The sequence below is a fragment of the Erinaceus europaeus genome, chromosome 1 (assembly GCF_950295315.1).
Source record: "Erinaceus europaeus chromosome 1, mEriEur2.1, whole genome shotgun sequence".
Classification (NCBI taxonomy): Eukaryota; Metazoa; Chordata; class Mammalia; order Eulipotyphla; family Erinaceidae; genus Erinaceus; species Erinaceus europaeus.
Genome location: NC_080162.1, coordinates 72,571,801 through 72,642,544, shown reverse-complemented (window position 1 = coordinate 72,642,544; position 70,744 = coordinate 72,571,801). Strand labels below are relative to the sequence as shown.

At 50.1% G+C, this 70,744-nt stretch overlaps 1 protein-coding gene across 8 annotated transcripts; it reads left to right on the top strand.

Annotated features, from left to right (window-relative positions):
* The first annotated feature begins 17,832 nt into the window (after positions 1–17,832).
* On the top strand, positions 17,833–67,181 carry LOC103113476 (tyrosine-protein phosphatase non-receptor type substrate 1). Of its 8 annotated transcripts, none has more exons than XR_009548969.1 (10): positions 17,833–17,851; positions 24,716–24,803; positions 45,227–45,577; positions 49,105–49,425; positions 49,992–50,321; positions 52,361–52,471; positions 55,129–55,153; positions 62,279–62,318; positions 63,170–63,300; positions 64,630–64,766. XR_009548969.1 is itself a non-coding variant. In XM_007523025.3 (9 exons), exons 1-9 carry the CDS (start codon positions 17,849–17,851, stop codon positions 64,894–64,896), a joined length of 1,530 nt encoding a protein of 509 aa, XP_007523087.2. In that variant the 5' UTR covers positions 17,833–17,848; the 3' UTR covers positions 64,897–67,181. The 8 variants fall into 8 exon arrangements, 6 of the variants coding, with proteins under 6 accessions (XP_007523087.2, XP_016043614.2, XP_007523086.2 ...); XR_009548968.1 differs by having other exon boundaries at positions 62,279–62,330; XM_007523025.3 differs by lacking the exon at positions 63,170–63,300 and having other exon boundaries at positions 64,636–67,181.
* The last annotated feature ends 3,563 nt before the right edge of the window (positions 67,182–70,744 follow it).

The window sequence follows — 70,744 nt, the reverse complement described above, 5'->3', positions numbered from 1 at the left end:
TTGAGCTATGGATGATACATGGATGTGTGAGTTTTGCAGTGTGCTGATCTTGGCACCTGGGCCTGCTGCTAATAGTCCTCTTCCCCAGGACACACAAAGAGCCAGCTTCTGGGAAGAAGCTGAGAGAAGAGATGACTTCGCCGGGTCCCTCTACACATATGCTGTCATTCTTGAATGTGTCTTTCCTGACCAAAACCAACAAATTCCTTCCCTCCACTCTTTTTCTTTTTTGAGTTCAAGCTGGGCTTTTGTCCATTGCAACACATACTGAACAGCATACTAAAGTGAACATTGACGGCTTAGTTTGTGATCCCTTAGCCCAAGCTCCCTTTCTAAATACCCTCATCATTTAGGAGATTGGTCTATCACTCAAGAGAAACATCTGGAGGAACTTCTGGCTGCTGATACCACATCCTCCTTCACACCTTGGTTTCCACCTGGACCCCCAGACAGAGCAGGTGAGTTGATCCTGAGCTCCTTCCAACCCCACCAGAGAGCCTCCTGCATGGTCTATTCTTACTGTCCTTCCCAAGAGGATACAGAAACCACTGAAAAGAATCGAGCATCTCAAAGGATGTCCAAGGCAGTGGATGCCTGAGACTGGGTCTCTGAATGCCTGTGACTGTAGTGAGAAATACACATTGTTGTGTTGAGCCATTGAGGTTCAGGGGTTGTTTGTCACAGTGATTATCCTGCCCTGATTAATACAATAGGGTGGCACCTTGGAGAGCTACCAAAGATCTATGACTGCACAGGAGCCTCAGAGCTTCTTATTCAAACATGGGTTTTTACTGAGCTCTGATTCTGTGTCTGCAAAATAACCCTACCCTTCTCTTTATCCTCTTCTGCCCAGGAACACCTTTCTCCTCAGCCTGATGTCTTGTCCACCTGGACCAGAAGCTCCCAGGAGCCAAGTCCTTAACTGCCTTCTTCCTCCATGCCTGGTTCCTGCTGTCTAGTTTAGTGCCAGGCACATAGTAAGCACTCAATATATTGATTGATGATGAGCTCTGCAGAATGGCCAGATGCACAAAATTGCTGTGAGGCTTAAGTGAGGCCCTGATTGTGATGTTACACAGCAGCATACACAATAGGTTCTCGGCAAATAACCACAGAGTGGCTAGGGAGATAGCATAATGGTTTTGCAAAAATATTTTCACGCCTGAGGCTCTGAGGTTCCAGGTTCAATCCCCGATACCACTGTAAGGCAGAACTGAGCAGTTAAAAATAAATAAAGTTATAGCAAATGCCCACAGCACACAAAAAGCTAAATAAAGCTAAATATGGGCAAGGGAAGGCTTTCAGAGGGAGGGCACTTTGAGCTTACCCCAAACCCTGCAGGGCCAAGTTCTCTCTGCTCTCAAGTTGGGTCAAGGTGGCAGGAGGGAGCCGGCCAGGGGAAGGGGTTGTCAGGGACCCTTGCCCTGAAGTGTTTGGGCCGTGGCAGGGGTGAAGTGACACTTCAGGAAATCACTTTGCCAAGGCTTTTGCTGTGCAGGCAGACTCTTCACCCTGGCGTAGTGTGGAGGTGGGTGTGGGCTGCTGCTACACTTCTGGGGGACAAATCTTCCCTTCAATGTGTGAAATCTCACCAAGGAAGGTTAACTCCTTGCACACTATCCTGCTTGCTGGAGACCTGTTCCAGAGATCTAGCCTGAGGCTCCAGGGGTAGTGAGTGCCCAATCTTCACAGCTGGGCCAGGTCTGGAACTGGGGAGGAGAGAGGGATATAGACAGGGTAGGGCCAGTGTCCAGGAAATAGGACACACTAGGTAACCCCTTGAGCTCTAGAGCTATAATGCCCAGGTTCAGATGCTGTGCTGGCCTGTGTTGCCTCCGCGTCCAGCACGGAGTAATAATGTTCAGTGATAATCCTGAGAGAAGGGATGAGAGATGGGTGGGGTAGGGAGGTCTTGTGCCAGAGACACAAGCAAGTTTATTTCTGAGCTTCTGATATTTATACTAAAAGCAGGCAGTTACAGAGTCTTGCACATCAGCATTATTCATACAGAGAAAGGTCATACAGTGATTGTGGATAGTTACAGAAACAATAATACAGGGAAGAGGTTACAGACTTTATTTTGTCTTACTGGACTTGCCTAAGGTCACTATTCTCTGCTAAACTCAGCAGAGCCTAAACAAGAAAGTGGCTACCCACCATCAAGCACACATCAAACAGCCAAGCATAATCTCTATCAGGGGAGTGGCAGAGTGCAGCCAAGGGTCATGGTGTTCCCATGTGAGTCCCCTTGGCTATCCCCCTTCTCGGGGGCCTGAGGGGTTTACCCTGAACGCTGCTCCCAACAGGCCTGAGCTATTAAGCTTTTTCAAGCCTCAGTTTTCCCCTCTATAAAATGGAATAGTCATGGTGGTAGCCCATTGGAGTGTTGCTGGGAAGGTCAAATGGGTTCATGCAATGGGTACATGGCACACTGCTGCCCACCTTTGCTGGAGGTGGGTCAGTGTCACAGCTTCCTGCTGTGGCCATGCAGCCCAGCTCAAAGCTCTTACTCTCAAACTTCTGTGGAGCACCTGTCAGGTGCTTTTAAGTGGACTGTCATCCTCCTTCTGTCTTAGAGATAACAAGCACGGAGCTACAGGCGTTCTGAGTGGAAGTATTTGAAGCGGCTACTTGTGTGCTGAGGCCTGTGCCCTGAGCCTACTTCTTGGTTCTCTGGGAAGAGAAGGGTGAGGGCAGACTGGGTGGTCTGGATGGACTTCCCTGAGTTGGTGAAATGGAGACTAGACTGAAAGACAAGCAGAGGTGAAGAACAAAACTGGTGAGAGGACAAGAGACTCCAGGTCTGGGGCTGCAGAGTGCCAGAGCCTTCCTAGCTCTCTTGTCCTCCTGCAGCAGGGAGCTGACTGCTGTCCCCATCTTGTCATTGGGGCATTCTGCTCTGTTACTGAAATAAACGTGAGGTCACGCCCTCCCCCACTCAGCCCACTCAGGTGGCTCCCCACTGCGTGCACAGGAAAGCCAAGGTCCTCACCATGACCTGTGAGGCCCTGGCCTGCTAACCCCTGCTGCCTCCCTGACCAGCCTCCCCTCACCTGCTTGGTTCTAGCCACACAGTCATAGAACATGCTATGCATGCACAGGACCCTTCTGCCCACAAAGCACTTCTCTGCATGGAAGAAGATAGTCCTTCATGTCATCAAGAGCTCTTTTAGGGAAAACTTCTCCAGTCATCCTACTTAACATTGCAAACCCCCCCCCCCCCGCCACCTCACTCCCTAGCCTCCTTTCTTGGCTTAATTATTACCCCTTCACAATCCTCACCACCATCTGATATGCTGTGTATATTACTTGCTATTTGTTTAGGGTCAGGCAGCCCCTGCAATAATGTCAATTCTACCAAGACTATGAGCATGTCTGTTTTGTTCACTCTTAGATCCCAAGAGCCTAGAACAAGGCCTGGCATATGGTAGACACTCAGTAAAAGTAATTGTTGGGTGAATACAAATAGGGACAATGATCTTGTTTCATCCTTGTCATTATTACCGTCTCTTCACAAGCTATGTTTTCTACTTTGCTAATATGGAAATGAAATCTCAGAGAAGGCAAGGGGCTTTCTCAAGGCCACAAAGCAAGTAAGGGGCTGTGGTGGAGGGCCCAGTTCCTCACTTAGTGCCCAGCTGCTGAGATGGAATAAGTGGAGCCTCACAGATCTAATCAGGGACTCGCTGCTCCACTTCATCCTGAAGACAGCCCCAAAGAACCCAGCATCCCTGGAGCTCCGGAGTTTCTAGGTGCTTCCCGACAACCAGCTGTCACTAAGCACTTAATAGAGCTAGGTACAACTCTGCACACTTCTCATGTGCCATCTCTGCTCGGGCCTTTCAATAACCCCTGGAGATAGGCCTCATTAGTGTCTCCAGTTGCAGCCAGGGAAAGTGAAGCAAAGAAAGGCTAAGTAGCTTGCCCAGGCTCACATATGCACTAAGTACTGAAGCCAAGATCTGAGTACAGGTCTGAGTCCCTGCTCTGTCTGCCTGGTTGGGGGAAGAGAAGAAGGGCAAGAGGAGGGGGGCAAAAGCAAAAAGGCCTGTGGTTCTCAGCTGGCCCAGACTTCAGCCTGGAGCTGCCAGGTTCTCTTCTGGTGGTAGTGTGGTAGGGTGGAGGGTGGTGTCCCCCAGAGCTGTACCTGACTCTCAGGCTGGTTTTTCCTGTATTCTTAGAAGTTTCAGGCTTAGAAACAGTCCTGCCTGGTTTAGAAGAGACCATGATATCTTCTAAAGCTAGGACCATTCAAACCATGCTCCTGTTCCCTCTGTTTTCCAAGCTTTGGTTTCCTCATTCAGAAAATGAGAGAGTTAGGCCCTAGTCATAGACAGGACTTTCAAGAAGGCTTAGCTAAAGACTGCATTTGGAGGGACAGTGCCCAGGATGTGCAGCTCTCTCCAGGCTCCTTCTCTTAGTTCTGTGGATTTCTCCTCCAAGTGCCTTTCTGCCTCATTTCTCTCTTCTAGTCTTGCTTTGAAAAGCTGCTCTTTGTCACTTTCCTCTTTCTCCCTCCCTTCAGGGTCCTAGGCCCTGGCTTTGATTTTCATGCTGCATGAAGTCTGTGCAGAGCAATCATCTTGGTCAAGGATGCTCTCAGGCTTCACTCTCTAGGACATTCTCCTGAGGAATTCATTCAATGCAGATTTCTGGCCCCTTGCTGATTGGATAGGTTCAGGGTAGGGTCAGGGAATGTGTTTATGAACCAGAACCCTGCCCACTCCACCACCCAGGTGAGACAGGCTGGCTCTGGGAATATAGGGTGAGGAGAAATGTACCTGTCCTCAGTTTCCTCATCTATGAAATGGGAGTAAGTAGAGTCCAGAGCTGTAGAGGTGAAATGGAAGGACATGTCTGGGAAATGAGCACATGCTTCCTCATTGCTTCATTTTATCTTGGCTTTTGTATCATCTCTTTTGTTTTTGTTCCATCCTCTCTTTCTGATTATTTCTCTTTTGTCCCCACCCTCCACTAGAATGAGTCAAAATCCAGAGCTGCAGTGGAAGAATGAAAAGAAAGTGACCCTTCTCTGATGTCAGGAGACCCCAAGACCCTCCAGAGGGCCAAGCCAGCTTCCTCCTGCCTTGCACCCCAGCTGTCCCCCACAGGAGCACGACAGAAGTGGGTCCCTCCCCTGCAGTCTCCACTGCAGCAGAGCCCAGGGAAGCTGGGGGATCCATTGTGCAGGAATGGCCCTGCTGCTATGGAAACCAGAGCTCAGCACAGGCAACACTCAGAGATGATCCATTCCGGGGAGCAGCTTGACCTTGGGGGAGGGGGAGAGGCCAAACTCTGAGCCTTGGACTTTGCCCTCCTATTACTGGCCCTTGTGATGCTGGGCAAGTCACTTAACCTCTCTGAGCTCTCTCTCCCTCCCGACCTAGACCAGCAGCCCCCATTAGCAGTGGGTAATGATGGCCACAACTGACTGCTGTGGCTTTCAAGCCTGAAGACACGTCAAATTGCCGCTTGCTTTCATTACTGTGAGCTGGAAATATTCTAGTGCCAGCTTGCTGCATGACCCTGTGCCACCCAAGGGCCAGCAAATGATTTGCAGGACAGAATTCCCTCTGGAAGAGGTGTGCGTCCATTCTGAGTCAACACACATACGGTTAGTAACCCGAGTCAACACACACACACACCCCCACACCCCCACACACACTCAGTAACCCAAGTTAATACACAAACACACACACACACATACACACACACTGTCAGTAACCCGAGTCAACACACACACACACACACACACACACACACACACAATCAGTAAGCCAAGCTGCCCAAACCCAAACCCACCTCAACCCAACTACAATGAAAGAAGGAAGAAGCAACCTGGGTGATTATTCCAACCCCACTGCCTGGCTGTGGTGACTGGGACAGACACTGAGGAGGCACTTCCCCAATCCTGTGCCTGCCCTGGCTTCTTCTGCCTCCAGCCTCGAGTCTGGACACACCAGTCAAACTTCTTCCAAGCTTCTCAGCAGTGGCCAGAAATATTCCCTAAGGATACCTGCTCTGTTCCCCTGCTCCAACTATTACCCCTCTTTCCCATCTGGTCTGCACTGGGGCTGAGAGCTGCCATCCACCCATCACCTAAAGGGCCCCAGCTTCCTCACTGTGACACACACCACATCCACACCCTGGTGAACAGGGCACATCCAGCCACATGCTTTCACAACCCCTGGTCTTTGCTGGCACAGGTCTCTCTTTCTAGAACCTATCCTGTGTGTTCTTCCAGAACTCCCAGGGAACCTCTATGTCCTGTCCCCCTCACCCATCAGTCTAATTTTCCAGAGGGTGCTGTGGAGCACCAGAGAAGCCAGATCATACAAGTAGTGTGAAACTGCAGAGCCTGTGTTAGAACTCGGGCCTCAGGGGGGACACGGTGTCCAGCTGCTCCAAAGAGCATCCGTGCATTCATTCAGCCAGCCGGGCGTCTGTTTGTTTGTTTTCCAAACAAACATTTATTACACCCCAGGCAGACTGTGCAGTGCTGGGGACCCAGCCATGACCAAGGCCAGCCGAGAATGAGAAAGCGTGCAGCCCAGAGAGGCAGACAGATGCTAAACAAGTAATTACAAACCTGATGGATGCCACAAAGGAAAAGCAGAGAGCGCCCTGGGAGGGGACAGGAGGGAGCCGCTGGTCTCTTCCATTTGTACAAGATTTTTCAGCAGCCTTGCCCCTGAGGTGGTCCTCACTCTCCTACACCGGAGGCCCCTGTGAGGACTGTTTAAGCTCCTTGGGGCTGACCCAGCACCCCAGGGGAAGATGCTCCACAGCTTCAGAGTCTGGAAGAAGTTGGGGTAAATGTTTTCTAAGTACCCATCTTGTCCTGAACTTGCTTTTTCCTGCCAGGCATGGGGCATAGGGGAAATCGCCCCAGTTCACAGATAAGCTAGTCACAGCCCTGAAAAGCTCAGTAATAATTAAGGGTGACACAGATAGAATAGCCAGGCTGGGCAGACTCCAGACCTCCAGGAAGCTCCTTAGAGCTGGCCCAGCTCTAGGGGAGTGGAGGGGAAAAGGCAGCATACACTCCCACTGGATTTGGAAGGGAAACCAAATCATCAGCACCACTGACCCAGGGCTACTGAGGACAAGGCACACCTGTCCTTCAAGATAGTGTCTTGGGGCCCGGTAGTGGTGCACCTGGTTGAGCATATACGCTATCAAGCACAAAGACTCAGGTTTGAGCCCCTAGTTCCCATTTGTACAGGGGAAGAGGCTTCAAGAGCGGTGAAGCAGTGCTGCAGGTGTCTCTCTTTCTCTGTCCCTCTCTACCTCCCTCTCTGTTCTCAATTTCTCTCTGTCAAAAAAAAAAAGCATCTTAGTGATACAGTGATGAGTGGGGTAAGAAAGCATTCACTGACTTCCTGCCAGCTGCCTCTGTTTACCAACTGTGTGGCTTCAGGCAAATTGTCTAACTTCTTTGGGCTCAGTAAAATGGGGTGAGGATAGTCTACTCCCCACCCCCCTCAGGTGGTTGTGAAGAGTTTCACCCCTCTGGCTCCCTCACCTGCCCTCTCTTCCATTTCTCTGCTCCAGCCCCTCACTTTCCCCTCACTTCCAGACTCTGCTCTGACATGCCAGCTCCTCTTTCTGTGCTCAAATTCGCATGTGCTGCCCCCCTCTGCTCGAACATTTCTTCTACACTCCACTCTGACTACTGCCTCTTTGCTCTCTTTTCCCCACAAAAGCCCCTGTCCCTGTATCATAACTGTGCATCCTCTTGGATTGCCTCATTTCCCTCCCTTGTGTAGCTTTGACTTCCAGTCCCTTCCCCCTGCAGGAGAACCTAGATTGCATGGGAACAGACTGAGTTTTCCTTACTGGTATTTCCCTAGTCAAGTACCTCAAGTTAACTAGCACCCAGGCCTTCTGTGTCTTCCCCCCACCCCTACCCCCACCCCCCAGACAGTGAAGACCCCTGGAAGGGTAGCAGAAGTAGCTGTGCATTTGTGCTTTGTGTGTGTGTGTGTGTGTGTGTGTGTGTGTGTGTGTCTTGGGGAAGTGTAGTTGTGCTAAGCATCCTGCCCCCAGCCTAGCAGACAGTAAGGCAGATGCAGAATCTCCTTGAACCTGCTCAGACCTCCTCCTTGACCACACTGGATACAGAGACAAGCAATGAAGGCCTCTGGTCTCCTCCTCTGGGGCCCTGGAACTGGCAGGGGATGGGAAAGCAGGCTTGGCAGGGGCTGGAAAGGGGCTCAGTGCCGAGGGGCAAGGCCCTGCCAACCTCTTTCCCCCAAACAGCGACCAATTGTCCCAGCAGCTCCCAAGTTCCTTGAAGACCTCCCAGTGGCTCCTCTAACAGGGATACCCACTCTCAAAGGGGCAGGCAGTTTGGCTGCTTCCGGCCACAACAGGGCATGGTGGCCCCAGCCTTACAAGAAGCCTTCAGACTCACAGCCTGGTGCTTAGCGGAAAGCAGACGAGGACAACTCCCGCGGGCTGCCTGTCCACTTGGCATTTGTATGCAGCTGCAGGCCCTGATCATGAGCTAGAATCCATCACCAGAAAATAAAACACTCAGGGAGAGCAGCCTCCGAAGACAAATGGCCGAGGGTGGAGGTAATGGCCATCCTTGCTTGCTAAGCGTTCACCAGGTCTTTCTCTTGAGGCTCTTAGGATGAGGGTTTATCCAACCTTCCTAACAAGAGTGAGGTACAGAGAGGAGAAGGTACTTTTCCAGAAAACAAAAGCCAAGCGGTAGGACCTGGCCCTCTCCCTATCCCATGGGATGCACTGGGGAGGGACCGGCCCCTGGGAGGCATGCTCCTCTGGCAAAGTCCTCCATCATCACTTAGAGCAGTGGGTGATGAAGCCTGGGCTCAGATCACCTGAATCAGAATGAGATGCAGGGAGCTTTCTAGAATGCTCATTCTCAGGTCCACCCCTATCAGCTGGGGCTTGCTAATCTGCCTTTCTACCGTGGTCCTATCTGACACCTGCCCTAGTCTGAGAGGCACTGCTTTAGAGATAATCCTGACCTAGACAGAACGAAAATTATGCTAATGGATCTTCAAAAGGGTCACCTGTGTGGAATCTAGAGGTAAGCATAAAAACTACTGTTTATTACACACTTAAGATGTGCTAGGTTCTCTTCTAAGTACTATTTGCTCATTTCGACCCCCAAATTTAACCCTGTAGAGGAGGGAGTGTGATTCTTTCCCCCATTTTCCAGATGAGAAGACCAAGATACAGAGAGTTTAAATTCCTTTGTTCAGGTTGTACAGCTAGAAAATGGCAAGAGAGAATTTGAACATAGGCTTACTTCAGGGGCTCTGGGTGGGGTTATGAGAGTCTACATCTGCTCTCATATTGCTAAGGACAGGGCCTCATCTCAAACTGCCCACCTACCCACCCGTGTCCATCCTGGAGTCCACAACATGTGGAGAAACGAAGACAAGAGCACAGGCCACTGGAACCATGGGACATTCACAAAGGGGTGTGCATGGGCTGGGAAAGCACAAGAAAGGGGCCTCAAACCCAGAAGAGGGAGATTATTGGAAAAGTCTACTCAGAGGAGACCTTTGAGAGTTGGGCTTTGACAGGTGAGCAGGAGTTTGCTGAACAGATGCAATGAGAATGGTTCCTTTTTACAAATACCTGAGCAATTCAGAGAAATGTCAAGTGACAACTAACTGGGGTTTAGAAGCATTTGGTGGCTTAGTGAAGTACAGCCCAGGTTCAACACCATGTGGGAAGTGCTACAATGACGGAAGTTCTGATGTTGTGGTATCTGTCCCTCTCACTTTCTTTCTGAATGAAAAAGCCACCCAGAGCAGTGAAATCGTGCATGCATGAGGTTTGGACTCAGAAAAAATAGATATAGGGAAGGATAAAGGGAGAGAGACTGCAGGCAGGAAGACCCAGTGCTTGGAGGCAGGTGGGGCTGAACTGGGGCAGTAATAGTGATGAGACTGGTAGGTGAAATGCCAGCACATGCCTGGGCTTGGTGGCCATGGAAATGTGAGCAAGTTGCCACTCTCTTCAGTCACCCTCCCTCTGAGGAGATCACACTGATGAAACCCCAGGGAGTGGCCAGGGGGCAGGGCTGAACTCTGGAGTGCATGTGGACACCCCAACTGCAGCCCATTTTGAAGGAGACTCAGACTTTGGCCTCCAGCTCTGCAATCTCAAGTGATCATTGGACAATGAAATCTGCCAACGGATGGGGCACGGTGGGCCTCCTCCCTCTGCGTGAGGAGGGTAGAACTGGGATTCTCACCTGAACTTTCCGGGGACTGGTGGGGTTGCATCCCTACCTGGCATTGCCTAGAGCATTGGAGTGGGGGGAGGCCCATGGGCTAGGTCGCAGGAAGATCAGAGCTGGGAAGCTGAAGAGCTGGAGAGCTGGTGCTGGCAACAAAAGGTACTTTGCATCAGATAATGGGCAAAGTATCTTGCTATTCTATTAACTGGTGACTGCAGTGAAGAGAAGCGGGTGCTGGAAACTCAGAGAGGGGTAGGCACGAGCTGTGATCACTGACCAGCAACCAGACCAGGGGCTTCTAGGGGGCTTCACAGTCTGAAAAGCATGGGAGGAGGGGGCACTTGGTAGAGAGGAGTGAGTGATCTGGATAGGAAGTGGGCTTCATCCTACATCCTCAGCCTCAAGGCAGAAGACCCAGCTGGGAGGAAAAAATCAAGAAGCACCCCCCACACACACACCCTACCAGTGCCAGCAGCCAGGGGCAGGTCTCTGGAAGGGGGCAGAAGTGACTTGCTCAGTCAAGGACAGGAAGGAGGACAGTGTGGCTAGCACAGAGGGGGCAGTGAAGATGGTAAAACTTTAGGACGGAGGGGACAGAGGGATGGTTGTTGACAACACTGTCAGCTACAGGGCCTGGCTCTGAGTGGAATTGCAAGCCTAGACGGTCAAGAGCAGGAGAGGGACACTGTGGTTTAGACTGCTCTGAGATCTCCATTGTTCCTGCCCCGATGAGCCCCGTGACCTTGGACAGGTCCCTACCTGGTGCTCATGTTGTCACATGGACAGTTGTGGACAGCACCCTGCTGGAGTGCAGGGACCTGGGTGGGGGCAGGAGCACTGAGAAGGGCAGGTCCAGCCACCCAGGCCACAGCAAATAGTCCCTGAGACTACTAACACCAGTGGGAAGAGAAAAATGGACCAGACTGGGCTCTGGAGGTGCTGCCTACAGGACCTGAGAATGGAGAAGGGAGGGGGGGGGGTACAGAGAGGGCACAGGGGTGGTTAAATGAGTCTTTGTATGCGGGGAAAGGGCTTATTTAGCAAAGCACCTTGCACACAGTAAGCACAATGTAAAAACTGCTCATTTCATAAGAGCAGTATGTGCTGTGGTTGGGGCAGGAGGCCCAGGACACACTGGAAGATCCTAAAGGTGATATTCTGGTCTCAGCTTCCTGGGTTGGGTCAGACGACATCTGACAAAAGAATGGAGGACTTCCCACACTGGGAAGAGCTCTGATGGGGGCAGACCCAGCCATCCAAGAAGAGCAGATGGTCCACAAGGGGAGCAATGGTGGAGAGAGACAAGCAGACTGGAACGGGGGCTCTAAAGGTGCTGTCAGCCGGACGCTGTCCACAACTGTCCATGTGACAGCATGAGCACCAGGTAGGGACCTGTCCAAGGTCACGGGGCTCATCGGGGCAGACCGTATTAGCAAAACCAAGTCTCCAAGCCCTATAAAATCCCTCTGGGACCTGAAGTCAAGTCTGCAATTGCCAGGCAATGATTCCAATAATGATTTCCTCTACCATCCACTGAGAGAACTGGCTTTAAAGCCTGTTTCATGTTTCTTCTCTGGCCTTCAAACTTTTGACCAACAGATAGTTGCATCTCAGAACCTTTGTAGGTGCTGTTCCCTCTTCCTGAAGCTTCAAGTGCCACAGGTCACTTGGTGGCCCCTCTCCCCCACACTCCCACCCCTATCTCTCCTGCAGGGGTCTGCCAGCACAGCTGAGGATTTCCTAGCACTAGACAGCGGCTTCAGCAGCTCCAGGGGGCAGGCTGTTACCATGACCTCATCTCAGCCCTAAGCATGGCTTCCAGTACCCACCCATGGCGCCATAGGCCCCTGAGTGGACTGGCCTGGGCTCTTAGGGGCCAAGCTACACAGGATAGACCCACCTTTTCCTGCTGGGATGTGGCTCAGGCGGAATCCCCCTTTATTCCTCCTCTCCCAGCTCGCATGTGAGTCAGGAGTTAGGGAAGGTTCTATTGACATTTCCCTTTCCTCCCTCCCTGGCAGCCATGAGGGCACGAGTAGGCAGAGCCCTTCAGGGAGCAGGAGAGGTGGAGCCTGCTGGAGCCTGCCCTGCCCAGGCAGCCTCACTGGGTAAGGTCATCCAGGATCCTCAGACCAGTAGACTCTCCCGTCTTCTGTCCCTGAGGCTGTAATCTGTGCTGGCCCCAGACTCAGGATTGGGGATTTCTACTTGACCTTAGTACAGTCTCTGCCTCACTCAGGGCCAAGTTCAGACAAGAGGCAATCAGGGGCTTAAGTGACTGCCAGAGAAGGCCAGCCGCCTGGTTATTAAATATTAAATGGCAAGAACCTGGGAATGTATAATTGCAAATGAGACTTTGAAGCAGATGTTGCCAACAGCTTGGACCAGTGCTGGCAGTTGGGACCAATGAGGGATTTCAAGTCACCAAACTGGGATGTTGACAAGTGCCCCACACTTACAGGGCACCTGCTGGGTGCTAGGCTCTGACCTCGGTGTTCAGGTAGAAAGACTGGCTAGATACAATCCCAGCTTCAAGGGGCACCCCTTCTGGTAAAGAAGATGAAGTAGCAAAGACTTGCAGCCTGTGGTAAGTTCAAGGTCAGAGGCGGGAGGGGATGGTCTGAGCCCCAGGGAAACTGATGTAAGGAGGTGGGAAACGGAGACTTCAGAGGGAAAATGAATAGAATTTGAAGAATACATTCAGTCAGTCATTCAACTATCATTTATTGAATATCAACAGAATCTCGATGGTGTTTCATCGTCTACTCTGCATGACAAAGCATTGACTCAAACTCTCCTTATGATTGAGTGGGATCTTGCATTCTATGGATGAATAAGAGTTTTCACCATGAAGAAATAGGCAGAGAAGAAAGAGTCCATGTAAAGATCTGGAAGCATGAAGCAATGAAACAGATTCAGGTGAGTAGAGACTTCAGTTTGACTGGATATGAGTGGGAAGAAAGCTATAGCTAGTAGCTGGGCCCTGAAAATTAGGCACACTGAAGAGTTTGGGTGAGACCTGGAGGACCTCTAAGTAGAATAGCCTCCCTCTTAGGTAGTCCATGGATACCAGGCCCCCAGGATAAAACAGAGACTGGCCTTGAAAGCTGCCATCCTGAAAGCAATGTCCACCCAAGTGGACAGCTGCTTGGTGAACTACCTCCCCACCACCCCAGGTTTGGTTGCTGAGCCTCCACCACAACTTTCATGGGGAGCCTTGCCCTCTCCAAGGTTTTTTACACCTGCAGCAGCAGCTAAGCTAGTTCCTGAATAAGCCCTGAAAACCTACCATGGGAACACAGGCACCTTTGTCTGAGTGGAAATGCAGCCCCTGCGGAGGGTGGGGCGTAACAGGAGCACACAGGCCATGCAAGAGTCAAGTGTGGTCAAAGGAAGAGTCCAGTTCAACTCTCTCTTCTCTGCCCTGTGAGTCAGAGGGTGGACCAGATGGGCTTTCAAAGTCATTTCCTTATCCTGATCCCCCACAAAGAAGAGTACAAAGGGGTGGGGGGAGTAGGATAGGCAAAATAGCTCGCTTGGATGGTGTGCTGTTTTGCATTTGTTCAAGACCCAAGTTCAAGTCTGACCCCACCACACAATGAAATAAACTTCACCACTGTTCTCTCTCTCTCTCTCCCTCTCTCTTTCTCTTTCTCTCTCCCTCTCTCATTCTCTCTTTCTCTCTCTCTCTTTCTGCCTCTGTCTCTAACCAACAATCAAACAAAGATTATAGGAGGATTAATCTTCAAATATGATTCTTAGAATCTGTACACAGTTGGATGAGGCTGAGATTCTAGAATTCTGTAGATCTAAAATTTAAGATTCTAAAATCCTGTCATTGAAAGACTAGCTTGATGGGGGGTGGAATCCTAGCCATCACATCCTCTTAATAAAATCATGCCTCTGGGGAGAAGCCCACACCCCAACTCCAAAGCCAGGCAGGCTTGTTTTCCATTCCTGCCTGTGGATTGTCTGCTTGCTCCTCTCCTCGGTGTCTGCTCATCTGCACACCCCCTCTGCAGTCCCTCCTCCGAGCCTGGCAGCCACACATTTGCCATCTGCATATAACCCAGTGATTAGCACAGTCGAGAAGGAGAGGAGGGTGTGGAACCCTTGCTGCTGCCACTCAGGCGGCCTGCAGTTGACTCGGCTGCAAGGAGTCACCCCAGGCTCCCAGGGCTGAGCAGGGGAGGGGAAACACACACACACACAAACACACACACACACACACACAGAGAGAGAGAGAGAGAGAGAGAAACATCCCAAGCACATAGACACACAAAGATAGACATGCACACCACACATGGATATCTGCAGACAGTACACACTCACAAGCCAAACAGACAGACACAAACCCTCACAGTGACATACTCTGGAAGACACAGATATGCAAACAGACATGTTTAGCACACATGGGTGTTTGCAGTGCAACACACATAGAGACATGGCCACACGCAGCATAAAAACATAATGGTGTGCTAGAGAAATAGCTCATCGCGTAGAGTGCCTGCATTGTCATGGTATTGAACCCGATGTGATTCCTGGCACCGCATGAGAGAGGCTATGGCAATAAAGGAAGCTTCAGTACTACTGCAAATACAAGTGCAAGCACTAGTGAACAGTCCTGCATAAGCAGATACATATCACATAGGCCCAAATACACCCAGAGGATATAGCACAGAGTGGCTAGTACACCCTTTAAATGAGAATTGATGGGAAGGTCACCCTTCCACCCCCAGCTCTCACCACTCCCCACCTCTGCACATGCTTGGAACATTACTGAAGGCTTAAAATGTACTCTGTCCTTGAGAATGCCCAGAACTGGGACATAGTGGATTGGGAGGGGGCAGTCCAGGTAGGCTGTGGGGACTCAGAAGCTTCTGGAACACGTGTTGGCACCGATTTCAAGGAACTTTTGAGGCCTGTACAAAGTAAGTTGCTCAGAAGGGTAGTGAGCTCCCCAATGCTAGAGGCAATCTAGGGCAACAGAAAGGTTTGTTCATTGGATTCTAGCAATGCTGAAGGTGATGAAAACCCTTCCCAAAAAAAGAAAAGAAAAGGAAAAAAAGAAAAGAAAAAAGAAAACCCTTTCCAACTCTAACCTTATTTCTATCAGTTCCACTGGATTACAAAACAGTGATCTTGAAGCAATTTTTTTTAGATTTTATTTATTTATTAATGAGAAAGATAGGAGGAGAGATAAAAAGAAACAAACGTCACTCTGGTACATGTGCTGCAGGGGATTGAACTCAAGACCTCATGCCTGACAGTCTGGTGCTTTATCCACTGCGCTACATCCCGGACCATAATCTTGAAGCATTTAATCAAATCCCCTAAAAAACATTTTTAACATGCACCCCCACTGTGATTATTTATAAGTAAATTACATACTTGAGGATGAAGACATTGCATACATCATAGAACAGATACAAAGGTAGGGAAAACAGAAACAAGATGACAAAGGTCTTAGGGAACAGGCAGGAGTGGACAGTGAGGGTGGCATTTATTGGGTGCCTCATGTATGCCAGGCTTTTGATTTGTGTTGCTTCTCTAAATCTTCCAAATAGCCCTCAAAAGAAGCTGTCATGTAATTTCCTTTTTTTACAGACTAGAAGTGTGAAAAACAGAGTGGCAAAGTTGTTTACTCAAAGCCACACAACCTGGACCTGGCAGAATTGGAATCTGGACCCTGGGTCACAGGGCTTCCCTGAGGCCCCATGCCCCCGCCCTGGTAAGACTTGTAGGGGTGGGGCAAAGACTCATTTGTTTCCTAGTTAGCTCCTGGAAGGCTGGGGTCCTTGGCTGAGTAGGAGGGTCTATAAAATTTGTCAAGAGCCTCCAGTGACATCCTGGAGGATCTAGGCTTGAAACTTGTCAGGCCAAAGGAATTTAGTATCAGATTATCTGGGCTTATCCCTTGCTGGCCATGGATGCAGCCATGTCTCTCAAGTGATCCTGTATTTGCTCATTTGTGCAAGTAGGTAGAAGGGGTAGAAGGTCAGGGCCCTTCCAACCCCAATCCCACAGTCCTCCCTGCAATGCTCCCAGAGGGCAAAAGGGCAAAACACACTGGAAATGCACTGGGGGGGCTCCTGCCCCAGTGGCAGCAACAATGGGAGGCAGATGTGGTCACCTGCTGCCCCGAGGCCACCATGCTGGCTCCTCAGTAACTAGGAGCAGAGAAAGTGGCTGGTGTGACTTTGAACTGCCCAGTTCCTGCCCAGGGACAGAAACTTCCTGTGAGGAATAGGACCAAGACCAGCTGGAGTCCCAGCTTCCCAGCCCAGGAAGGCAAGTCATGTGCAGTGAGAACATCTGTTTCTTGAAGAAAGTGTAGCCATACCAAGCCATGGGGCCAGGAACCCTGTAGTCTGCTCACCCCCTGTGGCCTGCGGACAGTGTTGATTCTCTGTCAGCAGCCCTTCACCAAGCCCGGCCAGATGTAGAAGAACAAATGCAGATATGGAGCTTGGATTTGAGCTGGGGAAAGCCATGGTTAGCAGGAGGACTATAATATTCCCTTGCTGTTGAGAACAATAACGTAAGGAGGGGGAGCACAACCTAACAAGAGACTGCTACACAAAATGATTGGGACAGTCATCTCTGAGGAGAGGAGTGTGAGTAGAGTCCCAAAGGAAGAGAGTGGAGCGAGCTAAGCTGTTAGCTGGGAAGAGAGGGCACAAGGCACAGGGAGCAGCAAGTGCAAAGGTCCTGAGGCAGGTTTCTGCTGGGCCTGTTCAAGGGATACAGCAAGGATGAGTATGGCTGCAGTGGACAGAGAGCAGGGTCTAGGTGAAATCAGAGAGCGGGCAGGCTCCTGGGGGCCTTGTGGTTCCCAAGGGGAATTTAGGGCTCCAGTCCAAGAAATGAAAGGGTGGGTTCCCAGAAGGTTGTGAGTGAGTGGTGGGGGTGGGGAGGTTTGAGAAGCTGAGAACCAGTGAGGAGGAGGTGACAATGGGTGGGACTGAGGGTGGCTCTGGTGGCAAAAAGTGGTCAGATTCTGTGTTTACTTAGAGGGGCCAAGAGGCTTTGCAAGTGGCACTGTGAGTAGGGAGAGAGAGAGAGAAAGGAAGAGGAGGTATTTTGCTTGATGGGCTTCACCAATGGAGCTGAGACTGAGAAGACAGGACAGAGGCAGGAGTTAAGAGTGACTGTCAGATGCTGCTTACTGAGTATATATCACCCTGTCCTCCCCTATTTTTTATATTTAATTTATTTTTTGGATAGAGAGAGAGAAATCAAGAGGGAAGGGTGAGATGGAGAGAAAAAGAGGAAGAGAAGAACCTGCAATACTGCTTCACCCTTTGTGAAGCTTTCCCTCTACAGGTGGGGGCCAAGGACTTAAACCTGGTTCCTTGTACATTGCAACATGTTCTTCTATGAGTGTGCCACCACCTGGGCCCCACTGCCTTCTGATTTACCCATCAATTTGGCTGTTTTCAGATGAAGAGGCTGAGAAGTACTGGCATTGAAAGCATGCCTCCCAGCCACCAAACTATAGTGTTCTGTCATGACTGGGAAGAGATCCACCTGTCTGCGTATCAACAAACACATGTGCCTACAGAGTCAAAGGCTTGGCATGGGCACCCCAGAGGGGCCTTGGAGTAATCCTGTCAGCCCCTCATGGTAAGGCTCACAACACAGCAGAAGTCAGAAGTATAGAGGTGGGAGCAGGGCTTCGAGTGAGAAGTGCCAGACTAGAACCCAGCCCTGTAGTTCACAGGCTCCACGCTCCTGCATCAACCCCATCCTCTCCCTCATCTGGGTTTTCTTCCTTGTGGAACAGGAGAAGAATCACCTCTGAGTAAGAGAGGCAAAGCAAGGTGTGTGGAAATCTTTCAGGCCTAGGGGCTTAGTAAGCACTCCTACACTGCAGCTGTGATTAGAATTATCATCAGGCAGAGTCAGCACTTGAACTCAGGTCTCCCAGTGAATGCTGAGGCCACCGGCTCTGTCGTGACACCAGCTCTCAAGACAGCAGCCTGCAAGGACCCCCACTCTGAGTTCTACACAGCTGGGTTGAGCTCAAGCAGAGTCAGATCCCCTGAGCCTGAGAACAGTGTTTAGGGTCTGACAATGCAGTCCCACCCCTGACGAGCTCAGCAAGCTGCCTGCCTGCCTGCTTGCCTGCAGAGTCACTTAGTCACTGACTTCCCCAGGAAAGCACTAATTACAACATGGCTCCCCCAGGCCCTGACTCTGGGATCTGTCACAGTCCCTCAGCTTGGGATACAGGCTGCAGTCTCTGAGCCCCCTGCCTTTGCCTGGGGGTGGGGGGAGAGAACAGAAAACAAACCAACCAACAGGAACACTGAGGCCAGACTCACTGACCATTTCTACCAGTCTGCTTCTCACATAGTGACTCCTGAATCGGCAGTGGCAGCATTACCTGGAGCTCTGTCAGAGACACAGATTCTGGGTGATGCTAATCTTGCTCCATTGGAGACCATAGCTCGGGTTCCCTGTAGCTGTAGTGTGTGTGTGTGGGGGGGGGGGGGCGGGGGTGGACTGTGGCAAGACGACTATTAAGTGGGTGCACTAAAGTATGGATTCAGAGAGAGCTGCCTTTCAATGCAGGCTCTGCAGGTTTCTTACTATATGATCCAGGGGCAGGTTACCTTTTTTTCTTTTAAACTTTCATACATATTTATTGGCAGTGTGCTCTTTACTGTTGAAAGCGTTAGGGCTGCTGTGCTGGGAGAGCAGTGACAACAGCCAGCATCGCTTCTCATTTGAACCCTTTAATCCTTGTACAATAACTCTGAGGTAGAGTCCTCTCTCCCTGAACCTGGGCAGTGAGGCACAGGGTGGAGAAGTAACCCACCCCAAATTCAAGGCAGTTTTATAGTGTGAGCTATAGGGGGTTTGCTTCCAGAGCCAGGAGCTGCACCACCAGATTAGGTGGTCCCTCCCTGGCTGGCTAGTTCAGGAGAGAGACAGAATGCAGCAAAGATGCATGGCGCATGCTATGAAGATGAAATAAAGTGAGGGGAGAGATGGTGGTAGAGTGCCCTGGAGCCGGGGAGGTGTCCATTTTAATAGGGTGGTGGGGTCAGGCCTCTCTGAGGAGCTGGCTAGAGAGTAGATACTCCACTAAGACGCCTCTTCCTGTAACATGTAGGGATTACAAAGCCCCCACCCCAGGTAGGCTGTGACTATGCCACAAGCACAGGGCTCTGAAGCACAGCAGATGTTGAAGCAATGGGAACTATGGTTATTCTTGAGGGCCTGGAGTTTAAATCCTAGCTGGTTTGGCCACTCTCTCGCTGTATGTCCTGGGCAGGTGACCCCATCTCTCTGGACATTCACTGTAATACGGCTACATTGGGCCTTGGAGACAAGATGCTGAGCACAGAGTAAGGGTGCAGCATGGTGTGAACCTCCCAGCTCCCGACCCCAGCCCCCCAACTCCTCCAACACCCCCAACCCACAGCAACTCCTCCCCAGGTCCAGGCTGACCGGGAGTCCTTGCTGTTTTCATTTTTGTTGTTCTAATTCCACAGCTGAGGCCTCTAACTCCAAAAGACTCCTCTTGCCCAGAAAAAATAGGTCGTTGGCAACTCCAGCCTCCTGACAGGCCCCACACAAAGGCAGCCTGGCTGGCCTGCCTGCCGCCGCCAGCCCCCAGGCGACAAGGAGAGTGGAGCCCAGTCAGGACTGATGCCAGTGGAGCCTAGGCCTGTAGCTCCCAGCCTGGCCAGCAGAGTGGCTCTGGCACAGTCCCCTTCTGCCTCTGGGTGTGTCCCCTCACCTTTGGGAGGCCTCAGAGAGATGACGCTGCAGATCTAGGGCCTGGCCCATGTCACCCCATCTGCAGAGAACTCCCAGCTACGTGCCCACCAGGCTTGCTGTCACCACTGAGCCGCAGTCTCAGGGAGACCTCGCTGTTCCTGTTTTACAGAGGAAGACTGAAGCTCATAAAACAAGCTGCAGATGACAAATGAGCAGAGGCTTGACTTTGAGGCCACTGACCCCTCCCCAGGCCCCCAAACCCTGTACAGTAAGGGTGAAACCAGTTCTGCCTTCTATAAAAGGGTCTTTCTGGTGCCAAGTGAACAATGATGGGGGGTACCGGGGACCACATGGAGAGAGGATACCCAGGTGGAGATGGTAAAGACTCAAGTACAAAGGAGTGGCTTGTTAGGGTGTGAGGGGAATATGGAGGTAGCAGGTTTTCTGACTGTAGAAAAGGCGGCCCAGGGGCAGTATCTCGGGGATGAGGTGGGGTTGGGGGCAAGGATCCTATGCTCTCCCACCTCCCAGATTTGCTCTGCAGCTGGATCCCCATCTGACAGGCTGGAGGCCTGCACTGACCAGAAGTCTGCTCCTTGAGGGCAGGGGCTTTGTGCTTTCCCACCTGCTGCATCCCCAGTGCCTGGCATACAGCAGCTGCCTCATAAACACTGTAGCATGCATGACTGCATATGGCATATGCATGGAAGCAACCTGATTAATCCAGGGCAGCCCAAGATGCTGCCTATGAAGGTGGCTAATTCACCTCAATTATCTGCTATAATCTGCTGGTGTGACCTCAGGCAATTGCCTCAGTACACTCAGCTGCCCATTGCTCTCAGAAGCTCTCAGCCCCAATGGCCAGTCGACTGTGGTTTCTGTGTGAGCACCGGCTCCGAAGAAGGAGGCCCTGGCTCTCCTCATAAGGTAGAGGTGAAAATGAAATGGTCCCCTCTATTGGAGGCTCAGCTGGGTGTCTTTGCCAAAGGTGCTATATATAAATAGCAGGTGGTTCAATTATGAGTCTGTCCTAATCCGCAGCTTCCTAATCCGAGGCAGGTTGTGTGTGTGTCCCGGGGAACGGTGAGTAGCAAAGCCTTCTAGTAGCATAGAGACTGCCTGTCTCTGACCTTCAGCAGCAGCTTCAGTCCCCACTCCCACGCCAGAGACATCTGGGTGGTGAGTTTCCCAAGAGTCCAGCTGTTACTCTTCATGGTCTTAATGAGATGTAACCTGAAGAACTGGAGGCTCCCTACCCCTACCACACAAACTAGGAAGAACCTTGAACACTTCTCATTGGGATACTGGTCCCAAGTGACCAGAGAGGCCTTTTTAACACAGAAAGTCGACCCTGGGACCAGTCAGTGGTGCACCCAGTAGAGGGCACACATCACCATGTACAAGGACTTTGGTTCAATCCCCAGGTCCCCACCTGCAGGGGAGAGTTTAAAAATCGGTGGAGCAGTGCTATGAATGTCTACCATTCTCTTCCCCTTTCCTCTGTCTATAGCTCACCCTCTATGTAAAGGAAAAATAGATGCCATCAGGATAGGTGGAGTTACCGTGTAGGCAAAAGCCACAGTGATAATACTGATTGAAGGGGAAAAAATAGTCAAACTCTGGTGTTGCCTCCCCTCCCTCCCTTTAAATTTTTATTATGTATCTATTAATTTTAATGAGACACAGAGAGAAACAAGAGGGGGGACAGCACTGTTCAGCTCTGGTTTATGGTGATGCTAGGATTGAACCTGGGACCTCAGAGCCCAGTGAAAGGATTTTGCATAATCATTATGCTGTCTCCCCAGCCCTTCCCTCCACACTTTAAACCTTCTAATGGTTCCCATCTGTAGAACTTTTGCCAAGGTCATCCAGCTGGACCCAGTCCTACATTCATTCCCCTCCAGCAAGCAGGCCCCAGGGCCTTTACATATGCTGCTCCCCCTCCTGTCCTGCACACCCTCACTTGCTACCCCAACTTTGATTCAGCACCTACTTTATTCCTGGCAGACCTTACCCTTATCTAAATGAGCTCTCACTTCTCTAAACTGTCTCCTGATATGCATTCATTATTTCTCCTTGTCTACTAATCTGTCTCCCCACTGGAATATAAATTCCTTCATGAACAGGGACCTTGTGTGGGTCACTGTGGTGTCTCTCATGCCCAGTGAGGTAGAAATCCCTTTCCCAGGACTGCTCTCAAATGCCTGCATAGCATTTGCTGCATACATGCTAGGCAGCTTTCAACGCATGGTCCACGCAATAACTCCTCTAATCATTACACCAGCCTTCCTTCCTCCCTTTCTTTCTCTTTTTACTGGAGAAATTGAGAAGGGTGGGGGAGACAGAGAGGGAGAAAGAAAGACACCTGAAGACCTGCTCTGCCACTTGGGGAGCCAGGGGCTCAAACATGGATCCTTGCACTTAGTATTGTAAGCACTTAACTGCGTGTCCTTAACCAAATGTGCCACCACCGGGCCCTACACAGGCCTTTCTAGACTGATATTCATACTATCTTCATTTTAGATGAGGAAGCTGAGGCACAGAAATGCTAAGATACTTTCTCAGGTTTACACAGCTCATAAGGTGGCTGGCAGGATTCGAACCCAGAGAATCTAGTCCTTGCTCACAATAACTGGACTGGACTGGCAGGCCCAGGCATTTGATAGGGAGACTGGGGTAGGGCTGGGGGTGTCACTTGGTAAAGGTGAGCAGCTAAGGATCAGGAATTAAATCTCATTTCTACCCCAGGTCTTGCTGGCTGTGTGTTCATTCCTCTCCCGTATTTGGACGGACCCTACTCCCGCATGGACTTACTCATATTCTTTCAACAGCCTTGAGAAACAAAACTGGTTATTGCTTATTTCCTACCCCCAACCCCAAGCCCTCCAGAGAGCAAAGGGTCATAAACTTCATTCCCTTCTTCCATCTTCTTTAGCCAAGTGATCAGCACTGGCCCCTCTCACTGACCTGCTGCTACTGTCTATAACAGTCTTCCCTAAAGGAAAAAAAGAGACATATCCCCCCCCCCCCCCCCCCGCCACCTGGAGGCTCTGTCCTCTCTTTAGTTCCTCTCTTCTTTCTCAATGCTTGTCATTTTCCTAAAGAGCCTCCCGCCCCTCCCCCTCACGCCCCATCTGCCACCAGGGAGAGAGCCTTCCTGGCCTGAGAAGCCTGCCCCTGTCTGGGTCCCCTGGCTGCAGCCCCCATTCCCGGTCCTCTCCCTGCGCCTCTTTTCCAGGCGGCACTGAAGTCCTTCCTACACACTCGCTATTTTTATACCAGCACTCGCCCCTTCCTCTCTCTTCCCCGCAATTCACTTACTTCCTGCTTTTTCTTCACCTCGGCCCAACTTTGGGGGGAAAAAAATCGAGCACCTGCGGTCTGCGCCAGCCTGCGAAGGGACCTTTAGCTTTGAGGCGTGTGGGGGCAGAGCCACCTGGGGAAGGGCAGAAGGCAGGCTCCCCGCCGCCCCCCCTCGCTACCCCCCCCAACCCTGTCCGCGGCCTCCAGCCTCTCGCCAGCTGGAAGCCCGGACCAACAGCAGTCGGAACCCCGAGGCGAGGCGGGGGGGGGGGGGGAGGGGGGGAGGAGGGAGAGGGGAAGGGGGGGTTCGGCCGCAACTTCCCTAGTCCACCTTAAGAGGACGATGTAGCCAGTTGCAGCGCTGACCTTAGAAAAACAAGTTTGCACGAAGTGGAGCGGGGGACCCGGCCTGTGGGCAACCCCCCCCCCACCCCGGCGGCACCTCCTCTGCTCGCTGCGCGCGCGGTGGCGCAGGTCCGAGCTCGCGGGCGGCTGGGGGCGCTGGGGGGCGCTGGGGGCGCGGGGACCAGGCGCCGCGCGGGCTTCTGAACTGCCACATTGTTGGGGCCGCAGGCTCGGCCAGTCCCAAGCCTGAGCCCGAGCGCGCTGCGCAGGCTGCTGGGGCTGGCGGGGCCGCCTCCAGGGGCTGCGGCCCGGGCCGGGGTGCGGGGCCGCGGCGCCACCGAGCGGGCTGGCGACTGGGCGACGCTGCCCTCCCGGGCCACACAGGGCCCCCAGAGGCGCGCAGCCCAGGCGCCCTACCCCGGGGCGCTCTGCAGGCGGGAGGCGAGGTGTCGGCTGGCCCGAGCTCCGCAGCTAACCCGGGCTGGAAGGAGGGAAGAGGAGAAGGGGGAGGAGGGGGAGGAGGGAGAGATCGTGGGGGAAGGCGGGCTACCAGGGGGGCGGGAGTCGCGGCCAGGACTGCGGGTCGGAGCGAGCAGCGCCGCGCCGCGAGGAGCCCGGGCGGGGCAGGTGGGCAGCGGCGGGGGCGGCGGGGGCGGCGGGGCTTCTCTCTCCCGCGCTGTCTGCCTCGCTCTGCACGCCGCTCCGCGCACTCCTTTTTCTCCCTCCCTCCTTTCCCCCCTCCCTTCCTCCCTCCCTCCTTCCCTCCCTCTCTTTCTCCCCCTCTCTCGCCTCTCTGTGTCTCTGGCTCTCTGCCTGGCTCCCTCGGGTCTGTTTCTCTTTCCTGCCGCCGCTCTCTGGCCGCCCCTGGCTGCTTTTCTCGCGCGCTCGGGGTCTCTCCCTCGCTGTTTCTGGACTGGGGGTAGTTCTTCTGATAACCGTGGTGGTGACGGTGGCTCCGAAGCCGCTCCGGCGCCGCTGGTTCCGGGGAGGGGGGGGAAGCCCGGCCGGGAGGGGGGAGTAGTGGTGGGGAGCCTTAGTCATTTCCCCGCTCCAGCCTGCGCCCGGCGGAGCGAGCACTCACCACAGCCGCTCTCCCTCCTTGCTCCGCAGCCGCGGCCCATGGAGCCCGCCGGCCCGGCCCCAGGCCGCCTCGGGCCGCTGCTCTGCCTGCTGTTCGCGGCGTCCTGCGGCTGGACAGGTAAGCAACCCTAACCCCAACAGCTGCGCTCCCCCAAGTGGACTCGGGCCTTTCAGATTGCCACTGGAACCCTCTAGACTGATGGCTAGAGGTAATGGGGGAAGAGATGCCTGTGACCCAGGTTACAGATGCGGAAACTGAGGCCCAGAGAGAGCCATCGACTTGCCCAAGGTCACACAGCCAAGGCTAGAAACCAGACTCTCCAGATTACGAGTGTACAGCTCAGTGCTGGGCACTGGGACTTAAAGAGATGAGTTTCTTCACTGAGCCCCTGCCCAATCTGATGGGGGAGGCAGCCAGGCGCCCCAGGTTTCTCTGGAAGCCCGGTCTCCCAGGATTTAGCCATCAGTATGCTTGACGAGGGTGGGGGGGTGTCTGAGAGAAGGAACTGGGGGCGGTCTTCCAGGTACTGCTTTGAATGGAACAGAAACAGGCTATTGCTAGGAGGGAAGAGCGAGCTCTCCCTCTGGGGTACAGAGTCAAACAGTGTTTGTGTGTGGAGGCAAGGGGAAGGGAGGTAACCCAGTAATGTGCTGCTGGGAGCAGCTGATCCTCCTGCAAAAACACCACGGATTATCCCTGTGGTTGTCCCCCTAGTTGCCAGAATGTCTTGCTGCTCTTCTGCTCCATCCCCTCCAGCCTTCCCCAGCTTCCAGGCAGCCCCCTGCAGCCCAGGTACCCATGGGCCTGTTACCTGTGGCTCAGTCTTTTTTTGGCCTACATCAAACACCTAGCTGTCTCCAGCAGGTGTTTGTTCACCAAGGGGTGAGGTCACCATTCAGAAGTCCTGCTTCTTAAAGGGGTTTTTGCAAAACCAGGAGTCTCCTGGGAGGATTGGTGGTGGTGGTGGTGTAGGTGTGTTTGGAGGGGGAGGGTGGTGGAGTGAGGGGGGCAGACGGTCACAGAGAACCAGCACTGAAGGAGTAGGGCTGGGGAAGAAGAATGATGATTTTGTTTTTTGGCTTCTGGAAGCTGTTTTGTCAGCAGAGGGGGTCTCTGTGCCTCCCTCCCCTGAGAAGCGAGGTAAGGATGAGCTCAGTCTTGCCCCCCCCCCATTTGCCTAGATACTGGTAACCATCTGATAGCAGTGAAAAAAAGAGAACTAGCAGAGTGGGTGGAGGGAGAAGTGGGGGTGGACAGCAGCTTCTCTCTGCCCTGCATTTCCCCCCTGAACCCCCAGGAATGCACGGAGGCATCCCCTACCCCACCTCTGGGGTTTTCTGTTGCATTTGAGCATTTGGAAGCCCTGGTCTATTCAGGTCTCTGGTGAGTGGTGTCTTGGGTCTGTTTCTGCCCAAGTCGGCCATTGATACCCTGAAAGCCTGAATTCTTGCCCTGCTGCTGCCCCTCTTGTCCTGAAAATGCACACAGCTCTCTCCAGTGCTTACTTTCACTAAAGCACAGACTGGGCCCAAGTCAATTTCTAAATGTCTAGTCCAGATCCTTAGTTGCCCAGGACCCTGTGGTTCAGTTCCTGGGCAATGAGCAGTGATGGTGGTGAACCAGAGTGAAAATGCCTTCCCAGGGGTACTGACTGGGAACATCACCCTTCATAGGAGCAACCCCCCTTTTTTCCTGTAAGAACAATCTATAAAATGGTAAAGATTAGACCATAAAATTTCCTGTTCCAATCCATTCAGCATCAATAGCCTGAAAAAGTGGGAGCAACAGAGGGGCCAAGATTAACTTTGAGATAAATAAATCTTAGGAGGTAAGAATAAATTTCCTGGTTGAGGGCAGTGGGAAAGAGACGGGGTGTGACTGTGATAGCTCTAGCTTCCCAGCATCCCTCTCTCGCTCTTTCCTTCTATTTGGTGGGGTCCTGGCTACACTCTCGGCCCTGGCAGGCAGCTCACCTAGTTTGGTCAAAGGAGGGAATGCCCCTCCTTCAGTTTTCTCAGGCATGGAATTTATGACAAAAAGACAAGAGGCAAGACAGAAGGATAGGAAGGTGGAAGGAGGCAGTTGTCCAGTTTTCTAAGAAAATGGATTTGTTCGAGTGAGAAGCTCAAATGTCAGGCTTAGGAAGGCAGCTTTGGATTGAAGGACTATATGTCTGGGGCTCAACTGTCAGCCTGGGACGAGTCACATGATTGCTGAGGTTTCACATGATCATGATCGGCTCTCCAAAGGGGGGCTGGCCGTGTGAATTCTCTTGTTTGGGGAAGGCCAAGGGAGAAGTTTCTCAATACTGCTGCCAAAGGGAAATTCTCAAGAGATGCCAGCAAAGTTGCCCACCTGTATTCTTGGTGCCAAGTTGAGGCCTGTTCCTTGGAACTACCTGAGGGGCATTCTGAGAGGCCAAAGGGCCATGGCTTTGGGGACAAGTGTGCAGCTTGATTCTGTGGCAGCAGCAGTGGCACCTGACTCTGAAGCTGCAGTTTCAGAGAAGCTCTGGGCCAAACACCAGGCAGACCTCACATGAGCTCCAATCGCTCCTTACTCTGACGTGGACAAGGCCAGGAGGAGTTGGGGGTTCCAGCTATTAGAAAACAGCTGGGCCTTCTGGTGACCTGGTGACACTTTTGTAGACAGGGGCATGCTGGTGACTCCCTCTGTACTTTCCAGAGCAGTGAAGTTACATCTCACTTCCTCTTTCACAAGAAGAGTGGTGGAAGGTCTTTGGTCCCTGTGGGCTCAGGCTACAGGCAGAACCTTTAAAGCCAGGGTGTTCTCTAGGTGCTTTCTGGTCATTAATTATCCTTAAAAACAAACAAACAAACAAAAAACCCTGTGGAGAATCTTGGTGTGATTGACTCCTTTATGTGAAGTGATTCAGCACATGTGACGTCCTGATGTGAACCATGTGTGGAAGAAAGGGAGCAAACTGGCATTTACTGACTGTTACTGTTATTCCAAGCTGTGTATTAAGCATCAGATCTGCATGATTGCTCCCATCAGTGGAGCAAAACAAGAGCTGGTTCGTCTTCCCATTTTGCAGATGAGCAAAATAAGAGGCCAGAACTTTAAATCCAGGCATCTTGGCTGGGTGGCCTGGGGGTAGAGGGGAAGAAAGGATGTTCAATGGATTAATCAGAGTTAGTTAGCCCAAGCTGAGGAAACAAGATCCCCTCTCTGCCCTCTGGGGCTCCAGTGGAACTTGTAGAAGAGTTCTCTCTGGGCCAGAAGTTTGTGACTGAGTCACCATCATTTCTCTGGAAGTGCACTGAGGATGGATACACTGACAGCCTCTTGGCCCCACAGATGACAGCTCATGGAGCACGAGGCTCCCTCCCAGCCCCCATCTGGGCTCCTGAGCTCTGGCGCTCCCGGAGCTGGAAAACTCCTCCTTGCATCTTCCTGGTGCCCTTTGCGGCAGATGGCGAGGGGGTGTGTGAAAGGAAGGAGTCTAAAACTGTTGTGCAGATCCCACACGCACTCGCTCACTGCTTCCAATGGCTCCGTGCGACAGGTTATTTTCTTATTTGTAGTCTTGGGCTGATGGAAGGGTTTTTTTTTTCCCACCCTCTCTCTCCTCTCTCTTTTTAAATGCACTCAGATTTGGGGCCTGTCAACACAATTCAGATGCTATCATTCCCCTGCTCAAACCTGTTGAGTGGGTCCAGGTTTTCTTTAAAAATATAATAATAATAAATAATAATAATAAAATAAAAATTGAAACAGTCTGAGTTTTCTCCCTGGCAGCCCTTCCCTCCCTCCCAACCTGCCCCCCCAACCCCCACCCTTATTCACATGTTATCTAAAGTGCTGACCTGTTGAGATGCTGTGAGATAGCCAGGCTTCCTTCCTGCAGGCCAGAGCTTTCCTGACTGTTGAAGTCTACCCTCCTCCCAGAATTCCTGCAGTTGTAGAATCCTGGGTTGGCCGCTGTTTATTCCCCCAACATATGAACAAGGGGCGTTTGACTTGTAGAACAACCATTAACATGTGGCCTAACCCAGTCTGGTAAATGCTTTGTTGACAAATCCACTGTCCTTAGCTAAACCCTTGCATTGCTATGTCTTTTACTTATGCTGTTCCTGCCACCAGTGCTGCCCTACCCTGCACATCCTTATCCTCATGTGTCCACATCTTCTTCACCTTTTGGTTTCTGCTTCCTCCTGTTCCAAGGACTCTCTCATCTGAAGCCTCCCCCCAGCATGTTGTCTGGCCCAGTCTGAGGCTACCAATTGCTTTCTCCTTGTTCCTTGTTCATTACCATATGCATGCGTGTTCAACACCTAATGCACATGATAGCCTTGCAACCAAGCATTTGTTTAGCATCTGCATAGAGAGACTGAATGCAGCAGAGTGCCAAGTCACAGTCTGGGAGCCAGACCCCTGGGTGTGAATCTTAGCTCCACTATCCTCTGGACAATCTGATGAACTTCTCTGCTTCTCAGTTTCCTCCTCTGCAGAGTAGAGATGACATCCACAGCTCCAGTTCAGGGATTAAGTCGATTAACACATGCCTAATGCTCGCAGCCCTGCATAGCAAGGAGTAAGTACTCAACACATGCTTGCTGCCGTTGTAATCATTTGTTCTGTTTGGTTTTTCTCAGCTGTACAGTTGGCACCTTGAACCCAGTAGGTACTTTCCAAACAGCAAAAGCTGTTACCTGTTTGAGCATTATTCAGCTAGAGACTTTTCCCTAAGCTTTTATGGAGAGGCTGGGGTGGAGGGGGGGGAGTAGGAGAGTGGACACACTGAGCAGAAACCCAGGCTGGCATAATTAAATTGTCAGTGACTGAGACTGTGCTGAGGACACAGTCTGCCTCTAGGTGTCTCTGTCCAGATCCACAGGAATTGTGGATTTGCAGACCTGGAAAGCCCGAGGGGTCCCCAGAGAGTCTCCTCCAGCACCTCGTGGTGTAGCCAAGAAGACTGCAGCCAGGGGTTGGGGGGGAGGGTGGAAGGAGGGAGGCAGAGACTGGCCTGCTCACACAGGCTCACACTGCAGGCCCAGGACAAGGCCTCAGTGGGAGGCTAAACCCCCTGCCATCCAGGCCAAGGCTTTTACAAACTGGACTGTACAGGAAGTTTCCATCATTACAGCTGGAAATCTGACAGGCTTCTGCATTCCATGGGAAAACACTGAAGTCATAATAATGGGAACCATTGTTTCCAGCTGCCTATTGAGCTCAGCATTTGACTTGGAGGAGTCCAGTGCTACTCAGCAGCTTCCCTGAGGGCTGCTGTCATGAGGTGTACTTGACCAGTGAGGGACGTAGACTCAGGCCATCACTGTGCCCAAGGCCACACACTATGGGCAGTGTCTGGATGAGGACCCCGATTAGCCTGACCACAGAACCCATGCTCTTTACTAGACATGAGTTAGCAGGTTTTCCAGGTATAGAACACGGGGTATCATGGTGCCTGGCCTGCTACTGTCTCATATTTCTGTCAATCAGTGTATCCTCCTGGGAAGTGGAGGTGGCAGGTATTCCCAAGATGCATTTCCATTCCATCCTTGAGAAGGAAGCATCTATTTTCACAGCTGAACATGCTTTCCTGTTCCCTCTGGCTGCTCCAGGGCAGGCCTTCTTATGGACCCTCTGCAAGATGTATGAGCCCACCAGGTGTCTCCCAGAGCCTGCATCCAGAGATTGCAGAGCAGCTGAGGTGGACGTGGGGAAGGACACAGCACTGGCTCTTTGTGTCTGTAAGATTTTCCTGGCACATTCATTTGGGGGCGTGGGGTGTTAGATGGCTGCAGATGAGCGCCAGGAACTGAGGGAGATCAGGTGTGCGAATCAGGAGGGAGATTGGAAGCAAGGATAAGTGATGAGCCTCCAGCGGGGAGGAGGGCTGGCCTGTGTGGATGGTGGTGGTGCCAGGGCCGGCTCTGGTCTCCCACTGCTCAGAGCCAGCGCTGCCCTGGGAAGTGGCAGCCCATGGTGACGTAGTGCAGCCTGTACTGAAAATGAGCTGAGCTCTCTGACGTGGTGCTATCTCTTCTTCCTCTGTTTATTATGGAAAATTTCAAGCATAACGTAAATGAGAAAGGGGGGGATAAACCCCAGCTTCAGTACCAAAATGCCATTCTTGTTTAATTTTCCCCTCACTATCTGGAAGGTCTCATGGGGGTGGGGGTGAGCACTGTCCAGCAAACACTGGACATCAGGGGACCATTTTCACCCATTATTTTTTAAATGTTTATTTCTTCATGTGTGCAAGTATAGAATCCTCACAGTCAGCCAGAAGCATGCAGTCTTTCATCCCCAGCTTGTAGAGAGGGAGATTCAGGCTGGACCCCTCCCCAGGCCACAGAGTCAGTGGAGTCAAATCATCAGATTTAAACTGGATTCAGTCTCAGTTTAGTCTTCATTATGGGTATTTTAATCAGAGTCATTCAACAACTGCCCTACTTAATTTTTTTTCTCTCGACAATTGCTCTTGAACATCTAGTAGGTACCAGGGGTGGCTCTGGTGCTAGGAATGCACCCACGAACAAGACATGCAGCAACACCTGCTCTCATGGAGCTGACATCTTAGGGAAGAGAAAAACATAGACCTAAGTAAATATTACGTCAGGTAGAGGCAAGTGCTGAGGTGCTTTGGGGAAGACTAAAGCGACACAAGGGAATAAAAAGTCAAGTGGAGATAGAAAGAGGACCTTTCTGAAGAGCAAAACATGAATAAAATTCAGGAGAAGCCATGGAAATACCAGGTCACACAGAAGGAATAGTGAGCAGGTGCAAAGGCCCTGAGGTTGAATGAGCTTGCTATGTTTTAGAAATGACAAGGAGGCCAGGGCAGCTGGAGTGAAGTAAGTCAGGAGAGGTCAGTACCAGACCGAGAAGGGTCTGGTTCTTGGACAGCAGACATTGAATATGTCAGCCCTTGTGACCAGACTATTACCATGTGCATTATCTCATTCATTTCTTACCATGATTCTGTAAGATGGGGACCATTATTATGCCCACTGCACAGATGAAGAGATAGAGACCCAGAGAGGTGATGTGACTTGCCCAAGGTCACACAGCTTGTAAATGCAGAGCTATCGTTTGAGCTCAGACCCCTAAATGGTATCCCCAGCACTGCTTTTCTCCCTCCAACTCTGCCCCCTTTGGCTCTTTACCCAGAGCAGCTGGGTGAGTGAATCAAGCCTTCATTGATCCTTCTCTAAACTATTTAGTAGTTCCCACACCCCTCAGAATGAAAGCAGACTCCTTCCTGTGAGTAAGAGGTACAGCATTTTCTGGACCACATCTGGTTTTCCAGCATCACCTCAAACCACACGTGCCTTCCTGTCTGGGCTTCCAGCCCCAGTTCCTCTCCTACCCTAGGACCTCACCTCCCCTGGGCCTCCTGTGAACTTCAGCAGCGACCTTGCCTCCTCAGATGCCTTTCTCATCCACTCCATTCTAAAAGAGCTTCTGCCTCGTTATTTATCACAAATTAAAGTTTGCATGAATCCTGGCAATCCTCACATTTTTGTATTGATGATCTCAGCTCTCTTTCCCACTGGGCTAGATGTTCCACAAGAGTAGGGCCTGTCTGTCTTCATCTCCTCAGGACTTGACAGCAGTAGCCGAGTTAATACCAGGTGAATGGAGGCACAGGTGGGGACCAAGACCCCCTTCCCCCCAGTCTGTAGTGGAGGCGGAGCCAGGAGGTCACACGGCCTGATTCCAAAGCAGGGCTGGACCCTAATTATCACATAGACCCCTACTGTGACTGGGGCCTTAGCTCTGCCATCTCATGGTGCTGTTATGGGAGCCTGAAGCTATCAGGAGGCACTGAAACATACTGCCAGCTGGGTGGGGAAGAGGCATCCAGGAAATCCCAGAATTTGTACTTAAAATTCTGGCTACACGAAACTACTTGCACCCGTGTAGCTACCATGATGAATGAGCAGGCAAACCCTGGAGTGTGATGCCATTAGCACAGTGCTGTCTGGCTAGGATTGGTGTGAAGGGCCTGCTTTGGGGTCAGCCTCCCCTAAATGGCCCTTTGTTGCAGGAGCTGGTCTGGTGTGGTGGGTGAGGACACCGATAGAGTCAGCCATGTGGCAGCCCCTGACCTTGACTGAACAGTGGTATCTCTCCAAACCTCAGTCTTGTCCTCTGTGAAATGGGAGTTTGATCACCTATTTTTCAAGGCCACTCTGGTGACATCTGTCATGTTCCTGGTAATTCCAGAGCTCCATGTCCTGCAGCTTATTGTTACTGTTATTGTCATGTGGGGCATCATTTTATGGTTCAGGATTGGAATGAGCAGGTAGAAGACACCCTCCACTATTATTTACCAGTCTGGAGACCTGACACCCCTTATAGCATCCCTTTGCCTTAGTTTCCCTTCCATGAAGTAGGGGCTTAGCTTGGCTGCTCTCCCACAGGTCTTCTCCAGCTCCGATGCTCCCACTCCTGTGCCTATCTCACCCTTAATCTGGACAGCATCCCAAACTCCATCTCTAGCAGGGCAGGTGGTAGAATGGATATCTGTTTTGGGGATACACTCTTGAGTTTGTTTCCAGCATGCTCCACATCCTGGCCTTGATCTCTGGAGCAAGTGTTTCCCACCCCTGAGCCTCAGTTTCCCCATCTGCAAAGTGGAAACGCAGGACCACCATTACTTCTCACATGGGAATTGCTGAGGGTTAAGGGAATTAAGAGCCATGGAAAGTGCTTCTGCAAGCTGCAGAAAGTGCTATAAAAGGCATCAGTGAATAGTGTCAGCTTGGGGAAAAATCCTGTCCAGAGTCTGTCTGCTGTCGGCAGCAGCAGTGTGTGCTGAAACCTTGGCAAATGTCGTTTAATAAATGCGTGTCACTTTTAAAGGGGGGCTTTATATCTCTCAGCTGGGAAAATGTGTGTGCATCCTTGGCAGCAAGAATCCAGAAGCCTGAGCTGGAGGGCACCGGTGCTGGGAGAAGCACTATCTCACACAAGCTCTGCCAGTAGAACTGGGGTCCCTCCCCTGCTTCTCCAGAAACAAGGTCCTCACCTGGGGGCCAGGTTGGAGACCACTGAACATGCCTCCCTGGACTGTCAGGAAGCATAGTTAATGAGGGCTTCCCTTTCTCAGGCCTTACTGGTGTGTTATTCCTGCTGGAGCACAGCTGGAGGCACCAGGGCCTGTCCCAGAGGAGCAGTGGGGCCTGGCCTAAAGGTTAGAGGGACACTTACCTGGGTTCTCAGCCTCTCCAGGCCTCAGTTTCTCTCTCACTCTCTCTCTGCAAGGTCCTTAGGTCGCAGAAGCATGAGGCAGAGCGTGCTCACAGCACCACATCCATATCCCGTCTCTTGCAACCACAGCCACACAGCAGGCATTTTCACCATCAGCCCTGGGTTCTGTCAAAGCTCGGCAGATTCACTGGGATCTCTGCCCCCCTCACCCAACCTGCCTCAGATCCCACTCTGTGTGGCCACGTGGCTCTGCCTTATAGAATACTCAGCCTCTTAGGTCTAAAGCTAGGAGCATCTCTCTTTCTGAGACACTCACTATGGAGAAGCTTCTGCCCTGCACCCAGCCCTGAGCTCCATGTGTGTTTCATGCCACAGCAACTCACTGCAGCACCTCCATTCTATAGATGGGGAAGCAGAGAGTTGAGGGGCCCAGGGCAGTTCCTGCAGTTTTTCAAGTGGCAGAGTTAGACTCCAGACTGGAGCACACATTCAACCAATGCCAGCCTCTGAGATCAGCCTGGAGGGAACTTATAAGCAGGGATAAGCAAAAACAAGGTTAAGCCCCTGCTCTCATGAAGCTTATGAGCAAGTCGAGGGGTAGGGAGGTGGCTGCTAAAGAAATGAGCAAATAGCTCCAGGTTGCGTTGGTGGATGATATGAGAAAAGTAAAGCAAAGCAAGGGGTGTGAGGGGGGAGGTTCAGGCCTCAGAGCTTGAAGAGATGAAAGCCACTGGGTCCCTTTCTAAGTGATGGGAGTGCCATGCAAAAGCAATGGCACATGCAAAGGCCCTGAGGCGAGTAGTCTGGCATGATGGAGAGCAGGGCCCAAGGGCCTGGAGGTCTTACTCTGAGTGCGGTGGGGGCTGAAGGTGGGCTTTTAGCGAAGGAGTTTTCATTTTCTGTGGCTGTGGGGGAACAAGTGTTGTCAGGAGGTGAAGTGGAGGCAGGTGACTAGAGTGGAAGCTGAGATGAGGATCCAGGTGGGGACAGCAGTGCAGGAGCAATAGTGAGAAGTGGTCAGAGTCTGGCCACACTTTGGAACTAAGTGGGATCTGCTGGTAGGTGGGCTGTAGGACAGGGCAGAGAGGAGAGACCAGGTCAGCTCACTGCCAACCATCTGACCTTAAGAACACAAAAGATGATAACCTTTGCTCACAGGAGAGAAAGTGGAGGTCTAGAAGAGTTAACTCCTCTAGTCACCTCCCTGAAGATGAGGCGTGTGGGTCCTCCAGCCTGAGCTCTGAGCAGTAGGCTCTCTGGGCACCTGAGGAGTGTGTCTGCACAAAGGGACTGTCTCTCTTGCTAAGGGTATGGCATGGCACCCGGCTCTGAGTTGCCTGGAATGGGGGCAGGGGCAGGAGAGAGCATACTCTGGGTCTCCCCCTCCCTGTGTGCAAAGTCACATGTGTCACACTTCTGTGGACTCCAGTGCAGATGATGGTTTCCACTGCAGTATCTGGCGTGGCCCTGCCCACTGGGCTTACCTGTTCCCTGGACTGTACAGTGACCTACTCTCTGCTCCTGTGTTGCTACCTTCCCCATAGTGCCTTTTCTATTCCTCAAGTTTCGCCAGTCTTCAAGACCCAGCTAGGGTCCACCACCTCCAGACAACCTTCTCAGATTCTGGCCCTCCCTCAAAACCTACACCAAACCTCTTCTGGCTTACTCCTTACACATGGTCTCTGTGTCCAGGACCCTCCCATGAAGGCAGAGATTGACTTGACTTGGCTGTGTTATGTGGCATGAAGATAAGGCAGAATGAGATTTGAGTGGGCACAAATGAATCAGTCCAACTGCAGAGGGAAATCAGTACCTACCTGCAGCCTTCAGAACCTGGGTACAACTGCTCTGGAGTCCCGAGTCCCCCTTAGGGAGTCCATACATCCTGTGCTGGTCCAGCCTCTCCATGAATCCAACCTTGGCATCCTTCTGCCCCCCAGCCAGGGGCCTGAGCACCAGCAGAGTAGTTCCAGGCTGGCCTCTTCTCACCACTCCAGTCTAGCAGGTGGTTAGTACATGCTCACTAAAGGTTGGACCCTGCTGTCAAGGCCACAGCCCTGTGCTGAGTGTCATGCAAGGCCATTCCCCTCAGGAGCCCATGGCAGACTTAAGGGAAGCATCTTTCCTGCCCGCCTTCTCTCACATCCCTTTGGAATTTATAGGTGCCAGGCTCAGTCACAGCTGGCACACCCACAGACAGGCGCAGGGACCAGGGTGGTGAACAATCTTTGCTCCCCGGCACCTGGGCACCCACTCCTTCTTGTGCTCACACAGACCCCGCTCACACCATGCCTATTCTCCATGCACACACCCCTCTCACAGTGCTCACCCTCCTCTCTCACATGCTTAGTGCACACAGGCCCCTCTGCACTCCCCTTCCCACATCACAGCCACTCTCACTCCTGCCCTCACACCCCTGCAGACAGCTGGGACACACACACATACCTGTGATTTCATTGGCAGGCAACCCCCCCATACACACACCATTCAAATCCTCTCAGCACATAGTTCTCTCCCCCCTCACCCCTAATCACTGAGGACCCTCCCTTAGACACAACGCTGACACCCTGCTGTACACTCTATAGCTTATCTATAAGCTTATCTTGTTTATCTGTGTGAATGTTGGGACTTGCACATTGGCACCTGCTCTCTTTCACTTTTGTGTGCTCACTCCCATCCACACTCACACGCAGCCTTTAAATCCGACCCCAGAAGATCCCAGAGGTGGCAAGGTGTGCTGTGTGGTGGGGTGATGAATGAACAGACTGCAGGAGACGGTACTGGCAGGGCTCGGGGAGTGGGGCTGCCGAGCTGTGGGGCAGGGCGGCGTGGAGCTGTCCTGGGATGTGAGCCCCTGATGCTGTGAGAGCTTGAGAGCCTTTTGGGTTCTGGGCTCCAGGAGTGTGTGGGAGCCTAAGAGTTTCCTTCATCCTGTCTATGGCCGCCTGCCTTGTGGCCTCCTGCCTCCAAGACTGGGCACTCCCCTGTAAGCACAGTGGTTACCTCCGTGGGGCTGGCTGGTCCCTGGGAGATGTGCACTCCTGCTTCATTTAGGACTTTTCTGAAGGAAGCTCAGGCAGGATCACAGTGGCCTTGTTTCCCTCCCGGCTAGTCTTGATTCTAAGCTGATTTTTTTTTTCCATTAGAAAAGCATCCATGCTCATTTCTTTTACTTCTGATGAAAATTGTTTTTCATCTTTTCTTAATCTCAAAAGCTACACACAAATGCTGTAAAAAAAAAAAATCAAATCTGCTTTCCCAAACCCTGTGGTCAGTTGTTAGCCGCCATCTTACTGCATCTCTCAAACCCTCTTCGCCCTGTTCTGGGAGACAGAAGGGCACACAGAGGTTTCAGGAGACAGGTCAGAGGTGCCAGTGGGAGTTGCTGCTCTCAGGGTTCTTTCCAGATGTAATCACTTGAGTTATTATTGTTCTATTGTGCCAGGGAATGAACCCAGCGCCTTGTATACACCTGCTCCATTGCTGAGTCACCCCAGCCTAATTTTCCTTTTTTCACTTGAAAGATTTATTTATTTTCATGAGAGACAGAAGGCAGAAGAGGGAGGGAAGGAGACAGCAGTGTACTTGCTCAGCTCTTATATATGTTGGTACCATGGGTTGAGCCTGGGCTTTCAGGCATGCAAGGCTGGTGCACTGCTGTGACAAATATTTCTTCTATTGTATATGTTAGAGGAGAGACTGGGAGTGACACCAAAGTACTAGTCTATACCCACAGGGTCCCACCTCTCTCTCTGTCCTTGGTACTCTCACGTGGTACCAGGAGTCAAGCCCAGAGCCTCATGCTTGGAAGGTGTACACCATACCTGCTGAGCCGCCCCCCGCCCCGCGCCCCTTGAGTTATATCTTTAAAGTCTATCCTGAAGCTTAGTGTGGTGCACCTGGTAGAGCACACAGGACTTGGGTTCAAGCCCCTGATCCTCACCTGCAGGGGGGAAGCTTGAGGAGCTGTGGAGCAGTACTGTAGGCATCTCTGCTTGAGGAATGGTGCATTTATCCCGAAGGCCTGCCTCAAGCCTCAGTGGCAAAAATTAATTAATTAATTAATTAATTAATTAAAGTAAAAAAGTAAATTCTGACCTCTTTGCTCATGTACAGATTCCCTGAGATCAGGGGCACACTTGTAACTGGCTCTCATTAGATTCTAGCAATTCCACCGGCTCACCTCTGCACTGTGAACCCCTGTGTCCTGGGGAGACCAAAGGTTTCTCATAATTAACCAGGTCACCACCAGTCACCATCACTGTGTCGACCCCTCCCACTTAAAGACTTCTTTACAGGCATTAGTTATTATTTTTCTCGACAAGCAGTAAATGTTCACTTAAAATTTTTTTCAATGTATTATTTACAGTAAAGTAAAAAGAAAATGTGCATCTCCCCTCCTCCCAGCCCAGGCTGAGGACAAGACAGACAGCTCAGCATCCTGCTGTCTTTCCTTGGGAACCTCTTCTCTAGTCACTTGATGGGTCAGTCAGTCAGCAAAGGTTTATTGAGCATCTACTGTGCCAATCATTGAATTGGGAGCAGTGAACAAAATAGAGAAAATTAGAGGGTGGGTGCATCATTCAAATACACACATGACATGTACATTTAATGTATAGATTTTCCTACTAGAAAGCAGGCTACTGTAAAGAGTTCTTTAATACTGATCCAGTTTAAAAAAAAACAACTAAAAAGTACCCAAAATAGAAGGGGAAAAAAGAGAAAACACCATGATTTTTAGATTCATGATCCAAAGAGAGTTGCACTTTATAGCTTTATATAGTACCTTGCAGTTGTTTATTTATATATAGCTTTAGTCTACAAAGTCATGATCATACTGAAAGCACAGTTTTCCCTTCTTTTTTATCACACAAGTGATGCAAACTGAAGGCACAAAAGCAAAATCCCTTAAATCAAATACTCACAGTTAATCATTGCTAAATCTTTAATAGCACCTATACTTTTTTTTTCAAAACTAGAAGTTAGGAATCATACTGAACTCATTACTTAGTGACTGATTTCAAATATATTTCTGAGTAAATATTGTGATTCTGCATGATCATTTGTTTGTTTGCTTTTCTTTTATTGCCTCCAAGGTTAGTACTGGGGCTCAGTGCCTGCACTACAAATCCACTGCTCCTTGTGACCATTTTTTCCTTTATTATTATTATTATTTTATTTGTTAAGACAGAGAGAAATTGAATGGGGCAGGGGAGACAGGGAGAGAGAATGATAGACACCTGCAGACCTGCTTCACCACTTGTGATGGGCCCCCTACCCCCTCAACCCCCTGTAGCTGGGAATTGTGCTCAAACCTGGATCCCTGCACATGGTAACATGAGATCAACCACCTGGTGCCCTGCACTATCATTTTTATGGTTGTAGACTTTGGATAATTCCTTTTCTCAGACATTAGGATATTCCCCAATTTTTTTTTTATTTCAGTACATTTTCACCTACCCTTATCTATCTGAGTATGGTTTCATAATTTTTTTGTTCATTCATTTTCTAAAATGAGATCAAAGTGTTGATTGCTGTTATCTCTGATGGTATTCTATGAAAGAATTATATTGTTTTTATACTTTCTTATTTTCTCTAAATTCAGCAATGAACAGATTTTATTTGCATAATCACAATATCATTTGAAATCATGCCATGCAAAAATTTCCAGATTATCACTGTTTTCATGGTGCTCAGTTTTTTGTGGCTGCTTGTAATTCCACCTGGGGGGGTAGATCATAATTCACATAACCATCCCCATCATTGGCCATTTGAGTGGTTCCCAACTTTTTTTAGATCATTTTATGGAAACCCCATTTCATACTGGGTTGTAGATCCTTGTGCAAGAGCCCAGAAAAGGCTGGTGATCAGCTTTCACACCTTTAGTGCATCTTGCCTAACCGCTTTCCCAGAAGAATGTTCCAGTTTCCACTCCCACCAGCCTGGAAGCCTACCCACCCTCCTCTCCTGGAGCCAGTTCAGGCCCCTGGACAGCTGCTATCTGCCAGCAGGGCAGGACAGAGAGCCAGAAATGGTTTTATATGCCATGCCAGTGTGGTAACCCCAGGCCCAGAGCTGCGGGAATGAGCTTTAACAAGCCCAGTTCCCAGGATAGAACCTGCAGAGAAAAAGAAGAACAGGCAAGAAGGGGGAAAACTCTGCTAGAAAAAAAATACATACACAAGATTAAAATAATATTTGGCACTTATGTCACACTTTTAAAATTCTTCAAACGCTTTATAAACACTAGCTAATTAATTAAGCTGCCTAAATCTGGCTGCAGTCGGTGGAGAGAGAGCAAGAGAAGCTAAAGTAAAGGAGGGGAGGGCAGCCCCAGATTTCGCTGCCGCCTGCTTGGGGTGTGACTGTGGGCCTCCGGCTGCACCACAAGAATAGCTCTGCTCCAGCATGCCGCACGCCGGCTAGGCGGCCTCCTCTCCTCACACATGGCTCCCAGCTGCTGACTCACAGCCCTGCATGGTGTTAGTGGAAAGATAATAATAGCTGTGTTCATCACACAGACACACCTATGGCATCGGCCAGCATGAAGGAAGGAAGAAAGGGGGTCGAGAGAGGATCTGCCCAGGAGCCTACCCTCTTGACTTCCTCCATCACTATGCTCACTCAGCAGGTTTTTTGAGGGCCTGTGTGTGTGCCAGATACTGTTCTAGGCAGGGGATTCGAAATAGTTCCTGTGGATCCTAATTCCTGGTTAGGGGGGAGCATGACAACCAGGAAAATCAAGTGTCAGTAATGTATCTGGGATGGTGATGGGAATGGGAGATCAAGGCTAACAGACACCTCTGTGCCACGCTTTCATGGCCAGCTGTGTTACGGCCTTCATGGCTTCATTGGGACGGAGCTTGTGCACTTTGTGGATGGGATGGGGGCTTGTGATGCAGTGCTGTGCTGGCAAAGGGGACATCCTGGTGAGTTCTCACCCAGGGTGTGGGTCTTCCTACTGCACCCCACCCCACCAGTGTTTCCTCCCAGTGGCATTTCCAGGTTGTCCAATCTTTGGTGCTGAGACGCAGATCCACTGGAAGTGTTCCCCTCTGGCTGGATCTGTGGCAGCTGCTGGTGTCACCTCTGATGTCTCTGGGTTGTCACTGCCTGTGTGTGTCTCCTCCATGTGCTATCATACAAGTGCCACCAGCTCTGTCTGAGCCCTGATCCTCTACAGACTCTGTTTCTCTCCCTGTACCATGAGGGTCAGGCCCCCATCATGGAGTCCCAGTTCTCCTGCCATGGAAGCTTCAGCCCAAAGGGTGACTAGATTGTGGGATAAGATGGGTACAATTCCATATAATTCCCACCACTAGAGTTCTGTATCCCATCCCCTCCACTGGAAGGTTCCCTATTCTTTATCCCTCTGGGAATATGTGCCCAAGATCATTATGGGGTGCAGAAGGTGGGAGATCTGGCTTCTGTAATTGCTTCTTCACTGGACATGGGCATATGACAAGTCAATCAATACCCCCAGCCTGTTTCTATCTTCCGCTAGTGGGGCAGGGCTCTGGGAAGGTGGGGTTCAAGGACAAATTAGTGAGGTTGTCTGCCCAGGGAAGTCAATTTGGCGTCATGGTAGCATCTGCAACTTGGTGGCTGAGAAACATTAAGATACAACGCAGAACAAATTGTTTAATAATTAGGAACCTAAAGCTAAGAATATAGCTGATGAGATTTGGGGTTTTCATGTTGGAAGAAGCTAGGAAGTCTATTTTAGGCTTATTCCAAGGGGCCCATGACTTTACTAATTTTTGCCTGAGCCTGATAGTTAATATGTGGATGGGCTAAGTATTGTCTGGTCATGATGGGCCTAGACCTCAAGTAAACTCCTCTCTCCACTGTCACTGGTCATCACCATCAGGAACAACATGATGGACCCATTTGTGGGCCCCCATAGGACCTTGCTCTGAATGTGGATCAACAGCGGTAGAGAATGTTCCATCCTCCGAAGGGGGGTTGGACAACATACACTACCACTTGAGGAAGATGGGCCCTAAAATTGGGGCAGCTTGGAACGTTCCTACTCATGACCACAGAATGTGAGCTCAGACCTACAGGGATGCAGAGGTTACCTAGGCTCCTATGCTGAATATGGGCCCCAGATCAAACTGATGGGGTTTACAGTCAACAATATCTATGCACCTTTCCCGTATTTGGGAGCTACTCTCTTCCTTAATCTAGCTTTCTAGCCCTTTTTCCAGCCATGATATCATCTCCCCAGATCAGATGTCAGGCTCAGGAATAAACTAGTATAGTCATGGACCTTTTGGAATATAACTAAAATAGGCCTACTAGCTATCTTCAAAACGGAGACTCCAAATCTTCATCTGTAATATTCCATCCTTTAGGTTCATGATTAATCAACAATTTGTTTGGCTTTATATGTTAACTCTTTTTTCAGCCACTAGGTTCAAGATGCTACCATGATGCCAACTGGACTTCCCTGGGCAGATGACCCCACCAGTGTGTCCTGGAGCTCCGCTTCCCCAGAGCCCTGCCCCACTAGGGAAAAAGAGAGACAGGCTGGGAGTACAGACTGACCTATCAATGCCCATGTTCAGTGGGGAAGCAATTACAGAAGCCAGACCTTCCACCTTCTGCACCCCATAATGACCCTGGGTCCGTACTCCCAGAGAAATAAAGAATAGGAAAGCTGTCAGGGGAGGGGATGGGATATGGAGTTCTGCTGGTGGGAATTGTGTGGAACTGTACCCCTCTTATCCTGTGATTTTTGTCAGTGTTTCTTTTTTATAAATAAAAATTTAAAAATAAATAAATAAAAGAAAGCTGAGTCAGGGCAGAGAGTGGTTCCTAAATAAGGGAAAAGTATATATATTCCTTTGATTGTAAAGCCCATTGGTCTGACCTAGGTTCCACGTCAATTCATATTTAGCACAGAAGCCTGTGTAACCTCTAGATCCCTGTTGGTCTGAGCTCACATTCCATGGTCATAGCTAGGAACATTCTAGGCTGCACACATTTCAGGACCATCTTCCTCAAATCTCAGAGTATGTTGACCCAGCCTCCCTTCATAGAGTGGGGCAATTTCTGCCACTGTTCTACATTGAGCACAAGGTCCTGTAGAGACCCACAGAGGGTTTATGATGTTGTTCCTGATGGAGATGAATGACCATTGATGGTGGGGAGAAGGATCTGTTAGAGGTCTAGCTAGGTCCAGCATATCTTTGTGGGAATTACAGGATTCCCTGACCAGGGCCCTGGATGATGAGGTGGCCTGGTAGTGACTAAAAGGGCCATTATTAAGGTGTGTCAGTCTCTTGGCTTTATCCAGCTTTTGTAGTCCTTACACTATCTGACAGGGTTAGACTTAGAGTGACTGAGGGAAGTGGAAAAGGAAATAGGTGAGGAGGGTATCTAGGTCTAAGTTGACACTATTTGATTAGGTACTTTATGGTATCTTTTAAAGGTCTTTTTACTTGCTTGTTGTACTTATTGAATCACTGTAGACTCTGGCACCCTTCTACTTTAAGGTATATATTTTCCCCTAACTTATGGATACATGTGCACATGGGCTCTGGTCTATATCTAGTTTTTGTAGCTTTGTTAGGAAGTGTGCTACCCAAAATAGAACTAAGGAGTCCTATGAGCTAGGGAAAGGTCTCACCAGAGCAATGAAGCTAAAGGGATGATATCCCAAACCTGTTGTCTCTGGACACAGTCTAAAGTGAAACATAGTGAGGTGGTACTGGTTGCACTGATCTGCTTGAGATCAGCAGATGTAGTATCGAATTGTATGGATCAAGAGAAGCATGAAGGAAAACAAGTGAGGCCCGAGAGGTTCTAACACTGGGAAAATTGTAGAGAATGAGGAAGATTCTTTGCTGTCTTAAGAGTTGAAGGAGGCAATAGATAGTTATTACTGTAACCAAGTTATTTGGGAAGTTGGTTTACTTTGAAAAGTCTATGGTTAGAATTTGCTGCAGCATACAAGACCTACCATGATTTAATGCTATTTACAAATTACTGTATCTTATATATTGACAGGACCACTTGCTTCTGGTCTCCCTGGTCTAAGAATATAGGTGATTTCATGTTTTTTTCAAAAGTTATTATTAGAAATGCATTAATAATTTAAGCTGAGTGTTAAATTCAATCGGCTTGCTAATGTGAAACCTTAAGTGTTTAGATTGAAGGTACATATTCTCAGAACTAAAGTCTATGCATTAAAAAGATCAAGACTTTCAATCTGTTTCCCCCTCATATTGATCAAGTAGAGATTTATCAGACTATAAGTTAATAGGAGTATATAGCAACATCATTCCAGCCACCAGGGTCTGTCTCCCTACCCCACACCCCTATAGGGGAACTGAAAATCTACCCTTCCCCACCCCTCCACCTCCCAGAGTTTTTTACTTTGGCGCAATACTCTAATTCCCTCATTTATCTGTTGTATAATGACAGTAGCTTCCCCTGTTCCCAGCTTGGTACAAAGTGACTTACGGAAGAGAACGTGGGGTGTGTGTGTGGGGGGTCTTCCCCTTTGTAGATAAGGTAACTGAGGCTTCAAGCTGGTGGATAAACTCTGTCACATATGATTCTTTTTGGCAATGTCCTGACCTGGACTGGTTTAGGCCTGCCTGAGAGACATCAAGATGGAGTTCAGGTAATGACGGACACATGAGGAGACAGGGCCATGGAGCAGCCAAGGACTTGCCCAAATGAGTGCAGCATTCACAGTCATGGGGTGTGTGGGAGTAGTTGATCATATGTGCAGGAGTCCCTGTTAGGTCTTCTTGGTCACTTGAACAATAGACCTAAGTCACACAGCAGTGAGTCCCTAAGTCATACCTCAAATCCAGCCTCTGCTTGCCTGCTGCATCACCAAGCTGAAACCCACAGGCTGCGTAAGGCCTCTGCTCAGAGCCTGCATCCTGAGCCATTCCCCAAATACAATCTGACTCCTCCTGAAGGCACCCCAACACACACACACACACACACACACACACACACACACACACACACACATACCAGGTGCCCCACCTCTAGCCTTTGCCCAGACTGTTCCGTCTGTAAGGAACACTGTGCCCCTTCTTTCTGACCCATTCAGAGCTCAGTTCAGACATGACACATCCAAAGAGGACTCAGACACTCAACTGCTCTCTAGCACATCACTTTAGCCTTCTGTGCCTCAGTTTCCTCATCTGTAACAAAGTCCTCTTCCAGGTTCATTGTGAGGGCTACAGGTGATGATTTACACAAAGTGCTGAGGTCAAAGTTTCTCATGGTATGCTCCAAGTCAGTAGAATTGTTGTTGAGAAGCCCCTGAGAAAAGCCCCAGGCTGGTGCAGGGGGAGTGAATAACTGCCTGTTTTTCTCTCCAGGAGTGCTGGGTGAGGAGCTGCACGTGATCCAGTCTGAGACATTTGTGTCAGTCGCAGCTGGAGAGACGGCCACTCTGCCCTGCACTGTGACCTCCCTGCTCCCTGTGGGGCCTGTCAAGTGGTTCAGGGTCAAAGAGTCAGGCCGGAATGAAATCTATAGTTTCAAAGATGGCCACTACCCCCGAGTAACACCTGTTTCAGACAACACAAAGAGAGAGACCATGGACTTTTCCATCCGCATCAGTAACATCACCCCAGCAGATGCCGGCGTCTACTACTGTGTGAAGTTCCAGAAAGGGAGTCCTGATGTGGAGATTAAGTCTGGACCAGGCACCCAGCTCACTGTGCGTGGTGAGTACTGTGTGGATCTTTTATTCCCTATTGTGTGACAACTCAATAAGAATTCCTTTCTACTGCAGCTCAGAAGGTGGTTCAGGAAATAAAGTGTTGGACTCTCAAACACAAGGTTCTGAGTTCCATCCCAAGCATTCCATGTGCCAGAGTGATGCTTTGGTTTACTCTCTCTTTCTTATAAGTTAATAAATCTTTTTAAAAATTAATTAAAAAAAAGAGAATTATGCTCTTCTATCTTAAAGCAAGTAAAGATCTGGTATGCAGTGAGTGCTTATATCCTTGAGCTGATTCATGGTTGGATTCAGTCCCCTCTACAGGTCAGGGAGGCTGAGCTGCCAAGCTTGCGATACTTTCTCAGGACTCCCTGGCTGATACATGGAGGGCAAGTGTAGATGCTGCTCTGCCTGGCCCCACTGCCCTTGCCTTTCCCCATCACATCAGTTCTTCGGTTCTAAGGATGAGGTGACTTGCCCTCTCTGTCTCTAGGAAAGCTTCCTCAGCGAGGAGAGTCTTCTCTTTGTTTTTACTGAGCACCTGCTGTGTCCAGGCTCTGCTCTGGCTACTGTGGAAATATAAGTGACCAAAACAGGTGAAGCTCTCCCCACCCCAACCCACCTCCCATGAACCCTGTGCTCTCTTCTTTCAATAAGGAGGCAAGGAAGGGGAAATGTAATTTTTTCATTCTGTCTCTAGCAACATCCCACTAAGAAGAAATTTCTTAAAGGTGCAACATATAGTTTAAGCTTACATCCCAGGGTGGAAGAGGGGCCAAGGGACTGGGTGTTCACTGCGGGTCTGTCCAGAAAACCTTCTGTGATTCAGAGATTGACTAGCATAGCTACTTAAAACTCTGAGCAGAGCTGGGGTATCTCAGAACACTCCTCACACAGGGAAGAGTTTCTTCATGGTGGGGGTACCCTGGCAGTTACTACTGACCATGGTACAAGACACATGCACAAGCACATGGTTGAGAGCATGTGCTCAGTGCCTGTACTCACGTCCCAGCTCTGGGCTCTGACCAGTCACTGCCCCCACTGAGCATCATGTCAATGATGTTCCTGCCACTCAGAGTAGCTGTGGGGACCAAATAAGTGAATATCATGAAGTGCTTACAACAGCGGCTAGTGGAGGGAAGGTGCCGTGGTGTCAGCTATGATGTTCCAAAGCTATAGGACTTCGGATGGGTCACTTTTTCTCTCCAGGTCTCAAGCATAAGTGGGATCAAAAAGGACATTGTCCCTTCAGCTTTGTTGCTAATTTGGAAAATGTTGTCAGAATCCCTAGGCCCTGCCTCCATCTAGAATTTCTGATGCAGTTATCCGCCATGGCCTGGGCAGCTAGCTGAGTGCATTAGCTGCTCTGGAAGGTGCCAGGGCCCAGCTCCTCTGAGATGGGTGCTCTTTTAAATCCCTGAAAGCAGTGGCTTCTCATGCTACCAGAGTTGGGACAGGCCTACAGGGTGTCAGTGCTTCAGCATGTGCCTGTCATAGCTCATTGGGTCCCAAGAAATGAAGCCAGAGTATAATGACCAGAACACTCTCCACAGAGTTTACCAGGACTGAGGGGTGGTTTCCTGCTCTGTCCATCCCCAGACACACCCTGTTTGGATCTAGGCTTCACTGCACGGGAAGCCTTTCCATCTTAAAACGTGTGTGTGTGTGTATATGTGTGTGTGTGTGTGTGTGTGTGTGTGTGTGTGTGTGTGTGTGTGTGTACACACAAGTGCTGGTGCCACCCCAGAGCCTCAGCAAACTGAATTGTCACTGATGAAATCTCCACTCTGTTTCAAAATGCTTCCAGCTTTCTGTGATCTTCTGTGTTTTAAAGCCAACTCACAAAACTTTTTCCTGAGAGGATTGTTTAAAAAAAAAAAAGAGGGGACGAATTATAAAAATTTGGTGTCTACACTGCTTTTTTTTTTTTTTTAATGTGGCTTTGTGTGGCAGTTGCAGGGAGCAGGATTTGAGACTTTTCTTGGTGTTTCTGCTTTGCTCTTGTTTTACCTGCTTGCTGCCTAAGAAGATACAGGTAGTTTCAGAATTAGTGATGAGCAGATCTTATGATAATGATCATAAATGCTATTTATTCAGCACCTGTTGTATGCCAGGCTCTGTGTTTATACACATCCCACTCATATTACGGGGATTGGATTTTGATTGATTCACTTTGTGCAGAAACACTGACTCACAAAATACAGATACAGAAAAGTGATGCTGAATGACGAGTCCTTGTGCTGTGAGGTTCTGCCCTTCACTCCCTGTATGCCCTTGACCTCCCCTTACCCCTGAGCCTCATCTGTACATGGGACACACTCGGCCCTCCCCTACAGATGTGTGGAAGGATTCAAGAGTAAGGAACCCTGGGAGTTCAATCTAGCATCAGGATCCCATGGCCCTCTGGATGGATGGTCACTGACCACTATGTCTCGTCCTTCCAGGGGCTTCTGGGCTGCAGGGGTTTCAAGGGCCTGGTTCAATCTGTCTTCAAAACATTTCACAAGGTTATAAATGAAGTTAAATGTTTATACATGCAAATAGTTGTGATGTTCAATGTCTGGTATCTATTACAGTACTTGTTGGGTAATGGTGGAAAGTTCAGAGTCAGTCAATAAGACCCAGCCATGGAGATCTGCCTGACATGTGATTCACTGATTGTGTATGTTTTCAGAATGAAGGAGGTGCTGCTGTCACATCCTTAGCCTGTGTCTGTGCCTCTTCTGCTACTGTGGTGACTAGGAAAGGAGTAAGCTCTGGCTTTCTCAGCACTCAGTAGTCTTTGCTTCCAACTGATGGAAGAGAATAACACAGACTGGGAAACAGGCCTTTGTCCCTCCTCTTCCTGCTCCCTCCCCTTCAAATTCAACTATTGGCACAGATTTTCCTATTGGGTTATTTGTGAGAAAAATGGAAACTGTGCAATAAATTCATAAATACCTGTAGAGAGAGCTCCGGAGCTATTTAAAGTCTTGTTAAAGATTAACCTGTGTTTCCTTAATTTTATGAAGCATCTTCTGTTTTAGTCAGTTCAAAATGTTTCCCCGTCTAATGTCCCCTCCCTACAACCCTGGGTGGAGACATGTCTGCTGTCCCATTTTACAGATGAGGGGCTGGGAGGTGTTACCGTCACTCTCTAGTTCCCACAGAGGCACTGTGCCACTCCGTCCCCCACTCATGACTGTAAACACTTTCTCTGATGTAGGTGAGGTTTCCAGGGGAGGCTGCTTGGATCAGTTAATACAGAGAGAGACCGAATCAGTCATTTTGTTCCTGGCCCTAAATGGTGGGAAATCACCTGGCAGAGAAAACAGTTGGACTTTGGCCTCAGGCTTGGAATTCCTTGTCACTCTGCCCCTGATTCACAGTGCAGCTTTGGAAATCTGTGTGTCCCTCTCTGCAAATGGGCATATTGACACCCTTCCTAGAACTAATAGGATCCATTAAAAAATAGAAGATTTTTAACAGTCTGCTTATTCTTGCTCCTAATTCTCACAATCACGTTTATGTGTGTCATTGCTCCTTTTGTAGCCAAACCGTCTCCCCCAGTGGTTCAGGGCCCCTCGACAAGGGCCACACCTGGGCAGAGAGTGAACTTCACCTGCAAGTCCCATGGCTTCTTCCCCAGAAACATCAGCCTGAAATGGTTCAAAAATGGGAACGAGCTCCCAGCCTCCCACACAGACATAGAACCAGAGGAGAGTGACGTATCTTACAGCGTGTCCAGCATAGCCGAGGTGACCCTAGCTCCGGGGGACGTGCACTCCCAGGTCATCTGCGAGGTGACCCACATCACCCTGACGGGGGGCTCTCCTCTTCGTGGGACTGCCAACCTGTCTCAGACCATCCGAGGTAGAGGACCCACGCACACCCTGCCCAAGCCCACCCTGCCTCCATGTTGTAAGCCAGCTCCTCCCTCGGGTCTCCCCAGACCCTGAACTGCCTGGGATCTAATTCCCAATAGTCCTTTCCATTCCCAGGCCCCTGAATGTGCTGGTCACTCACCCCTGTTTTCAAGGCAGCTGCCAGATGGACACCTACCACCTGCCAACCTCTGTGCTAGGTGGCTTCACTGACTGACCCAACAGCAACTCTGGTTACTCACTAACTTCTGTGACCAAGCACCCATATGTTTGGGGAATTCATTTATTTTGCTACAGTTATTATCCAAGGGGTTTTTCCTGTTAACTTCACTGTTATCGCACAGGAGCTACCAGTTCTCCAGCACCTGCTGTGTGCCTGGCACAGTGCCTAGTGATCTTACTCACACGCAAAGATCCCCCGTGTTTGCACTCCTGCTGCACACCTGGCCCAGCCCTGGGGGGCTCCCTTGCTGTGGGTGGGCTCTAAAGGGTGGAGACTCTCCCCACGACCTGCCTGTCCCGTAAGGTCAGAGCTTCTGTCCTGTGCTGTTTCAGTTCCACCCACCTTGGAGGTGTCCCAACATCCCACAGTGGGCAGCCAGGTGAACATCACCTGCCAGGTGATGAAGTTCTACCCCCGACCTCTACAACTGACCTGGCTGGAGAACGGAAACATGTCTAGAACAGAAACGACCTCCATTCTGCTAGAGAACAAGGATGGGACCTTTAACCGGACAAGCTGGCTACTGGTGAACTCGTCTGCCCACAGGGAGAACGTGCTGTTCACCTGCCAGGTGCAGCATGATGGGCAGCAGGCCGTCAACAAAACCCACACCCTGGAGGTCTCTGCTCAGCACAAGGAACCGGGTACAGGTGGACCACCTGGTGAGGCCTCCATGCCAACTGGTCTGGCTCTTTATCTTCTTTTTTATTGTTGAAAGTGGCAATTTATGCATATTATAGGAAAATCTAGCAGTCTAGAAATATAATGTAGAAGTTCCAAGTGAGCTCTCCTTCCCCAAAACCTATACTCTAAAAAGGATCACTGGTAAGAGCATGGTGCACTTCTCTGCATGTTTTTTTTTAATATTTATTTATTTCCTTTTGTGGCCCTTATTTTATTGTTGCAGTTATTGTTGTTGTTGGATAGGACAGAGAGAAATGGAGAGAGTAGGGCAAGACAGAGAGGGAGAGAGAAAGATAGACACCTGCAGACCTGCTTCACCACCTGTGAAGCAATGCCCCCTGCAGGTAGGGAGCCGGGGGCTCGAACTGGGATCCTTACACCGGTCCTTGCACTTTGCACCACCTGTGCTTAACCCACTACGCTAACCCCGGATTCCCAGTCTCTGCATGTTTTAACATATATACACACAGTGAAGGAAGAAAGTAGAGAAGAGGGAGATAGTACTGTCCATGACACCCTGCTTCCTGCTTTCTCAGTTACCTTTGCTGTCCACGTCAGCCCGTCTTCCTCATCCTTCTGCTTGCTGTGACTGGGTAGATGCCCACAACTGTCTGCAGCTTAACTCAGGTGTAATCACCACTGCAACAAGTGTCCTTGTACTTCCTGTTACATGTGCAGCTATCTCTGTGGGCAGTTTGCTAGGGAGCATTTCTAGCCCAAAGTGTGTGCCCATTTAAGATAATAATATTGGTCCTTTCTAAGAAACCAAAGGAGTGTGTAGGGATCATTTTTCTCTGCCCATGTATCTCTCTTTTTCCTTCAAATGGAGCTTCAGGTTGCATTTTGGGATGACTATAGGATGTCCCACTGCTGTCATTAGCATGGCTGTGCCTTGAACTCAGCAGTCTCTTTGAATGGGTTAGACTAAAGGGTTTTTTTTTTGGGGGGTGGGGGTGTTTGTTTTTTCCCCTGCAAGGAGGGAGCAGGGAAGCTCTAAAGCAGGGTGCCTCTGATGTCACCCATGCCCGGCTTGTATAAGATTACCCTCCACTGGATGTGTTGGCAGGATGTGTGGGTTTCTACCCTGGCTCTGCTGTTGGGTGACATTGGGCTTTTCAGTGCCTCTCTCTGGGTCTCTTAGCTTTCTCAAGAAGGGGATGAGCTTCATAGACTTCCAGCTTTCATTCTTAGGTGCTAGGGACTGTGGCTACCTAGTTGGACACCATAGCTTTAGGACCTGGCTCCCAGTAAGTACCCAAGGAATACTGTCAGAAAGGATGAAAGGGTGAACTCATTGCTTGACTGCTTAATGAGTGAATCCTCAGAATTGTCCAAGTCTGTGTGTGGAGGGAGAGTAAAATGACTTGCTCAAGGTCACACACACCAGGAACATTGATTTGATCCCATGTCTCTACAACTCAGAGCCTGAATATAGTCCATAGGACTGTAATCTAGGGCCTGTGCTCTGGTCCAGCCAAGTCCTTGTCCCCATTTCAAGCACCCTGGTTTCAGAGCCCATATGCAGATGTCCAGTGTCAGATTCCAGGTTCGGAGAAACCGGCAGCCTTGGGATTTCCCAGAATGCAGTATACAATTAAATCTTGCATCCTCATTTTCCTTGTCCCCAGGGCTGTGTGACATCCCAGTTTCAGTTCAGAGTTGGGGGCAGATGTGTGGTATCATGGCGGCTGCTCTCTGGTTCACTCCAGATGTGGAGGAACACACTGCTGTTCTTCCAGTGAGTTATCTGCCCATATCCTGCAGCCAGACCTCCTTCATACCCCCACCCCTCAGCTTAGTTCTTGTGCTGCCAGTGGGTAGGCCTCCCACCCCCCCCAACCAGGGGGGAAGTGTGTGCTGACCCTAAAGCCTGCCTGGGTGGCTGGAAACATTTGTGGAGGCCCAGCCAGATGTTCGGGTTGTGATGCTTATCTAGCAGTGAGAAGGGGTGGTGGGTTTTTAACTCTCACTGCTGTTCATTTGTGTACATGAAGCCTTTCTCCCCTGTGGTCTGCAGAAAATCCTCAGAACTTGAATGGCATCTTTATCGCCGTGGGCTTGGTGTGTACCCTGCTAGTGGCCCTGCTGGCTGCGGCCCTCTACCTCCTCCGAATCCGACAGAAAAAAGGTGAGTGAAAAAAAAAGGTGAGCCTGTCCTGTTAAACCAGAGAGCTAGCCCACCAGGGAGGGTGTGCACCTTGTCATGAACCTGGCCCAGGCTTGAGAGGAGCACTGGTGTTGTCATGTCTGTCTCTGCCTCGCTGTCTGAATTAAAAAGTAGTCCATGAGCACTGAAATCATGTATGCACAAGGTTCCAGGGAGAGAGAGAGATGAGAGAGATATTTCCTTGGATTATCCTTCCCAGAGAGAGCTTTTGTGCCCAGCTCCTAGACAAGGGACTGGAAAGCATAAGATAATAACACCAACTACATTCAAGGCTATTGGGCAGATTACATGATGACTGCATGGAACATGTTAGGGGAGTGCCTGGCACAGAGCTCCTGTCATTGCTGCTGTATAAAGTCAGCACCTTGGCCTCCCTCCCAGCTATAAGTTGTGCAGTGTTTCTGATGCCATAGCCAGAGGGTGCAACCAGAACACAGACTCCATCCCCAGGTGTCATACAGTCTCAACTATCATTTTGGCTTCCCCTGTGCCTCAGTTTTCCCATCTGCAAAATAGGTAGAATAATACCTACCCTGGAGGAGAGTTATAAAACCCACAGACATAATCACATGTGAAATGACACATTCTGACACATTCTCAGACCCCGAAATATGCCTGTTCTCTTTCCCACTCTGAGAGGAGACATTTTTAAGCCAGTGCAGCTGCAACTTCTTTGACTATAAGTGGTAGGAACGCATTTCATGTCTCAAACCCAATGAAAACGCCCTTTATATAAAATTGGAATTCTGGTATTTTCTTTTATGTCACGTTCTATACTCTCTTCTCTTAAAAAGTGCTGGTTGTGACCCACCATGTGCCACAGCCTACAAAGTACAAACTGCTATCCTGGGCTGTTTTTCTGCTCCCTCAGCTCAGCCTGGCTGGGTATTTCTGTATTGGGCACGCATCCCTTCTGCACCTCCTCTGTCTCTGCCACCCAAGTTCCCTTCCCTCCTGGGCAGACTGACTGGAGTCAGTTGTGAGCACTGACTAAACCTCAAACTATCTGGGGGAGAAAAGTATATAAAAGTATATTGTTAACTGTAAACCCCATCAATTTGATCTGGAGCACATATTCAGCATATATTCACACTAAAGGGGGAGACCTAGAGCCCCCCCTTTCTGGAAGGGATCCTGCCAGGTAACCGCCCCAGTGGTTTCCCTAGAGTTCCCCCCATATAGAAGGACTCCTTGAGCAAGGAAGCAAAGTCCCTTGCCCAGCAAGGGTAACAAGCTTATCCCCTGGATGCACATTCCTAGTGACCATTAATAAGACCCCGGCTCCCTTTATAAGCTCACCCCTGGAACCATGTCTGCTCCAGGCACAGATGCACTTATGGCCATGGGCTTAGGCCTAAACTGGAACCCCTGTTCCAGAAGAGGAATTAAGGTTTGGGGAGCTGTGGACACTGCTGAGGGCCCCCCACCCTGGATCTGTTTGTGTGCAGAACCCAGCTCTTGAGTAGTGATAGCTCAGTGACAGTGACAACTAGCACTCACTCAGTTGCTCTGATGTGCCAGGCACCATTTGAACCCCAGACCTCTGCAATGACAAAGCTCATTTTACAGATGAGGAGACTGAGGGCTGTAGCACTTACTCAGGGCCTCACAGCTGGGATTAGGAGAACAGTAGGCAGTGGGGTCTCCAGGAACACCCTAGTGAGGTGCCTCCTCCCCCCACTGTTTCCTGGAAGGACCACTTATCCCCAGTACACAGTGAGATGGCCGGATTGGATTTTCACACTGCCACCTCCCAGCTGTTTAACCCTAAAGACTCACCCTTGTTTGGTGTTAAATGAGAGCAGTTACATTGGACTCCCTGCAGCAGCTGTGTCCTAGCAGTCTGCTACCCATCAGCCTCCATCCCAGTGCTAGATGCTGAGCTCCTGCTTTGGTCCTGATCACCTGAAAATCCAATACCTGCCAAGGTGCCAAGTGTTAACCCAGCAGTATGCATCCCAGCTTTGTGGTGGGCAGCCTCTCGACTGTTGCGATATAGCGAGGAACACATTTGAGTGTGCATGTTGCTTTTTAATTACAATTTGATAGCAGAATGAGAGTCAAACAGTGGCTGAACCTTGGCGGCTTCTCTGTGGGATTCCCCATAGCACAGATTGAAAAAAAAAAAATCTCTGAACCAGATGGACCCTTCTTCCCTCTCAGGATCCTTTCTTGAAAAGTGGTGACTGAAAAAATCAGTAGATGCCCAACCCAGCCTTGTGAGGCAGAAAGCTGGGCTCTCAGCTCAGAGAGGTATGTCCCACCCAGAACCACAAGAGTGTGTGTGTGTGTGTGTGTGTGGTTATGGTGGTAGTGGTGGTGGTGTTGTGAATGGATGTGAGACCCAGATAGAGGAAAAGGCTTCGGTTCCTCCTACACTAGAGGTTGCTCTTGGATCTGACCTTTCACAGCTCCCAGAGGTGGGGAGGCCAGAAATCTTGTCTTCCCTGATAGAGGATAATGGACTACACCCAGGGACGGGCGTAGGCCTCTTGTGGTTTGGAGGATAGATTTCAACAATTCATCTTAATGCCCAGGATGCAAACCTTGGCCAGAATTTTTCTAAGTGTGTTTTCAGGTTGAATAACCAACTGATTTTCGTTTCTTTTCTCTTCCAGCCAAAGGCTCAACCTCGTCTACAAGGTGAGTATGTGGCTGGGCTGTCATGTCTTTGAACTTGCTGCTTGCTTGTTCCACAGCCCCCCAAAATGGCAAAGCATGACCCACACTTGCTGACCCATACTCCCACCCAAGTCAGCATTCGTTTCTCCCCTTTGTGTGTTCACTACGCCAGCCCTGTTTTAAACTGTTGTCTCCATGAAAGGATTTGGTTTATAAGGAAGGCACTGTCCACAGGCAGTGAGGCCTTCCCAGATCTTGTTTGGACTGTGCTACCCCCAAATGCCCTGCAGATGTTGCCCCAGATCCAAGTTGCATATTTCACTCTTCCCTCCATTCAGTAAATATTTATTGAGGACCGAGACATGGGTAACCCCAGAATTCCACGTAGAACGTGTTTGCACTGTCCCCCCACCCCATGCAGCCTGAGATTTGTGCAAAGGTTGTTGGTGACATGACATCATAGCTGCTACACTGGTTTGTCTGTTCACATCTTTGGCTATTGTTGCTGAGTTCCTGCTCTGCACCAGCTCTGTTCTGAGTGTCGGGGCTGTGGCAGGAAGGAAGCAAGATGTCAGTCTTTGTTTGGTGGGAATTGGACACTGGTGAAAGCAGTGGGCAGTGAGCATGGAGTGGGGTCGATAATGTGTCCGGTGTTGACAAATCAAACATGAGGGCATGAAGGCATGAGGACTGGCAGCAGGGATGACTTGGGCAGGGTAGAAAACTTCTCTGAAGCAGGGGTGTGAGCAAGGCTTGAAGTAGGGAGTGATTCAGTGGTGAGGGCTGGGTGAGAGAGCAGAGGCCCAAGCTGGGTGTTCCAGGAGGTGTAGAGGGAGCTTGTGTCCTGCACTGAAGGTGGAAGGGAGAGAAGGGCAGGAGATGAGGTCAGGAGACAGGTCCATGTTCTCTTAGAGCCTATGCAAACCACTGTCACTAAACCAGACTTTGCAGATTGGAAAAAGTCTCCCAGTAACCCCTAGCAGAACGGAGGCAGTGCTCCCTACTTGCTTGGAGAACATTCCTACTGTAAATATGTGGCCACTACACCTGGGCAATAAATAATAACTATAAATAGATCCCAGTTGGTTGGTTCAGGTTAGATTTTGCTATCAAATGGGTTTTTACAGTTCTTTTGATTTTTTAAAAATAGCTTTGTGGATTTATGAATTGCAGAGTAGGAATGAAGCTCTAGAATAGGGAGCAGTGGCCCAGGGCCTACAGCTGTTGGGGGCAGAGGGGCTCCAGATTTTCCTCTCAGTGGTATGGGGAGCCAGAGGAGGAAAAAGGTTTGACATGTGCTTTTGTAGGATCCTGTTAACCACCATCTGAGGACCAGGCTAAAGGAAGTGAAGGCGGTCGTAGAGAAGGCGGCGAAGAGGTCCCCACTGCTGACTGTGGCCAGGCCCAGGCTGGTGGGATGGACTGAGAGCTGAGCAGAGTCTGGGTATATTTTGGTGGCAGAGTTAAGGAGAGCCCCAGCATTGGTAGGCACAGGGGACCTCATGTCCTATAATGAGGGGACCACAGGTGATAGGTGTAGCAGTGGGGAATTCCTGGGCGCTGCGGTTGCACCTGGTAGAAGCCACTCACTCACTACAGGAGCACTGTGTGTCCCTCTCTTTCCCGGCAATGTGAGCGGCAACGTGAGGACCTTGGAAGAAAGCCTTGCTTTCTGCTCTGACCTCCACAGATGGCTTCCTGGTCTGAGCCCTGGCGTTCTCCCAGTCTCCTACTCCTCTGAACAGTCAGAATCAGCACTCCAGCAAAATCAGGCTCTTCATGCCCCAGGGAGGTGTTCTTGCCTATTGCTGTGCCTTCACATCCCTCATGCCAAGAACACGCTTTCCCAAGGGCAAGTCTTAGCTTCCATCCTTTGCCTAGAACCTTTAGAGGCCCTCCGAGGCCCTCAGAATAGTCCAGAGGCCCCAAATGGGCTCTGAGATGCTCATGGTCTGACCCTGCTGACTTAGATAGTTCACTGCTGGCCACTCCCCAGTCCTCAAGTTCCTGACTTGGTCACACTGCTCCTCTTGCTCTTCCTCCTATACTCTGTGTCCTCCAGTTTTTCTCTTATCCCTTTCACAGTGGTCTCTCTCCTTGACTGTGCTCCACTCCACCACCACCTCTTGTCCTCTAGGGCCCCCCATGGCTCCAGGAACATCAGTCACAGTAGGTCCTGTGAACAGCACCCCTGGAGTTATGCAACATGGATATTAGAATGGGCACCCCTACTTTTTTTTTTTCTGGTTATTGCCTCCCCCTCCTGGGCTCAGAAGGGCAACATGTCCTACAGGGACCATGAGCTTTCCTTGTGGCCCTATGGGGACATCCCATTGTAGTTCAAGTGCCACTGCACTAACCCCCCCCCCCCCACTGTAACTTACCCATGCTGAGGGCTAGGACCATTTCCTTCTGTTCACTGCTAAGGAGCTGTGAACTGGGTAATGAAATGGGTTCTCAATAAAGGTCTGTTGAATGAAAATAAATGAATGGATGGCATCCCAAATCACTGTATGAATCCCCAATCCCCACCCCTCCTCCACTTCTCTGAATTCCTAAAACTCTCCATCTCAGTAGCTTCACAAACATGGTTCTCATAAAGTATCCCAAGTACAGGGTCTCCCGTAAACAACCCCACCCCCAAAAATGGTTCCCAAATATGGAAGGGCCTCTCTTGTTTTGTTTTTACTGTCACTGTTACTGTCTTATCTCTGCAGCTAGACAATCCATTTCTGGAAGAAAAGGGCAGTGACAATAACAATGACAACAATGGCATCAGCAGATTGCATTTATCCAGCACTTACTGTGTTCCAGGAATCACTCTATGCCTTTGCCTATATTAACCCACTGGTGATTTTAATTATGGCCAAAAAAATGTGTGGTTCACTCCTACTCCAGTGTAATTGAGCAGTGAGTGTCAAGTTTGAATGTGTAGCAGACGGACTCCTCCAGAAGGCTTGTGAGAGACATAGATAGGTTGCTGGGCTCCACCCCCAGGGTTTCTGAAGCAGCATCTGTACTTCAGACCAGTTCTCAGGGGTGCTGAGGCTGCTGTTTCAGAACCAGACATTGAGAACCCCTGTCTAAGAATGTCACTGCTGCCCCCTGCATACAGTCAGGAAACAGAGAAGTCGTGGGACATTTGCAAGGTCCCAGAGCACGTAAGTGTGGGCACTCCAACTCCAGCCCAGATTTCTCTGACGTGGTGTCGGCACTTTTCAGCTGCTCTGATGCTTCTTGCTGCCTGTTTCTTCTTCCCCAGAGAAGCCAAGCACTTCCTGCCTGTTTTTTTTTCTTTCTTTCTTTTTTTTTTTTTCCCAGTGTGAGCCTGCCAAGGGAGCCTCGAGATCACTAGCTACCTTTCATCTCTTTAAACTAAAGCGCTAGCTAGTGAGTGGTGGTGATAGTGGTCCCCCTTGCAGTGCAGGCTTCAGTTGGCCAGTTGGGATCAGACACTTTTCCGAGGATGCTGGTGTGGGCTGAGCACCTGGGGGAGGATGCTCGGGGGGTTATGCTGAGGCTTTGAGCTTGAAGGGCCCTTTGGGCTGCCAGACTGGTAGAGGGACCAGCTATTTCTAACTCCCTGGGTTAGGGACATACATGCAGAACATTGTCTGTAATCTTCCCCGGTCAGACAAAAGAAAAATGTGTCTCTGCTCCCTTAATTGGGCACTGGGGTTCATTCGGTCAGCCATTTGTTCACTTGTCAGACATTTGCTGCATTTATTGGAATATTTAGGGCTTCCCTGATTCTTTCATTTATTCACTGGCTTGAGCCCAGCTCAGGGCCCAGCCTTAAGCTGGGGACTGGCGAAGGAAAGTGAAACAGCTACTAGCCTTGGTCTTGTGCACTTTTGCCACTGTTGCAGAGATGTTCATTCATTCACTCATCCCACAGCTATTCATGGCCTCTAATGACACGCAGCCTGTGAATGGGCATTGTCTGGGCTGCAGTGATGAATGAGATGGGCTAGTCCTGCCTGCCTAGAGCACAGGGCACATCAGGAGAAAGGCTGCCAAATAAGCTGGGGGGGGGGGGTTGGTTTGAGCAGTGGGAGAAGAGTGGTGGTAATAGACTGTAATGTAGGTGGAGCAGAGCAGGAGGTGACATTTATTATGAAGGTCAGGAAGGTTCTAGCCATGGGTCTATCTGGGGCAAGGACAGATGGGCCAAGGGGAATGGCCAGTGCCAAGACTCAGGGCAGGGGCGGTCAGACAGACTCATTGATCATGAATGATACCAAGGCAGCTGAGTGGGAGGTGGGAAAGAGAGGGAGAGGGGCAGGGGGAGACACACACACACACACACACACACACACACACAGAGAGAGAGAGGGAGGTAACATTAGAGCATGGGGGTGGGGATAAGGCATTCATTCCTCCTCCGTTAGGCTTTGGAGGTTTTGATCGGAGGACTGGTGTTGCATCGCTGTGAGCCTTACATTTACCTGTGGAGACAGGCTCACAGAAAGGCAGAAAGAGAAGCAGAGACTCCAGAGGGGAGGCTCCTCAGGAAGCTTACAGCTGAGACGGTAGAGATGATCAGTTTGAGATGATGGAGTGGCTGGTTTGACAGTCCTTCTGGAGGCAGAGTCAGCAAGCCTTGCTGGGTGCTAGACATGACAGTAGAAAGAAGAGAGTTGGAGGTGAGTCAAGCTGACTTGGCCCAAGCACAGTGTACACCATTTATTAAGACAGAAAAGCCCAAGGAGAGATAGACAGACAGAAAAGCAGAAGAGAGACAGAAGACAGAAGAAAGGCATCATTGCATCGAGGATATAATATGCCCTGGAAGACAGGGACAGAGTTTTGGGGTTTGGTGAAGGTTTTCCTGAGAAAGGATGGGAGAGAAGATTAGGATTCCAGCAATCCAAGAGACAAGGAAGACTGGGCATAAAAAGCCCTGGCATGGGGGTCGGGCGGTGGCGCAGTGGGTTAAGCACATGTGGCGCAAAGCGCAGGGACCGGCGTAAGGATCCCGGTTCGAGCCCCCGGCTCCCCACCTGCAGGGGAGTCGTTTCACAGGCGGTGAAGCAGGTCTGCAGGTGTCTATCTTTCTCTCCCCTTCTCTGTCTTCCCCTCCTCTCTCCATTTCTCTCTGTCCTATCCAACAACGAATTGCGTCAACAAGGGCAATAATAATAACCACAATGAAGCTACAACAAGGGCAACAAAAGGGGGGAAAAATGGCCTCCAGGAGCGGTGGATGCATGGTGCAGGCACCGAGCCCAGCAATAACCCTGGAGGAGGAAAAAACAAAACAAAAAACAAAACAAAACAAAAAAAGCCCTGGCATGTCTGGACTGTACCCCAGTCACTTAGAGCACCTGTGCCTGGTAGTAAGGTAACATGCAAGTAAGAGAAACAGACAAGAGGCTGGGGAGACAGCATAATGGTTATGCAAAAGACTTTCATGCCTGAGGCTGTAAGGTCCCAGGTTCAATCCCCAGTTCCACCACAAGCCAAAACTGAGCAATGTTCTCATCTTTTTCTCTGTATTTCTCTCTCTCATTAAAATAATAATAATAATAAAATGGACAGGGGTAGACAGTATAATTGTAATGCCAAGAGACTCAGGCCTGAGGCTCCAAAGTCCCAGGTTCAAGCCAGAGCTGAGCAGTACTCTGGTATAAATAATAATAAATATTTCAAAAATACATATATTTAGAGAGAGGCAGACAGACACATAAATGAGATGGGACAAGGAGGCTTGAAATTTGTCGGGGAGGGAGAGTCTAGCCACTCCAGCACTGCAGATGTTTCCCCAAGGAGGTGACAGCAGAGTTGAGTCTTGAAGGAGAGAGGCTATTAGCCAAAAGAAAAATGGTTGAGGGGCCCATTCAACGACCTTATTGACCTATACCATGTGCAGCATAGAGGATCCCTTGAGACATATCTAGTGGAAGAAAAAGTGAATAAATAAGGGCATAGGAGTGAGTGAGCCGGGGGATGTCGGCAGGGTGCTGAGTTGGACTTGAACCAGCAGCAGTCAGAAGCCCCAGCAGGGTGGGAAGCCGGCTGGGTATAGATAACTCTACAAGAACATCCTTACCAGACGGTATCCCTGCTCCTGAAGGGTTGTTTCTGTAACCACGTGGGGCCTGTCATGCCCCAGAACTGCTGTCAGAGCCAAGCATTCATGCCAAATCCATTAATAACCCCTGCTGCCAAGCCCCATTGCTCATTTCTGACATTATCCAGGCTAACATCCCCCGAGTGCTTGAGAATTTCCACAGCTTTCACACAGAACCAGTGTCACTAGTTTGCTTACCACCTTGACCGTGACCCTCAGTGAGCCACACCATGACCTCCCATTTCAGCATCAAGTGCATGAGTGGCTCCTTTGATTAACCAGGACACTTGGCCCTTCTCTATTGTTAATGCTAATACCTAGAGCTGTGTGTAAGGTAGAACCTTTCCAGAAGATGGGAAATTAGAAGGAGAAAGAAAATACCACCCAAAGATCATCGCTTACAGCTTTTGTGCCTCCTCCCAGCCTTAGCCACCCATTTTTCATAATTGAGATCATTCTGCAGAGAATCTTGCTTTTTCATTTATCATTGTAATGTAATCATTTGTAATTTTTTAAAAATTACATAAACCTTTTTACATCTCTATCTCAGAGTCTATCCTAATTGCCTTAACCAGTCCCAGTTGGCAGTGCTAGCTATAGGATGTAAACCTCCCCACCCCCACCCCGGCCCTGGAACAAATGTCTTTGTGCATTAAGCTTTTTTTTTTTTCCCTATAATTTGAATTCAAAGTGGAAAAAGATGTGCAATTATGAGTCAAAAAATGAGGACACCTTCCAAGCTTTTGATTTTGCCAAGCTGATTCTCGGAAAGGCTGTACTGGTTTGTCTCTCCCAGCAATCGTGCAAGGAGGTGCCAGTTTCACCACACCTTCCCCAGCACCAAGTATTATCATTCTTCAAGATCCTTGCCAATAGAGTAGGTACAAGCACCGATAGTGTGTTGCTTAAAATCTCTCCCTAGTGGGGCCGAGCCTGCGGTCCAAACTGTTGATAAGCGAATGGCTCACCCACGTTCTCCACCCAGAGGAAGTGGATCCTAAACGTTATTCTTATCTGTTTGCATGAGCACTCAAGATAGGATATTTTTATCTGTATGTCTCTTTCCTTTTTAGGTTGCATGAGCCCGAGAAGAATGCCAGAGAAATAACCCAGGTACATTCCTTGGTGAGATGCCCTTTCTGGGAAGCTCGATAGTGTGATTTCCTTACATCTAGCGAAGTTGCAGATCTTGTTCTAAATTAAGACTCTTTCCCCAGGGTGGCAGGGTGGGAAGGTGGAGGAGCCTCAGGTTCCTACTTTTCCCCTTGGTCTTCTGTATGGCTCCAGCTTCCGCACCAGCAAGGAGAGTCTCCAGCCTGTGGGACTCAGTGCCTGGGGTGGGGCACCATTCCCAGTGAGCCCTGGGTGCCTCTGGGTTTGCTGGCAACCCCCACACTGTGTGGCTGGGCTCGACTGACTCTGTATTTGCCCCTGCCCCACTCAGCCTTAGCTGTTCCTTGTGGCCCCTGTGCTTCTCCTAGGGCCACACAGCTGCTGGGGTCTCTCTAACATCTGCTGAGGGAAAGGCCCCTCGCCGATAATTACTGACCCTAGGGCACACTCCCTCCAGCTGGCGGTGTCTCTCAGCATGGCTGAGATTTCTCAGGCAACAGAATCCTAGCCCTGCTCTTTGCCGCCTGTCTGGCGCTGTCAGACCTTGGAGGCAGAGGTCTCCGCTGTGTCTTGTAGGAGATAGGCCCTGCCCTGAACTCTGCATCAGCTGTCCTTAACATTTCCCTGGTGGCTGTCATTTCAGATGTGATCTGCCGAAGCCGTGGGGCTGGTGAAAGGCAGGTTGTGGTCTGCTGGCTTGACCAGGCACAACCCCCCCTCCCCGCCACCTCCCAGAGACCCTGGGCACAAGCTCAGGTAGTAATTAGGGAAACAAGACAACTTCTAGTCACAGAATCGGGGAGGCCTTCTCCCCGTTCAGCCTACATCTGAGTTTTTCCTACAACCTTCAGGGAGGAGGACGATGATGAGTAGAACTACCTTCTGAAAACTATACCAACTCACAGTCAGCCAGGACTTAGTGACCCCCTACTATGTGCCAGGGTGGTGAGCAGGGCAGCCACAGCCCCGCTCTGGAGCTGCAGTATGTATCCAGGCTTCCCAGTGCCATGCCCCCTCACCCCACACACACACCGGGAGGACACTGCATACAGTTGGCATGGGTTTTCCAGAGAGAAGTGAGTGTCCAGGCTTTGGGACAGAGAGGACAAGTAGTCAAACCACTGCTTTAGACCAACAGCCTTTGGTCCTTTTCCAGCTGTGTGACTTAGACCAAATTGTTGCACCTCCCTGAATCTCAGTTTCTTCACCTGTTCAGTGGGGGTAAACGATACTTAGCCAGCCTGGCTATGATGGCAAAGTGCTGTGAGCCATTAGAATGGAGACCTGTCATTGGTGCACCGACCCCGAGTCAGGCAGTGGGCAGTCTCCCTCTGCATCCGCAGCATAGGTTCTGGGAACAGGGACCATAAAGTGTAGTTCTGGGTGGGTGGTTTTAGGGGGCAGTTGTGGGGGTAAGATTAGTACAAGGAGGTATTTATGTGTGCTAGATGGCTGATGATCATGAATGCTATATTGCATATCTGTGCTCAGTTGCTACATGCCAGGCTTCTTTCTGAGAGCTTTTCTTGGATAATCTCATCCTATCCTTACACTGACCTTGACATAAGAGGCTATTTTTAGCCCCACTTTATAGATGGGGAAACCAAGGCTCAGAGATACTGAGTGCTGTTCAAAGCCCCTGGGCTAGAAAAAAAATGAGAACTGGGATTCAGCCTGCTGGGATTCAGCCTGCCAACTGCTGAGGCTTCGTGCCCTCTTAACTGGTGTCAGCTTCTCCCACAGCTCCTGTCTGCTGTTTCCCAGTCCCCAGGGCCACCCTGAGGGAGGCTGAAATCACTCCATTCGTCTACCCACTCATTCAGCAGTGAAGGACTCCTGTGCCAGCCTTGGTTTCTTTCCACATCATGGCAAATGCTTTGTGAATATTTGTTGAGTCAGTGAGTAAATGAATAAATGTCCCTACCCACCAGGACTCAGGCCCCCAAGCAGGCACCATCCTGGGCAGGAGGTGCTGTTGTGGAAAGGTATGGCTAAGATAAACAGAAAAAGGAGAGCCGTGGGCCCAGCCAAGGATGGGGGCTTAGGGTGAAACAATTCTTGTGCTGTCGTTTACAGAGTGCTTGGGGTCTCATCATGAGGAGGAGGGATGGACATTCCAGGCATAGGACAAGGCTGGTCAGAGCCAGGGGTCATGGTGACCCCTGCTCTGCTCAAAGCAGAGCTATGAGGGGAGCACACTGATGTTTAGAAAGATCCTGCAGAGGACAGGATAGAAGCTTCCAGAAATGGTACTGGTGGGTGAGCAAGTGACTTGGGTCCCTCTGAATGACATTTTTCACATCTTCTTGAGATCCAGGAAACTAATGACATCAACAATGACATCACCTATGCAGACCTGAACCTGCCCAAGGGGAAGAAGCCTGTCCCCCGGGCTGCTGAGTCCAACAACCACACGGAGTATGCCAGCATCCAGACGGGACCACAGCCCGTGCCCGAGGACACACTCACCTATGCTGACCTGGACATGGTCCACCTTAACCGGGGCACCAAGCAGCCAGCCCCAAAGCCTGAGCCATCCTACTCAGAGTATGCCAGCGTCCAGGTGCCAAGGAAGTGATGGGGACTGCCGTCTGTCCCCACCAGCCTTCCTGTTCCCCGTGGGACAGCCGTGATGAGGACAGCCAGCCCAATTCCGGAGGGTTGGGGTGGCACCAGCCCTTGAACCCAAGGGTGAGGGTGGCCCTTATCTCCCTAACCAGCTCAGCTTCCTAGCATTTCAAGGGCAGGTGTGCCCCCCAGCCTTGCCATACAGGGAGGCTGATGTTGCCATGCCAGCCAGGGGCTCCTGCCGGGGAAGTAGCCAGAGCCGTTGGGGGTGCAAGTGCTCTCACACCTCTCTCCATCAACCGTGGGTCTTGGTCCTGGTGTTAGAGACCCTTGCCTGCCTCCCTGATGCTCCACAGTCTGGTCTTCCAGGGTGAGGAGGGAGAAATGCCCATCTCCTACCCCGTCCGCCACTCCCTCCTTGGAGAGCTGGATGAAACTCTGGGCCCTATGTCCTGAGACTTAGTGAGGGCACAGCTAGCAGTCCTGGGGGTGGAGAGGACCCTCTGAGGAACCCCATCACCATCATGGACCTGTCTCCTCTTAGTGACCCACAAGGACTCCTGGAAGACTCATCACCCCAACTGTGATGCTCCATGTGTTCCCACCTTCTCTCCAGACCTGAGCTTGCCTCCTCCAGCTCGTACTAACTCCAACACCCCACTGTGGACGCCTGTAAATTATTGAGAAATGTGAAACGTGCAATCTTGAAACTGAGGTGTTAGAAAATTTTATCTGTGGTGTTCTTTTTTTCTTTTTCTTTTTCTTTTTTCCCTTTTTTCTTTCTTTTTTCTTTTTCTTTTTTTTTTTCTTCTCTTTAAAACAGCAGCAGTGTTCTCTTGACTCTGTCATGTGTTGAAGAACCTGGGTGGGTTTTGTGCAGTCTGAGGTTTGACAATAGTTTACCATGGAGGATTTTTCTTCCAACAGAAACTCAGCTCTCCCAAGTCCCAGAGCCCTGAGGACAGGGGAGAAAGGTTCTGGTTCAGCTGCCCCGTGGAAATGCTTAGCCTTCTCTCTAGGACCAAACTGGTCACTTCTCAGCTGGGCCAGGTGGCTGACCCATTGCCTTCTGTGACCCAGGGTGACAGGTTTGAACCTATTCGAAGGTCTGCCCAGGACTCTCCCAGGCAGTCTCCTGCCAGTGTGGTCTTCTGGGGACCCCATGCCTGAGCCTGCTCCCCTGAAAAGATAGAGAGGAAGATTTCCTTCCTCCTCACCTCCTCACCTCCTCTCAGCACCTGGGAGTTAAGCAGGGTGAGGATGCTATACCTGGCTGTCTTCCCAAGCCCAGCTCTCTGAGCAGATCCCTGTGGAATGAATCTTCCATTTTTTCAGACCCTACTGGGGCCAAACTGGAGTGAGTCCAAGACAGCCAGAAGGACAGGGTGGCTGTGAATCCAGATCCAGGTTGTTGTCTGTCCTTCTGTCTCAGAAGGTTCGGCAGAGGCTATGAACTATCACCTTGTGGCTCCCACCCTTCCAGTTCAATGTGGGGGCTGCCTGAATCCAGGGCAGGCAGATGATATAGGCCCTGTTTATTTGGCTCTCATGTTTTAATTGTCAGCTTTTAGAATGGAGACACTAATCTTCCCTGCCCCTGGGTCTGGTCGCATGCTGTTCAAGGATTCTTGTTCAGGCAGTCAAGGCAATAGCTGGGCTCTCCCTGACCATCAGCAGGCCCCACAGGTGAACCTCCGGTGCTCAGCACAGACCCAGTTCCCTGGGGGCCAGTGATTTGGGGTTTCACACAATGGCATGCAGGCACAAACTGAGCCAAGAGGCCATGTGAGCAGCTCTGGCTCATGAAGCCAGGGTTTCTCTGTGGCATCTGGGAGCATAGAGGCCTGGCCACCTGGCTCAGACTGTTTCCAAATTCCAAAAGGTTGGCTTGTAAATCTGACTTTCTCACTCCCTTCTGCCCAAAGAGCACATGTGCTTGAGCCCACGCACATGGACACACATTCTCACATGTATGTGCACATGGCATTTTAAAAGAATGTTTTCTTGATGCCACTCTCATTCTATTTAGGATTGGGGGAAGGGAGTAAGAGACTGAGGAAGTCATGTAAGTCAGCTTCAGCTGGGCAGCCTGAAGAGTCCCATACCTTGTGTATTGAGCCCCAGGAAAAGGAAGAGAGCAGATCAACAGTCCTGAAGGAACGTGGTTTGGGAAGTTTATTTTAAGACTGCTGGGAAGGAAACAGGCCCCATTTTGTATATAGTTGCAACTTAAACTTTTTGGCTTGCAAACTATTTTTGTAATAAAGATTTCTGGGTAACAATGACCCTGCTGTATATTGAGTGTCCTTGTCTCTGTGATCATGTCCCCCTGTCCTCAGGAGCCTGGGAGATGAGCACAAATGGCCCCATGACTAAGGTTTCCTCTATTCTTGAGTTTCATAGGCACCACCTCTATTTTCCAGGCTCAAAGGGTGTTTAGTGAAAACCAGTGTCCCCAGCACTTGCAGGAGCAGAATTCAGGAAGACACCGTGCTCAAGCCCAGCTCTGCCTTATTGAGGCTGTGAGCATCCAGACAGCCCACTGCTCAGAGACATAGGCCTGTCCCTGGAACAAAGAGCACAGAGCTATCCCCTCTCTAGATTACTGTGGAGGCTGAAGGCACTGGGCAGCTCTTGGCCAAGCAGTAGATCTTTCCTTCCTGCCTTAAACAGCACACAGTGGGGGCTGGTTGCCCCTGATGTCTTGGACAAGTGGGTTACCCTCTCAGAAATCTCACTTTCCTCTTCTGCCAAATGTGGAGGCCTAGTACTTTGGGTAGGATATGGCCAGTGCTAGTATATAGTAGGTGCTCAACAAATGCTAGTTTCCCTCCCTCCCCTTCATGTGGATGTAAAAGAATATTAATAACAATCATATTGTTAATGATGGTCCTATAGTAAGAGTACATAGTGCTTACTGTGTACCCGCAGTTTGCACTGTTTGAATCATTTAGACCTCACCACCCAAGGGGATAGACACGCACAGAGAGATGGTGCTGTTATTCAAACTAACAGAGCGAATGAATGATGTTGCTGACACTCAAGTTGCACTGACTTCTGACTTCTTTTTAGCGAGAGAAAGGGTTAGAGAATGAAAGAGCCTGTAGCACCAAAGCTCCCCCAATACAGTGGGGGCAGGCTTGAAGCTGGGTTGTGCACATGACAGAGCAACACACTGTCCAAATGACCTGTTTCACCAGCCTGTAATATCCAGCTTCTAACCACTGAGTTAACTATCGATATCTCACGTATGGGCACTGACTTTGCAAAAATACTAGCAATAATACTAATGTCAGCTATGGGAAGTGATGCCAAGTGTTTCATAGTATTAGCTAATTTTAAAATAAATTTATTAGGTTTTAATTTGATAGCACAGAGAAAAAAATGAGAGGGAAGGAGAGAGAGAGAGAGACATCTGCAGCATTGCTTCACTGCTGGTGAAGTTTCTGTCCCTCAGGTGAACCTGTGTGCTCAACCACACAACAGCCCAGCCCCACAGTATTAACTCACTTAATCCTCCAGCTGCTACCTGAGGTAGGCACTCTTGGTGTCTCGATTTTACGAAGGAGCAAACTGAATCACCATGATATTAAGTCATTTCTCCAAAGTCCCATGGAAGATCTCAAAGAATCTGGTTCTTTCCCACCATGCTATACCGGCTTGATAACTTTTCTTAACTGTCAGGGAATGGTGGTTGTGCCCACTGCAGAAAAGGCAAGTTACGGTTCAGGAAACCCCCAGTAATCAGCCAGTCTCCCATAGTGAGTCTTAGTGGAGCTGGGACTTGCATTTGGCTCCACCAGTCCCACCAACTCATCCTAGAACTCTTGGCTGGGTCTGTATGATCAGAGACACCTGAGGTAAAGAGCCTTCCTTGAAAGTCAGAGACCAGACCCTTGGCTGTTCCAGAGAACCCAGCTCTCCACCTCCCTTGGGACTGAAACTGAAATATGTGAATTGCTTGCAGGGATGAGGTTGTTAAGGCAAGAATCCAGGCCCAGTGAGTGGGGAGATATCTTCCAGGTGAGGTGATGGAGGATGGTGATGGACTATGAGTCCAGGCAAGGAGACTGGGGCCTCACTCCTCCACAGCCCAAACCCCCAGGGCTGCAGGTTGGCAGCAAGTTTATGGGAGCCAAGCACCCTCTGTCTCCTCACCTGGAAACCAGCCAAGCATTCAACACTTTGGGGGACACCCCTTGTGGGTTTCTTGTGCTGAGAAGAATGATGCAGACACCCCTCCTTTCATGAGGACCCAGAGGCTTTCACTCCTGATGCCCCTGGCCACTTTCTGTGCTGAACAGGAAATCTCTGCCCCTCCTTAAAACCCTTTGCCTAACTGTGAAAGCCCTGCATCTCCTAGTGTATTCCCATCAGTCAAGATTCAATTGAGGTTTGTTAATTTTTATTTAATCTTTTTCCTAGGCACCTACTACGTGTCAGACTGAACTCTGTACAAATATTAACTTACATTAATATCAGTTCACTCCCTCCTCTTAGCACTGTAAAGAGGGTACTGTGGGTCCCCCACTGACTAGGAAAATTGAAGCACAGGTTTACTTTTGCATCTTGTCAAGTGGCTGCCATCTTGAAAATGGTACTACCTAGGGGTGGGTGGGCTCTGCAAAGGTGCCAGGGGGTAGCTGGAAGATGCTAGAGAGATAGCAGCAGCCGCTGGTGGGGTGCTCTTAGGGCCCAGGGAACAGCATATGGTCTTCAGGCTGATAGCCCTCCTGCCACCAGCCAGCTGAGTCTCACCAGGGTCTATTCTTCCATCACTGTTCCCATCCCCCACTCCACCTCAACACACACATGTGCATACACACAGACACACACACACACACCTACACCTTCACCTACGGCACCGTGTTTGGCTGGGGTCTGGGTTCCTTTTCTGAAAACCAATTGTTGAAATTGAAAATGCTTTCCAACACCAGGTGATGGTACACATGGAAAGTGCACAAGGATCCAGGTTCAAGCCCCCCGTCTCAATTTGCAGAGAAAAATCTTCACAAATGGTGAAGCAGTGCTACAGGTGTCTCTCTGTCTCTCCTTTATTTCCCCCTTCCCTCTTGAAAAAGGAGAACATAAAAAAATGGCAGCTGGGAGACCTGAAAGCAATGGACTACTTGTACAGACACCAAGCCTTAGCAATAACCCTGGTAGCAATAAAAACTAAAATAATAAAATGCTTTACGAAAAGACATGTGCCCTTAATATTAAAAAACAGGCCAAACCTTGGTGACAGAGTTCCAAAAAGGGACAGTTTCTGAGTGACTTGGCAATGAGGAGCCTGAGGGACACCCTGAGGGGTGAAGTGGGTTAACAAACCCATCAAGTGTACTCTTAATGCATATCTGTGTTTCCCTGTGTGTATGTCATGTCTTATATACAGGAACCCTATTTCCTAAAGATGAGGTTTAGTTCCCCGAGCCCAATGTAAAGCCTGGTCAGGTGGGAGGCTCAAAGAGTTGTTGATTTGAAAGACAACATCCCAGTGACTAAAACAGCATCTGGCAGGGGTGGCCAAATAGCTTACTTGGATAGTGCAATGCTTTGCTACTGGCACAGCTCAGGTTTAAGTCCAGTAGCTACCACATTGAAGGAAGCTTCAATATTGTGATCTCACATTTCTCTCTGCTTCTTTGCCTGTTTCTATACAAAACAAACAAACATGCAAACAAAACAGTATATGAAACAATGTACTAGTGCCAGGCACTGGTGCACTCAGTTAAGATCATAGCTTACCATGTGTAAGTATGCAGGTTCCAGTCGCCGGTCCCCACCTGCAGGGGGGGGGGAGCTTCAAGAGTGGTGAAACAGGTCTGCAAGTCTCCCTCTCTAGCTCCCCCTCCACT

Excerpts from the sequence above, each read along its gene's own strand:
- LOC103113476 (XM_060187551.1), top strand. Across the intron at positions 50,322-52,360 it reads GGGTACAGGTGGACCACCTG|AAAATCCTCAGAACTTGAAT; the intron begins GTGAGGCCTCCA and ends TGTGGTCTGCAG. Across the intron at positions 52,472-55,128 it reads CCGAATCCGACAGAAAAAAG|CCAAAGGCTCAACCTCGTCT; the intron begins GTGAGTGAAAAA and ends TTTCTCTTCCAG.